This window comes from Lathyrus oleraceus, chromosome 1, assembly GCF_024323335.1.
Source record: "Lathyrus oleraceus cultivar Zhongwan6 chromosome 1, CAAS_Psat_ZW6_1.0, whole genome shotgun sequence".
NCBI classification, from domain to species: domain Eukaryota; kingdom Viridiplantae; phylum Streptophyta; class Magnoliopsida; order Fabales; family Fabaceae; genus Lathyrus; species Lathyrus oleraceus.
This window is the reverse complement of record NC_066579.1, coordinates 25,366,201-25,438,289: the sequence shown is the minus strand read 5'-3', so window position 1 is coordinate 25,438,289 and position 72,089 is coordinate 25,366,201. Positions and strand designations below refer to the sequence as shown.

General features: G+C 35.8%; 3 protein-coding genes and 1 non-coding gene across 4 annotated transcripts; 3 read left to right on the top strand and 1 right to left on the bottom strand.

The window, feature by feature from the left end:
- Positions 1-38,770: 38,770 nt before the first annotated feature.
- On the top strand, positions 38,771-38,877 carry LOC127116722 (small nucleolar RNA R71). Its single transcript, XR_007801518.1, has one exon. It is a non-coding gene; the product is annotated as a small nucleolar RNA R71 (small nucleolar RNA).
- An 8,352-nt stretch (positions 38,878-47,229) lies between these two features.
- Positions 47,230-47,886, top strand: LOC127138427 (uncharacterized). The gene is made up of 2 exons (XM_051064912.1): positions 47,230-47,365; positions 47,482-47,886. The coding sequence occupies exons 1-2, from the start codon at positions 47,269-47,271 to the stop codon at positions 47,604-47,606; spliced, it is 222 nt and encodes a 73-aa protein (XP_050920869.1). The 5' UTR covers positions 47,230-47,268; the 3' UTR covers positions 47,607-47,886.
- Positions 47,887-64,467: 16,581 nt separating this feature from the next.
- LOC127138342 (50S ribosomal protein L18, chloroplastic) lies at positions 64,468-66,451 on the top strand. Its single transcript, XM_051064805.1, has 3 exons — positions 64,468-64,852; positions 65,810-65,971; positions 66,199-66,451. Exons 1-3 carry the CDS (start codon positions 64,670-64,672, stop codon positions 66,346-66,348), a joined length of 495 nt encoding a protein of 164 aa, XP_050920762.1. The 5' UTR covers positions 64,468-64,669; the 3' UTR covers positions 66,349-66,451.
- Positions 66,452-67,099: 648 nt separating this feature from the next.
- Positions 67,100-69,365, bottom strand: LOC127138251 (protein TIFY 3B). Its single transcript, XM_051064692.1, has 5 exons — positions 68,954-69,365; positions 68,094-68,199; positions 67,827-68,016; positions 67,620-67,677; positions 67,100-67,515 (listed from the first exon to the last, which is right to left on the bottom strand). The coding sequence occupies exons 1-5, from the start codon at positions 69,076-69,078 to the stop codon at positions 67,368-67,370; spliced, it is 627 nt and encodes a 208-aa protein (XP_050920649.1). The 5' UTR covers positions 69,079-69,365; the 3' UTR covers positions 67,100-67,367.
- Positions 69,366-72,089: the final 2,724 nt, after the last annotated feature.

The window sequence follows — 72,089 nt, the reverse complement described above, 5'->3', positions numbered from 1 at the left end:
TATTTATACCGGATTGACCCGCTATGAGAATACTATATAGAAAGTTATGCAAAGTGTCATAAGTTATTCTCATGGTGATAATAGTGTATACCACTTTTCGACCTGAAACCACTATGGATCCTAGATGTAGAGTCGAGTGCTTTATTGCTGATCCAACATTGTCCGTAACTGGATAACCATAAAGACAGTTGATGGGTACTCCACAAAGCATGCTGAGGGACATGAGTGTCCTAGATGGAATTTGCCTATCCTGCGTAACAGGATAAATGTCTATGGGCCCAATATTGAACTGGACAAGGGTGACACGGTTTATACCTTGTGTTCAATATAGACATAAGGGCAAAGGGGTAATTATACACATAATTATTATTACAGGAGGTTTTGTCAGATCACATGACATTTTCGTGACTTGGGTAGCAGTGATGTGTTGCTAGATACCGCTTACTGTTTATTATGTTAAATGCGTGATTTAATATAATTGCCAACGTCGCGAAAACCTATAGGGTCACACACAAAGGACAGATTGATGAGAGATAGAATAATTAAGGAACATCGTAAGGTACGGTGTACTTAAGTAGAATACGAAATATGGTAAGGTACCAAATACTTAAGTGATTTTGGCATATTATGAGATATGGGCCAAAACGCACTTAAGTGGGCTTTTTGGCTTGAAGCCCACACAAGTGGTTCTATAAATAAAACCCCTTGGGTAGAAGCAATGTAACTCACTGAGACAGAAAACACAACTGAAGAGTTGGAATTTCGTATCTCTCTCTCACTCAAAGCCTTCATTCATAACAGCTAGCACTGCGATTGAAGGAATCCGTTCGTGTGGACTGAGTAGAGACGTTGTCATCGTTCAACGTTCGTGATCGCCCCGTGGATCTGTATCAAAGGTTTTGATCATTATCAGAGATCTACACCAAAGGTTTGAATCGCCACAAGAGGTAACGATTCTATCACTGATCATGCCCATTCGTAAGGATCACTAAATGGAGAAATTTTTAAATTCCGCTGCGCCTTGGATGGAAATTCTCCAACAATTTTCTCATTCTATCGAACGAGCGTTGAAGGTGATCAAAATGATCTCCTTGTGATGACGATTTTATCACAATGTCATCAATATATACCTGCATACAATTTTCAATGAAGTAATGAAATATGACATTCATAGCTCTTTGATAGGTTTCTCATGTGTTTTTTAAGACAAACGGTATCACAACCCATTCGTATGTCCCCAAAGCTCCAGGGAATCGAAACGATGTCTTGGGGACATCATCTTCGGCTATAAGAATTTGATTGTAGCCAGGATAGCCATCAAGCATGCTCAAATATTCAAAACCTGTAGCCGGATCGACCAGCATTTCTGCCATGGGCATCGAGTTTTCATCCTTTGACGTGGCATTATTTAAATCTCTAAAATCTATACAGATCCTAAGAGTTCCATTTTTCTTAATGTCCGACACTATATTAGCTAACCATTCGACATACCTCGCAGTCCTAATGAAACGACTTTTGAGGAGTCTTTCAATCTCTTACTTAATCTTCCAGGTGATCTCTGGAGCAAATCATCGGAGGTGTTGCTTCACTGGCCTTTTCTCGGGTTGGATAGGAAGTCGATGTTCCACCACGCTTCGATTTAAACCGGGCATTTCGTTATAATCCCAGGCAAAACAGTCTCTGTATTCTGTCAATATTTTAATCAGCTTCGCCTTCTTTTTTGACCCAAGCTTGGTACTTATGTATGTTGGTCTTTTTGTGACCCCGTCTCCTAGATCGACTTCTTCGAGGGGGTCTTGTGCTTGCATCTTCTATAACTCATTTGATAGGTTCTTCTCAAACCCCAAAGGCTCATTGTCATAGATGCAATCAAGCCTCTGACTTTCTGAAGTTGTTATTTGGTCTTGTTGACCATCTACCACTTCTTTGGCCTCACATGCCAAGTCTTGAAGCCTCTCCTTTTCTAGAGTCAACTTTCTCTTGTTTTCAGCCAGATAGGCTGAAATTCGAGCCAAACTTTCTGACTCAACAGTCATCTTCATCAGCTACAGGCCACCCCATAGGTGGAATCACCGTTTCTGGCTCCGTCTCTTCCTCATCATCCTATATAAATCCATGATCGAGATCTAGGTTCAACACGCGACCGGTGTTGACTGAAGTATAGGAACCTGCTTCGTCATCACATGGTGCGATGTTAGCCAAATGTTGGTCGAAGGATCTCTTCGAGCCCTTAGCATCATCGATGCGGTAATAACTTTGGTCGGCCTCAATGTTCTCCATGATGCCGTCTTTACACCAAATTATAAGTCTCTAATGAACTGTTGAAGGTACCGCCCATATCCCATGGATCCATTCTCGACCCAGGAGTAAATTGAAGTTAGCTTTGGAGTCTATTACCATGAATAATGTTGAGCATGTTGTTGTGCCCACAACTAGATCAACCTGGATAACACCCATTATATTGCTGGTTTTACCTTCCTAGTTTGATAGAACCATGTTGTGTTGTCGGAGATCATTGTCGCATTTCCCCATTTTCTTAAATAGAGTATAAGACATTAGATTGACGGTCACACCCCCATCAACAAATACCTTGTTTACTTCCATTCCATCCACCTTCGCCCTTATGAATAAAGGCTTTAGGTGATACATCATCCCTGGGCTGGGTCTTTCGAACGTGGCCTTATGTTCCTCAACTACACCGCTATTCATGACGTAGTAACACAGTGGTTTCCCTCCAACCGTTTCATCCGGCATAAAGTCTTCCTCCATTTCGGAGACTTCAGATACCATGTTGTATTTAGCCAGCAATTCTGATACAATGTCGTAGTTTACAACGAAATCATCACCATAGATGTCATCATTGGTTTCGTCGTACATGTCTTCGTCGAACTCCTCGTCGGACTGGGGGGAGTATTCAGGCTCTCCTTCCTCTGGCTGAGGGGAGTACTCAGGTTCTTCCTTCTTTAATTTACCCACGTCCTGTGACTTTTTTAACTTCAGACGAACACTTCATACTTTGGGAAGTTACTCCTGCTTTCTTCCCCGTCGGGTCGACACTCATGGCCATTGTTTGATTAACCACCATTTTTCCTTTTCCTACCCCCACTACCTTTGGGATTTGCCTCTTTTGTTCAGAGGTTTCAAATGTGGAGTCGTGACATTCTTCCCAGCTTTTTTGTTCCACTGGTAACGCCTCCATTGTGTTCTAGTCATTGGGTTCTTCCCTTTGTAGTTGGGAGATACCACATAGCCCCTTGTCTCGACCTTCTTTTCCAGAGATGTTGCTTCTTTTTCCAACACTCTCCACTTTGGTTTCTTGCCCCCTTTCCGGCTTACTGACTCTACCGACTTCTCCTATGGAACTTCCATATGCGGAATGAAAGTCTTTGGTCGGGGATGTTGAAACTACCTCCTATATTCTTCGTTCCGTTGTGGTGATCCACTTTTGTCTAACACGAATCTTGGGACGGAAAATTTCTCCTCTTTCAACGCCTTGTTTCCAGACTCCAATCTTTCAGCGGTCTTCGCGTCGAACATCACGCTACACTTAGGGCATAGCAGTGCTCTTGACCCACTGACCCTGCACTTCTCTTGGAAGTCTGATAAGCTTTCGCCTGGTTAGGGATAGGCCGAATCCAATCCATTTTCGGCCTTGTTGTCGAAACCATCAGTAGTTTCAACCATCAGTACTTCAAAAGACTAAACTAAGGACACCATATCGAAAGACTCTACGAGACCATCAATAGTCTCGACCATCATGCATTCAAGAGGCTCCGGATATAAATCTTCTCCCACCTTCAAAGGGTCGGAGTCCACCTGCATCTTTAGCCTTTCTCCAAATTGAAGCCTTCCTTCTTTCAAAGCCTTTTGCACCAAATCCCTGAAAAGAACACACTAATGAGTTTTGTGACCAAGAAAATTATGAAATTTATAGAATCCCATTTTCTTCTTCTGTTCTAGAGGGGGGTCCTTTAAACCTTGAGGGGCGATAATTTGACCATCTTTAACTAATAGATCAAAGATTTCGTCGCACTTAGACACGTCGAATGTGTAAGTCTTAGCTACATATTTATCTGTTTTTCAGCTTTGGTGGGGTTTTTCCCATTCGAGGGATTTAAAACTTTACACATGCATGAAGGTCCGAGCTTAAGTTCCTCCACGTTGACCTCACTTCTACCGATTAATTTTTCTTCTTTGGAAGAGCACCCTTCGACTGCGCTATATGATACTTTTTCTCTCTTATGATATTGACCAGTTTTGGTCTTCTCAACTTTCAGGCGTTCGATGCGTCGAACTCTGTTAGCTAATTATGCCATATCTCTGAGATACTGAGTATCCAATTTTTTCCTTATAGAATAATCTAAGCCCCTGAATCCTATCTCAACTAACTCATGCTCAGGGACTTGAGTAAAGCATCACGCTTTCAATAGTCTAAACCTGTTTAAGTACTGATCAACCGACTCAACAGTCTTTTGTTTGACGATGGCTAGTTCTTTCAGGCTAATCTTCGACTGCCCCATGTAAATTTTTTTATGGAACAATCTCTCTAATTGCGTCCACGTTTGGATTGATTGTGGAGGTAGCATTATGAACCATGTGAACGCGATTTTTGTAAGATAACTTGGGAAGTATTTTAACTTAAAATCCTCATTATTCATTATGTCACCAACCTCAGTTTGATACCTTGCCACGTGTTCAGAGATGGACTCCTCAGTATCCCCAGCGAACTTAATGAATTTCGGGACTTTCCACCCCCTAGGCAATTCTGTCTGTAAGACAAAGTCTAGAAAAGGTGAAGAGTATGCCAGCCTCTGTAGGTTTGGGCTTTTTCCATTTCGCACTATGATCTGTTCGACGATAGCCTCTAGGTTTTGTTCCCCAACGATTTCCTCGTGTCAAATCTGCCTAACCACATGGTCGGGATCCTGGTTTCTGTTGACCAAAACCACGGGAGGCCTTCGAGCCACCCTAGGAATATATTTGAACTCCTGGTATTCTTGTTCGACCATGTCATATGTCATTTCCTCTTGTCGGATTGGGGTTTCCGGTCGAGGATGAGGCGTGGGATTCTGACGAACTGGTTCCCTAGGAGCCCCTAAAAAGTCGCATATTCTTGTCATTTAAGTTACCAATTGCTAGTAACTTTGTGTCAAATCTTAAATCAAAGGCCTCAGTATGGTGCCCATTTGCTGAGTTAGCATATGGACCATTTCATGATTAGTTTCATCCATCTATTGTCTCATGACGGCGACAGAACTCGACGTGAAAGTCGGGACTGACTTAGATGATAATTTAAAACCTGGGGGTCGACCAAATTGGGTTGCCAAAGGTCCTAACCCCTGGTAATGTGTGAATGTCGATGATGATGCTTTGCCAAAAGTCGAATCAAGATTATGCATACTTCCCATAAACTCAGTCGACATTCCCAACGTCCTGTGCATGAGGACTGTAAAACTGGGCATATATTGCCTATAGGTTCCCATTGTTGTTGCCATCGGTGTTTGTGGCTGACGTGGTGTTAGAATTGGCCCCGCATATGTAGTCGAAACTGCCGGTACAACATTGAAGCCAACATCGGTCGTTTGCGACGCAACTATGTCTCCCGCCGAAGACGTATCTTCGTGTGGTCGAGGTGACACCATATTTCCACTACGTAGTTGCATATACTGAACACCTTGCGTTCCACCAGGTGTGCCAATTTGTTTCTCGCCAACAATCTCTAGCATTCCTATTCGAGGTTTACTTGCAGGACCGACTACAAGGTTCTAGACTTTGTATTGAGTATATGACTATTTCGTTTGTAAAGTGTTTGGGATATTTAAGGGTTGTGAACTAAAGGTTTCTCAAGTTCAAGATGTAGTTAAATAATGCAATAAAGGACAAAAGTTTGGTGTAAATGAACAAAATAAACAAAAACAATTTGGTAAGTTAAATGACTTGTAAATATAAGTGGAAGAAAAGTACATTTTTGTAGGGAGATGACTATTTTCTCGTAAACACTTTGGTACTTCAAGTATTATCCTACTGCAATGCTAAAAAATTTCACCCTTGAAATGATCATTATAACTTGCTTAAATACTAATAGAAAATAATTGTTGGGAAGTTGCAACTCTTTCCCAAAATGACACGTGTCAGCGCACCTCTCCCACGTCTGTAGGTAACTTCCCACGTTTTAGAAACCCACGATCCTGTTCCATCATGGAGTGTTGGGCTTCGACATCGATCGACTTCTTTCCCTTTCGACTCCGTACTCCGATTTTCTACCATGTCAATCTAAGGCTCCGACCGTTCCTGTGGTCGACCAAACATGCATGCCCTACAACGAAATTTGCCAGCTGACACTATCATACTAACTGTTTATTAAAAAGAATTATGAAAATATGAATACATTAAAATTTATTATACTATGTGAAACCACGTCTACGTCTGAGGGGCTAAGTCCACAACCCAAGAAAGCAAAATCACTATTAATAGTTTTGTACAATTAGTCTTACAAGCAACAATAAATCCTATGTTACTCAATGCCTCTTGCTAACACTATCCAATGAATTTTTATTTATGGCTCCCTCTAATCATGAAAACTTACTCACTTTCTTCTCAATCACACAACCCGTGATTGGAGATCACAACTCAATAATCAATGTTGAATACTACCACTCAACTCTAGAAAAACCTTATATGCCAAGTTATTGAAACATAGATGTGTACATACAAAAATAACAAGGACTCAAAATAAGCCTTAGCACTCTGAAATCTTTAATGTATTTCTTGGCTTCCAATATAGGTTTTGAGCTCCTTAAATAACTTAATAATAATAAGCTTTTTTTAATGGATTTGAGATTTGATTTCGTCCAGAATTAATGCAGAATTTGTTGTGTGTTTGATTTGTTCCTTCAATATCTCCAACAATATATTATTTGTTTCAATTTAAATTCAAATTTAAATCTTCATTTAAATATGAATCAATCTTCGTCCAGCTATCAAACAAATCACCTAATCATATTGCTAAATAAAAGCAATAAAATAAAACAGAATCTTCTAGATTCATTTAAAACGTAGCAATCTGATGCATGTTGAGCAAGGCTTAGATATCGTTCCAACATGTTGGAGCATCGTGCCCAACATGTGTCCCTTATACATCTTAAGTAATCTAGACCAATCTTGGACACTTGGACACTTCTCCATTTTGTTGTTTTTCTAAATGAATTCAATCCTACTGACTAACATATATCATCATGCAATCATTCACATATTTAGTCATGCACATACAAGCAGTTAGTAGTTGATATTAGAATATGCAAGGAATACTACTAACATAAACCTGTTTTCACATATACAAGGTTCATATGTATTTCCCATTGCTCTAACATGGAGCACATCATCAAAACTTACAAAATGGTCAGCACCAAACAAAACATGTGTTACTTCAGCTCTTAACATCTGAACTTATTCTCCAATCCATCATCTGAGTCAGAAACATGTTTATAAGCATGTCTCTTCTTCACAACCTTCATCTTGGCGACAGACTCCTTTCTAGTAGTAAATGATCCCACAGATGATTCACTAGATGCTTCTCCATCATTTTCAACAGAAGAGGATCCAATCTCTTTTTTCATCCTTTCCTCGTGAAATCTTTCAATAACTTTGATGATTGAGATTCCCTTATTAGAGGGTATCTTCTTTGAGTTAACAGACTTTTCACTCATTTTAAAAGAGACACACAAATGAGGAAGAGAATAGAGGATAAAAATAGAAATATAGAAGAAAATTGATTTTCTTACTTGTAATGAAGGTCTATATAAAAGTAGGTTTAGAAACAAGTGTATTTCATATTGTTTAATGTGCGGTACAGACCGAGAGAGAGAGAGAGAGAGAGAGAGAGAGAGAGAGAGAAAATCCCATGCTCACCTCCCTAGCATTGATTGTTATTGGTTCTCACTATTGCAGACCGTTTTTTCAAAGTTAACTGCATCTAATGACTTATTGAAAATGTTTGAGACACGTGTCATGACATCTTGTCTCACATTAAACTTCATAAACATCTGCTTCATCCAGAGTAATTTCTTACTAATGCTCCCCACAATAGAGAATTTAGCTTCATTAAAAGACAAGGCAACAATGATTTTCTCCTTGTGGGCCCAAGATATTATGTTTTTGACAAGAGAGAAGGATCCATCATTATCACCATTGAAACTTATCACGAGGTTCTCCTTGTTTGTCACACGGATTTTCTTCACTAGATGAATCATTTCTTCAAATATCAAAACTTATTTTAACAACCATATCCCCTTCAATAATCTACCATCTAGTATTTTCTAAAAAATGAACATATTGACCAAGACATTCCTTCAGCATTTGACTCTGATAAAAGCATTCTAGATTCTTCACAGTAACCAAGAATTGCTTGCTCGTCCTTCTTTTGAGTTGGTGATTTAGTTACCACTATGATACTCAAGATGTATGATACATCTTGGAAAACATCTTCCTTATCATCTATATCATACTTCATTAGCTTTTCTTGAAACTCAGGATAATATCCAACATCTTCTATATTGCTTAATTCAAGGTCAAACTACATCGGATGAACAACATGTTCCACCATGTTGTCTAACACGTCAATAAAACACATGAGAACTTTATCATTGTCTTTCATAATGACTTCCTCTAGCAACTAGACATCCTCTTTAGAGATCAAAGCTTCTTTTGGCAGCATCTTCGGGTTATCCTCATTTGACACAAATGCTTCAGCGTAATATCCTCATTAAAGTACTGATTGAAAGAGGCATTATGCACATCTATTTGATATAGTTTGAACTTAAAAAAAACACACAGTTTTGGACTTAATCTGATAGTTCCAAGAAGGGAATGGGTATCATGGATATTCTCTTCTTCATCAGAAAATATCATAGAGTTTCTTGATTTGATAGCAACAACTTGCTCCACATCAAAATTCTCTTCAATATGGGGAGACTTATCCTTTCGAGTAGTCAATCTATACTCCTTACTCTTTGTATCACATACCAAAAGAATGCTCTGATTCTTACTTATAATTCCTTCATTTAGAGTCTGATCATGGTTATCCATACCACCCTGCTTAGCTATACTTTCATCAACCCCAACATCTTCATGAGTTTGATCATCATTCTCCTTACGCATTTGAGACTTTGTTAACATATCAGACAAAATGTCTGCCACATCGTCATCATCATTAGGACTACTCAATCTTGTTTCCTGGGAGTCAACTCCATAAGACATTAGAATGTCATGATGATTTATGATAGGTACAGACTTTAGTGAAACCTCACTTATATATATATATATATATATATATATATATATATATATATATATATATATATATATATATACCTTGTGACTGAACTTCAACACACCATCTTCTGCTTCACCAAACATCATATCATGTTGTTTGTTATTCACAAATCTAGACACATGAGAAGGAATAATGTCATGTATATTCTTCTTCTTCAGCCTTTTCTTCTGACCCACTCTAGATTGTTCAAAATTGGGAGGACCTTCAGCTTGACCATTAATCTTCCCTTTAATGACCCAATCCTTATGAGATAATTCAGACTTCTGAGAAAGATGTTGAGACATATTGTCTGACATCGTGGCTATTCTTTCTTCTTCATACATAAATACTTTATCAATCATGAGGTCTTGCAAACCCCTGAAGTATTTCTCATATATGACCTTCTTCATAAGAACTTTTTTGCCTTTGTTGCTGACAAAATGTTCAGACTTGTTGAAGTTCATATTCCACCTTTGATCACACAGTTGATTCATATTGGTAGATAATCATTTTCTCAGCAGAATCTCTTCTTGACCGAAATTAACCAATTTACTTGGGCTCTTGATTCTTCTCTTTGCTCGATTTCCATGAGTTGTCTTATCTTTAGCCATGTGCTTGGTACTTTTACTAAAATACCAACCTTTACTTGTGGAACTTCTGTGTTCAGTGTGATGGAACCAATTGATGTAGCATTGTATTTCCACTTCTTCTTAGCATGGACTTCTTTGCTTCCTCTAATATTTAACTTAAGACATTCTAAACACTAAGGCCTTGTATGTCCATATTTACTACAGTGGTGAAATATCAGAGATTGTTTCTTGTTGTGGTGGGGTGACACATGTTGTGACATGTGATCCAACCTCAGAAGCCCCAATCTTCTTTTTAACAACCTTTATTGGGAGAATCTTCTTGTTTTTATCTTTCATGCTCGTCCCAACATTGATTCCCCTCATATCGCTGGACAACTCACCAAAATTTATTTTTTCATCAATTAAATTTGAACTATTTATCAAATTACTTTCAGAAAGTGCCATATTTTCTATGTTTCTCTTTTGATTAACAATGGTTAAGCACACTTCTTCCCATTTTGAGAGTAGGAGTCTGTATGTATCAAGATCTTCTTCTTCAGTACTGGATTCACCACCAGACTCAGATCAACCAAAATAAGCCATCCCAATGTTGACAATTTCTTCCTCACTTTCAGAATCAGACCACGTGGCGGAAAGTCCCTTTTCGTGTCTTCATGAATGTAAGACATTATGCTTTAATGTGTCCAAATCCTTCACACTCAAAGCACTAAGTACCCTTGTCATCATTGGGTTTGTCTTCACTCATGCCTTTGCTCTAGGGACTTATATCATACCTTTTATCTTGAACATTTATCCTCCACTTTCTGCTCATATGTTTTAAGAAATTGTTGAACCTTTTACTCAGGAGAGATATATCATCTGACAAGTTCTCTTCTATGTTCCCTTAACTTTCTTCAGTATTGGAAACAAAGGTTATCCCTTTCTTATTCTTTTTAGACCTTTCATTGACGGATATCTCAAATGTTTGCAGGGAACCAATGAGTTCATCAACCCTTATACTACTCAAGTCCTGAGCTTCTTCAATAGTAACCTTCATATCAACCTCTTAGGTAATGATCTGAGAATTTTTCTGCCAATCTTTTCTTTAGACATATTTTCTCCTAAGGCAAAAGAGGTGTTGAAAATATCATGCAATCTAATGTGGAATTAACAAATTAATTCTTCTTCATTCATCCTCAAATTCACAAACTTAGTGGTAAGTAGATACAACCTTGACATACGAACTTTGGATGTGTTTTCATGTGCAATTTTAAGAATGTCACATGCTTCTTTCGCTACTGAACATGTCTTGATCAAGCTGAATATGTTCTTATCCACACCATTGAAGATAACATTCAAATCCTTAGAATTTTCAAAAGCTTCCTCATCTTCAACATCAATACATCCAGCTTATGGTTTTAAGCTAGTAATTCCATCTTCAAAAGTGATCTTTGGATGTTTCCATCCTTTTTCACAACTTTCCATACTTTGTTGCCCTTGGATTTGAGAAAGCCCATAATTAATCTCATCCAAGACAAGTGGTTTGTTGACTAATCCTCCATCTTTCATTGTGTCCATTTGAGCAGAATTTATCTTCCTTGGAGCTCACCCAACAAGCTATGGTGTCTGCTCTGATGCCAATTAAAATTTTGTTCCTCAGGAGACAAATGTCGAATACGATGTCCTAGACAATTGGTTTGACAAGTTAAAACAGAAACACAACAATGATAAGTACTAGATGATGAAGCAAAAAAGTTATATATAACACGATAATTGTTTAACCATATCGGTAAAACCACACCTACGTATGGGAGGCTAAGTCCACAATCCAAGAAAGAAAATTCACTATTAGTAGTTTATTATAATTAGTCTTACAAACAACAACAAACATTATGTTATTCAATATGTCTTCCTAACACTACCCAATGACTTTCTATTTAGCCTCTCCCCCCTCCCCCTAAACATGAGAACCTACTCACTTTCTTCTCAATCACACAAACCGTGATTGGAGATTATAACTCAATAATCAATGTTGAATACTACCACTCAACTCTAAACAAACCTTCTATGCCAAGTTACTGAAATATAGAGGTGTACATATAACATTAACAAGGACTCAAAATAAAATCTAGCACTATAAAGTATTCAATGTATTATTTGGTTCCAATGTAGGTTTTGAGCTCTTATATAGAATAATAATTTTGGGTTTCTCTTCATGGATTTGAGATTTGAGTTCGTTTAGAATTAACGTAGAATGTGTTGGATATTTGATTTGTTCCTTGAATATCTCTAACAAGACATGATTTGTTTCAATTTAAATTCAAATTTAAATCTTCATTTAAATATGAAGCAATCTTCGTCCAAGTGTCAAACAAATTAACTAATCATATTGCTAAATAAAAGCAATAAAATAGAACTGAATCTTCTCAAAATTTTCATTCAAAACACAGAAGTCTAACACCTATTGAGCAAGGCTCAGATGTCGTACCAACATGTTGCAACATTGCGCCCAACATGTGTCTCTTAAACAAGTTAGACCAATCTTGAACACTTGGACATTTTTCCATGTTGTTTTGCTAAATGCAGCAAATCTAAAAAGAGAATCCAATAGAAACTACATTTTAATGAAACATGTTTGGTTCAAATTTAAGGACGAGAGAGGAGGGGGGAGCAAAACCCTTTGAAACACACTTTTTTGAGTCCCTCCGAATTTGAAGAAAATATATATTTTAATATTTTAAAAATTATTATATTTACTAAAATATCTTTAGTTTTATTTTAACATTTTTAAATTGTTTATTTTCTTTCTTGTTATTGTTTTTTCTTTTGTGATTTCTCTATTACTTTCATCAATTTATTATAGTTGTTATCCACTTTTATATTATTTTTTTATTTTTTATATTTAATATATATTATAATCCTTGCACTTTTTTCTTTTTTTTTAATATAATTTTATTTTTATTTTTTCTTTCAATTTTGTTATGTATTATATTATATTTTCTTGTATACTAAATTTTATATATATTATATATAGATATATATATATATATATATAGATATATATATATATATATATATATATATATATATATATATATATATAATTAATTATTTTAAATATTTAAAATTATTATAAATGAATAGTTTAATTTGTATTGGAGAATTATAATACGAATTAAGTGTAATTAATTTTTTTAATATTATATGTTAAATTATAACTTTTTTAATTATTCAATATTTAAAATTTCACTATCAAAATTCTTTTATAAAATTTTCACTTTTGAATATCCATAAAAATAAAAATAAAAAATTTTCCTAATTTTTTTTCCTTTTCCATAAAACATATTTTTAATTAAAATATTTTTCTTCTCTCAGAATCTCTTTATTATAATTTTTCCCTCTCTCTTTTGGTTGAACCAAACTGGCTAAGTATATTTTTTTTAATATGAGAATATTGAAAAACATGATGGAAAATAGATATATTAATATTAAAGGTTGGAAATTTGGTTATTTAAGTGAAAATTTCAAAAATTGAAGTCAAGCTAGTATAATAAAAGGGTATAAAGAATTTTATTTTATTTTAATATAAAGAAGAGAAAAAAAAGTAAAGACCGACCAAACATTAAATTCCCGAACATGCAATCTGTCTACATGTGAAAACCACTCATTCATCATCCCATTTCAATGTTTTATCTTTTTCAAAGATAATTGATTGATAAACAAATGAATTATTTTGATGTATATAAAACAATAATCATAGAAGCAATAATTACTAGTGTTCAGTTGTCAGTCACATTGCATGTGTAAGGGAATAAAAAGTTTATGTAAGAAATTTAAAATAGCAAGAATAATTTGTTTATTAGAAGTTTAGACCAAAGGGGATTCACTGTTTTATTGGGTTTCTCCGTAAATGTACTTAAAAATCCATATGTGTCCATATGCATCTTAGAGAGTACAAGTTTTGGTTTAAAGAATGTGTAACACATAAATTAACTAAAGCATATTCATTTGGATATTTAAGTTCTTAATTGGTTTTTGACACGCAAAACCAAGTTAGGTCATATTTTATTAGTAACATAAAATTATCATGCAATTTTCTTTATTCATTATGAAGTTGTATCAAATGATTCGACACACTTTCAACTAGGAGGTGATACAATCGATTGACATTCATCACTACTATCACTATTATATTTGTTTAATTTTATTTTCGAGCTTTTGAAATGTGAATATTAATATGAATTTTTAAATTTTTAAATTTTTTCTGAAACAAATCAAAGATTTAATGACACATTCTATTATATCAGTTTTGATTATATTTTTTTTCTCCAGATTTTTGCGAGGTATAATTGACTCATTTTTCACCTCTCTTTGAAATATGAAGTGAATATAAGGAAGCAAATTAATTATTTTATAAAAGTAAAATGAGAAATTGCAATGAGAAGCTAAACAATAGCATTAATTAAATGACATTAATCTTATATAGAAGCACTAATGGTTGCCTAAGATGTAAGTGAGTGTCATGTCAACCCATAACTAGAATCAAGGAACAGTTGCACATACCTTTGTGTTCACATTTATTTATATGAAAAGTTTATTATTTTAATCAATCGGCAAACATCTACATAATTTTATTGTAGACAATTAAGTCTTTTAAAATTGTCAATGAAAATTATTTTAGTAGATACAAAGTTTCCTTATATTCTATAGAGATTAAAACTTTTGTAATAAGTAAAGTATAAATGTTTAAACTTTTTATTACCAAAAAGTCTTTTAAATTTACAAGAAAGGTTTGATCTAAACCTATCTAGATAAAATAGTATTTTAAAAATATACATGTCTCTTAAAGAATGTGCTAACATGGTAAGAGATTAATTAGTCTATACTATAATCTGAAATTCATTTACATAAAAAATATATATCAACCCATTGACTTCATTTCCACATCCTAATATGATACGAACATTTTTACATCAAAATTTGGGTAAAGATGTCCCTGAAAATGAAATATTTTGTTACTACATTATTTCCTCCACAATAGTTTGGTCTATCTTTTGTTTGCATTAAGTGAAGTTTTCCATGTTATCCCATTCCCCACTAATGCATGTGGCCATCACATGCCCTCAAACAAGGGACTAATCCTTTTATCCAAACAATAACTTATCTTATTATTTCATTACATTTGCCTCAGAATTTGCAGATCAATCAGCATTGGGGTTCCTCCTTTCACAAAAAGCCACTTTATTATAAGTATCATTGTTGACCCCAAGGAGATAATCTAAAATGAAAAATCCAAGACCAAAAAATTGTTTTTATCTACTTATAATTTTACTCCACATATGTATCAATAATACAATACAATATTATGAACCTACATAAAAAAATCAATAAATATATTTATAAAGTATACAAATGATAACTCTACTACTCATAAGTATATGTAAAATTGCAGTCGTATTTTCTTATCAACAGTATATATCTGTTCTCCTTGTGCTTTTTTCTTTATACAGTAGTTCTGACACATCTTTTACGAAGGCTTCATCAGAGAAAATTTAATGTGATTGTTTCCGATTCGTAAGATCTCTTAATGGTGATTGTGAGTCAGGCTTGATTGTCCAAATTTCGAGCCATGATATCTTCAATCAGTCCTAAATTCTTCTTTATCATATCTCAAGTAGATATTACCTTGCGCTAGACTTGGTTTGGCGTAACTAGCCTGGCCCATTAGATACTTCAAGACAACCTTATTCTTTTAGAACAAATCATTAATCAGAGCGAGCTTCATTGGATCCGAGCTTAATTTGATCCATTCAAGAACCCGAACCAAGGAACCGAGCATGTATACAACCACTCAAGCATGACTCGTGTAAGGGAGAAATGTTTTCCTATGATTGTAGATGTTTAATTGGCTGCATTTTATGTTAAAACACTAACTGAAGTCTAATGTCTTGACTGATGTCATGACATGCTTTGTATATGTTTGATTGGCTGCATGTTGTGCTAAAACACTAACTGTACTCTGATGTCTTGACTGATGTCATGACATACTTGAGTAGTATGCTGCAGGTTGAGCTAATACAGGATTTACTGAATGTCAACCTGGATAGTATGACATTCATCCCTGACAGCAGATACTGAGGTATAGAATAGCTGGTTGGCTGTTATAACTCAGTATTTAGTTCAGTCTGTTTATCAAGGGAATAACAGACCTGACATAAGGCCTACTGTCTGAATGTCAAACTGGATGTTGTGACATTCATCAGTGACAGCATATACTGAATAATAGGCAGGTTGGTTTTTCTGCTTCAGCTCAGTATTTAATTCAGTCTGTTCTTCAGAAGGATAACAGACCTGGCATAAGGCCCATTATGAAAATGTCAAACTGGATGTCTTGACATTTATTACTGTAAGCTGATACTGAAGTATAGACTGGTTGGTCTTTTACAGTACAACATTTAGCACAATCTGTTTTCAGGAAAATAACAGACTTAGCATATGGTCTGTGTTCTGGACGTCAAACTGAATGTTGTGACATTCATTCCTGACAGCATATGCTAAATTGTAGGATGGTTAGTTTTTCTGTTTCAGGATTTTTCTCAGGCTATTCTTCAGGAATCCAACAGCTGATCTAAAATCCAGGAAACTAACAACTGAGCTACAATTAATGAACCTAACAAATAGCCTATTTGTTAGCACCCTAATATGTGGAAATTAGGTTAACTTGCTTAACCTTAATTTTAGGAGCTCCTGTGTATAAAACTGAATTAGTTAATTCTGTTATTCTGTGATTAGTTAGAATCCTATGTGGCGTTATTTGTGGAGGTCTTGAAGACTCAATCAGAATAAACAGTTTCTAAATATGGAGATATTTTAGGAACTAAATATGGAGATATTTTAGGAACTAAATATGGAGATATTTTAGGAACTAAATATGGAGATATTTTAGGAACTAAAAGATTGAAGACCTTGATTGTAGCAGAAATTTTCTGCTGGCTTTGTAACAGCAAAGGAGAAGTTTGCTGCGATTTCTGAAGGCCCAAATCCAGTTGGGTGCTTAGGTTATAAATAGCATAGTGTAACCTAGGTTTTGTGTGCCTCAAATAATGTAAAAATCAGGGGTGTGTGTGAGGTAAACCTCCCAACCTGTGGGAAGGTTACCATGTGTTTCTCAGTGCTCAAAGCATGAGATTATTTATAACTCAAAGCTTGTAGGTAAGAGTTGTTATGGTCTTGAACGAAGTTGTGAAGCAAGTTCAAGTTGTTTCGCATTACATTGTAATTGTTGTGATAGGAATGGAAACTGGTGGTTTCTATTTAGGAGTTCCTAGGTATAGATTGCATTGGGTAAGGATTAAGTGAAAAGTTGTAAACGGGGGAGTTTAACTCTGAATTAATACTGCTAATAGTGGATCTTCTTCCTGGCTTGGTATGCCCCCAGAGTAGGTGATGTTGCACCGAACTGGGTTAACAATTACTTGTGTTTTTACCTTCTGCACGTTATAACTCTGTCTGTTATAAAATAAGGTCAACCTGTAATGCTATAACAGGTGATGTTCAAATCAATGTTGAGACATCATGCTGATAACTGTGCAGGCTCAACAGAAGTAAGTGCTATGTTTGATCTCTGTTGTGTCTTTGTACCAGATGGACAGAACTGGGTGTTCTTCCATTCTATGGTGATATAGTAGCAGATGTCGTGACATCTGTGAATGTGTGTATATCAGTATTGGGTTTTAATTTGTATAACTGTCTTGCTGTATTAGTAACAATGTTGGATCAGATGTCATTACTTGGAGTAGAACATCTGAACTCTGACCACGCCAGAATTTCAAATGGTATCAGAGCAGGCATCCTGTTCTGCTTATGGATGAGATCCATGGGTGATACTTTCTGGTATCTTGCAAGGAGTTATGTTAGTACTGATGTGGAACATGTGGAAGGTTCTGTGATGTACCTGAATGGTCCCTTGAAGTAGGTGGATGGACTATTCATGACAGGAACTGTGTGTACCTGTCTCTGGAGATTGGCAATTGGCTTTTGTGTGGGACAGTTGTGCTAGTATTGAATCATATTCAAACTTGGTATGTTTTTGGAGGCTGATCTGGTGAAGTGTGTGTTCATAGGTTGAGTTGTATTATGATTTCCGCTGCATAATACCTGGCAAAACTCAAACTCTGATGTAGTTTCCCCTCATGTGGATGAAAGGCTGCTGTATTCAAGATTTCATCATAATCTACTGAAGATGTCAAAGATACTTGAGTCTCCTCAAGTCCACTCATCATGGTAAGAATCACCTGATCACTGATTCTTTTACTCTCTTGGGTAGTGCATATGAAGACCTTGAAGACTTTCAAGGAGGGTTGTTCCAAGCAGGTGGAACTAATGTTCTATGTGATGTTAGAACATGCTGTTCAACAAGTATGCACCTACTGGTTGAAGAGCAGATGTTTTTAGGCGTCAAACAAAAAGATACTTTTGTTTGGAACCTACTCCTGACCTGGAAGAGGAGACATTTGTGTGTGCTAAGTTGACAAGGGTAGGGTCAACTGTGTGTATGCTCAAGAAGGTCACTTTTAGAAGTCTGATCTCTAGAAGTGGAGCTGGTTGAGATGTGACATTGTGCAATCCCTGCTGTGTGCCTTATTCCTGTAGATTGATCAGGGTTGGATAGTTGTTCCCTGAAGTACTATGTTGTGTTGGAAGACAAGTCCCCTGGATGTTAGAAGTCAATAATGGGGTAACCTGACAGCTATTTCATTTAAGAGGATTGGGACCATGAATCTTGTTATTCAAACACCACGCTCAGAAGTGGCAGTTCTTTCAAGGAGTGAGAATATGAAGATTCAGTGGTTGGTTGAGGTAGTATGCTCTGGCAATGCATATCTACTATTAACTGGTGTTGTTTTGTTGTCACTAGTACTTATGGTCAACTGGAGTCTGATTGGTGTGATTGAAGTATGTATAGGTATAACTCATAGAGTTAGCTGCCACTGGTAGGGATGGTGTATGTCATGTTGAGACATTTGTGTACAATGCATGGATATTGGTGTGGAGTTTCCATGATTGTTAATTTGAGGGGGAGTTTTGGTTAACCTCCTCACGTTTGGTCAGCCTAGGGTCTGGTTGGCTGTTGACCTGTGTCACATGGGTTCTGGTTGTTGTGTGACACATTTGCAAGGAAGGATTCATCTCTCTCATTCCTAAGGGTGAATCTAATCTGGAAAGATTCTCAAAACTATTGAGGTGCTTGCAAGCAGAAGATGTTGACACAAGAAGAGTATTTTCAAAGTATTCTTATGGTGGAAGTATCTGAAAGGATAATTGGGAAAGGATTTAAGATCAATGTCTACTTGTGCCAAGTACAAGCATTTAATTGATTATCCTTGGAGCTCCAGATAACTGATGTTCTTAAAGATGTTGGAACATATCATCTTCAAGATCCTGTGCAGAATCACAGGAAGGATAGTACATTGGTTTATGATCTATCTCTTTGGTGGCAGCAAGAGCATATGATCTCTGAAAAGGTTTCCTGGCAAGAAACATGTTCAGCCTTGGTGTGTACAAGAAGAAGAAGACATCATAGTCTTGATGGTGGTTACTTGGATCAGTTTATTTCTGATCTAGGTAAGGAAGTGCATTGGCTAATGCACACTGTGGAGTTAAGAACAAGTGGCAACATTCTTGACATCATGGAAACAACCTTGCTTTAGGAAGTGGAATCCTTGGTATAGCTGAAGGGTTAGTCTCTAACTGGTCCTTCTGAAGACTCATGCATCAGAGTGTCTGATGTCTTTGGAGAAGAAGCAGGAATTCATCAAGGTGTAAGCTTGGATGACTTAACTGCAAACCTGTAGGATGGAGGTTCTTTACTCAAACTTGGTTCCACAATCAAGTCTATGAGAGCGTTGAACTCTTGTTATGTGTAGGGAGGAAGTTCTTTCAAGTGGCAGAAGAAGGAGCTGAATTCAACAGCTAGATGTTAAAACACAATGTTGTGACATTTGGTTCAACATCAGAATCTTAGTTGGTGAAGTGGCACATCAACTTAAGATAGAAGGGTCTACAAAGTTGTATATTGGGTACTTCAAAAAGATCGTTCTCATTGCAGTTCTTTGGAGTTGCTGGATGGAGAAGATGTTACATGTTCATGTCTTAGAGAATCTAAGTTTTGTTTAACATGTAGCTTGAAGTTCAAGTCTCACTTGGAAGGTCAGAATATCTTTGGGAGAAGTCTGATAAACTTGGAGAGGTCAAAAGTGGCATTTGAATTTTTCATATGAGGATTCATGAAGGAGGTAATCAATCAGTGGCATTTGGTCTATCTCAGAAGTGAGTTCGAAGAATCAAGATAATCAACATATGGCAGCTGATTATTCTTGAGGAAAGTCTGAGATAAATTACTTTTGAGCAGAAAAGTAGTAAGTTGAAGACAAAAGGAGGTGTTTTCTATTCATCTCTTGGAGCTTGTGGTAGGAGTTCTAAGCTATCTATGGAAGATTATCTCTTGTAATGGGATGAGATTGTATATGTCCTAATTTGTGTCTGGTTTCTTTTGGATCAAGCTGGTGACTCAGTGATATCTGAAGATTATCAGATGGTGTTCTTTGTTATGTTGTGAGGATGTCCTAACTAATGTTAGAACATTTTGTGAAGTGGTTTTCTGTTCTGGTTAGAAGAGAGATTGACACAGAGTGTGGATGTGTTCAGCCAAGAGGGTTGAACAGAGGGTGTGCTCTTGAAGACATGAAGATGCGTCTTATGTTTTCCATTCATCAAGTGGTTTGGGTTCTCTTTGAATCAGGAAGTATGTGAAGGTCAAAGTTTAGGGTGTTGGATATGTTCATGTGTGATCTCCAAGTTTCAAGAGGAGAGTTGGTTGTTTATGACAGGGGGAGTTCTGTCTTTGTGCCGCAAGTAATCATCAAGCTTGTGGTCTATGTGTTCTCAGATAACAAGGTATGGCACCTTGTTAGTTATTGGGATGATGTGGTGTGTGTCAAGGCTGAGTGAGCAGAAGAATGTCTGACCGGATGTCATGACATTGCCTAGGACAATATTGTTATTTCCTTCTGAAACTTACAGTCATAAGGAAATATGAATGTGGTGTATGTTACTTGCTGCAAGTGTGGTAACAAGATGTTAAGGGGATATCCTAACATGATACAGCCTATGTGCCTACTGGAGTTCAAGAAAGTGTTCATGCAGGAGTGGTTCAAGATGTCAGACTCAAAGTCATAGAATCTGATAGGGGTGTACCTGCTGTGAAGCTAGAGTGTGTGTCTACTTGATCAAAGCTGTGAAGCAAGATCAAGTGGGTGTAGTCTTGATCAAAGCTGTAAAGCAAGATCAAGAGTGTGTATTCTTGATTGAAACTGTGAAGTAAAATCAAGTGTGTGGTTCTGTCATTTGTGTGTAATTCTGTTTATTTTGGTCTGTAATTTAAAGTGTTGCTTTGGCAACATTTTTGACAAAAAGGGGGAGTAACACCTGTGATGCCCCAGGACAACAGATTATTTGCTATGTGCTTGAACAGATATTGAAGATCCTCTAATCCAGAGGTTGTGCTGCTGTTAGAAGTTTTTATTTAACTTCTGTATGTGTGCTGAGTGTGCTGCTGTTCTGAGTGTATGTATTAGCTATGGTATTACTCTGCTAGGATGTGTGTTTTCCGCTGCTGTGAACTATGTTGTGATGTCAAGGTGTTTTAGCCAAAAATTTGCCAAAGGGGGAATTTGTAGATGTTTAATTGGCTGCATTTTATGTTAAAACACTAATTGGAGTCTAATGTCTTGACTGATGTCATGACATGCTTTGTATATGTTTAATTGGCTGCATGTTGTGCTAAAACACTAACTGTACTCTGATGTCTTGACTGATGTCATGACATACTTGAGTAGTATGCTGCAGGTTTAGCTAATACAGGATTTACTGAATGTCAACCTGGTTAGTATGACATTCATCCCTGATAGCAGATACTGAGGTATAGAATAGCTGGTTGGCTGTTATAACTCAGTATGTAGTTCAGTCTGTTTATCAAGGGAATAACAGACTTGGCATAAGGCCTACTGTCTGAATGTCAAACTGGATGTTGTGACATTCATCAGTGACAGCATATACTGAATAATAGGCAGGTTGGTTTTTCTGCTTCAGCTCAGTATTTAATTCAGTGTGTTCTTCAGGAGGATAACAGACCTGACATAAGGCCCATTATGAAAATGTCAAACTGGATGTCTTGACATTTATTACTGTAAGATGATACTGAAGTATAGACTGGTTGGTCTTTTACAGTACAACATTTAGCACAGTCTGTTTTCAGGAAAATAACAGACTTAGCATATGGTCCATTTTCTGGACGTCAAACTGAATGTTGTGACATTCATTCCTGACAGCATATGCTAAATTGTAGGATAGTTAGTTTTTCTGTTTCAGGATTTTTCTCAGGCTATTCTTCAGGAATCCAACAGCTGATCTAAAATCCAGGAAACTAACAACTGAGCTACAATTAATGAACCTAACAAATAGCCTATTTGTTAGCACCCTAATATGTGGAAATTAGGTTAACTTGCTTAACCTTAATTTTAGGAGCGCCTGTGTATAAAACTGAATTAGTTAATTATGTTATTCTGTGATTAGTTAGAATCCTATGTGGCGTTATTTGTGGAGGTCTTGAAGACTCAATCAGAATAAACAGTTTCTAAATATGGAGATATTTTAGGAACTAAATATGGAGATATTTTAGGAACTAAATATGGAGATATTTTAGGAACTAAAAGATTGAAGACCTTGATTGTAGCAGAAATTTTCTGCTGGCTTTGTAACAGCAAAGGAGAAGTTTGCTGCGATTTCTGAAGGCCCAAATCCAGTTGGGTGCTTAGGTTATAAATAGCATAGTGTAACCTAGGTTTTGTGTGCCTCAAATAATGTAAAAATCAGGGGTGTGTGTGAGGTAAACCTCAGGCTGTAGAGCATGGATAGTAGTGTCAAAATCAATGGGAGGATTAATATAATGAGCACCAGAGACGTTTGAAGCAACATTAGGGAGATTGACATTTCGGTTTTCATAAGGATGAGGACTGTCAGATGGCGTGGGAGACTCACTTTGACCCTCCAAATTATGAAGCCAATTTTCCCATTTGTGAACATTTGTATTCTCATGGTTAGGTAGTGTAAAGTTAAGGACCACTTGGTTATCAATTAATAGTTCAAATTCTGTCGGTTCTAAATTAGCAATGATTCCACGGTTAAAGCAAAAGTTAGGGTGCATGGGACGGATACCTTCAAAGGCATGTATGTGGTTAAGTGGGTATCTTAGGCCAATGGTATCAACAATCATAGTAACCAACCCTCCAATGAGAATAATACCTTGGGTCTATCAGACAATTCTGTCTAAGTTCACTAACATAAAAGTAGCAACATTCACGGATCTACCTTGGGAGGTACAATACATGATGAACAACTCATCTCTAGAAACAAAGGTAATGTTTTCTTCCTTACCAAATAGAGTGTGGTCTAGGATTTTGTGGAAGTAGCGGATATCAGGGTTATGAATGTTTTTGGAAAACATAGTGTGGGGCTCAGGGTGGTAGCTTTCGGTTATGGTTCCCCAGAAATAGTCAAGGTCAAGGTTGGTAAAGGCATCAGTTGGAGTTATGGTAAAAGCATTTGGGCCATTAGGAAATCCTAAAAGGTTAGCCATCTCATGGTGGGTGAAATGGTATTTGGTCCAAAAAAGTCTAAAGGTAGCTAGGCCTCTGCCAAATCCAAATCCTCTGTTAGGATCATAGTAAAGGGACCTCAGAAACTCAAGGGTAAGCCTATGATATGGAACCGCATGTACACGAAGATTATGTTATTAGTTAATTGAACCGCATGTAGTGCTAAAAGAGTTAATAATAGCAGTAATAATAATAATAAAAATAAGAATAAAATTAAAAAATATAATATAGAAGTAACAATTATAATAAGTGAAAATAAAAACTTAAGATTGCGGGTTGCCTCCCACGTAACGCTTCGTTTACTTTCGGGAGCTTGACATTAATTCAGAATGAGTCTATTCTTTTGAAAGAGCAGGAAGATCTTCTGATTTGTAACTCATGCAAAAATCCTTGTTTTCTATGCTTTGGTAATGCTTAAGTCTCTGCCCGTTTACGACGAATGTCTCATTGGATTTACCTCTTATTTCTACTGCTTCACTTTGGAAAACTCTTATGACCTCAAAAGGGTCAGACCATCTAGAACGAAGTTTCCTGGAAATAATTTAAGTCGAGAATTAAAGAGAAGGACTATGTAACCCTCGTTGAATTCTCGCCTTGTTATTCGTTTATCATGCCACTGTTTAGTTCTTTCCTTGTAAATATGAGCATTTTCATAGGAATCTAATCCAAGTTCTTCTAGTTCATGGATATCTAAGATTCTATTCTCTCTTGCGACTGTGTAATTCATGTTTAGGGTCTTAACGGTCCAATAAGCTTTATGCTCGAGTTCTACAGACAGATGACATGGTTTACCATAAAGTTTAAATGGAGTGGTTCCTATCGGAGTTTTATAAGTTGTCATATAAGCTCACATAGCTTCATGAAGTTTTGCAGACCAATCTTTCCTATAAGTTGCAACGGTTTTCTCTAATATTTGCTTAATTTCTCTATTGGAAACCTCAACTTGCCCACTTGTTTGAGGTGGTATGGCGTTGCTACTCGGTTTTAGACTCCATATTTGAGTAAAAGTCTTTTAAAGATTTTTGAAATGAAGTGGGAGCCACCGTTGCTAATGATAATCCTCGGTACACCAAATCTAGGAAAAATCACATTCATGAAAAGTCTGATGACTACTCGTGCATCATTAGTAGGAGAAGCTACTTCCTCGATCCAATTAGATACATAATCAACTGCAACGAGTATGTATTTGTTACCAAAAGAAGATGGGAAAGGGCCCATGAAATCTATACCCCAAACATCAAAGACATCTACTTCTAAGATACCTTTCAGTGGCATCTCATTAGGTCTAGAGATATTGTTAGTTGAGTAGCGCCTAAGAGAGGGGGTGAATTAGGATCTTTGAAAACTATTTCCGGTTTATGAAAAACTTTGTTCTTTCTTTTTTGGTTATGTTAAGCGATGAACGGTAAAGTGCGGAAAGATAAAGAACACGAAGAGATATCCTGGTTCCCCTCACAGATCGAGAGTACTCTAGTCCCCTTTCGACATGGAAGAGATTTCACTATCCGTTATGACTTGTACACGACAGACACAATCACCAAGAACAACCTCTTGTGACTCACCAAGTTGATATGAGAACAATCCTCTCAAAACCAACTCTCTTGCTTCCAACAATCATGGACATCAAGGTGTTTACAAAACACACAATCTTATTTTTCAACAACTCTAAAAATAGGATAAGGATTACAACAATGGTTCGAATGTAAAGTTTGTAGTATAATGATCACTCAAAGTGATATATCAATTTTCTTGATCTTCTCTTCCAATAAAAATAATTCACAACACAAAGATATTAGATTGCTCAAGAATTTTCTGTTTTAAATGATATGAAAATATGCAAAAATATCTTGAATGAAGGTTTATAACAATAAGTGTGAATTCTGAAAATTAAAGAGAATGATTGGAAGAGGTGAAATTTGAATCTGAAAGATCATGAATTTATATGCACATAACACCTCAAATGAAACATGGTAATGTTCTGAAAGAATCATGAACTATTGTCAAAGATGAATTGAAAAGATTCCATGAAATGGTGCATGAAGAGGTGTATGAACAACCACTGATTTTTCAGAAACGCACAGTGGTAAATCGAATTACATAATGGGTAAATCTATTTCCCTATTGCAATGTTTAAAAAATTTTAAAATCTTTCAGTGGTAAATCGATTTTCCTAAGACGTAAATCGATTTACCTAGTTTAAAAACTTAAAATTTCGCTTCTGGAAAAGTAATGATCCAGTGGTAAATCGATTTCCCTAAGTGGTAAATCGATTTACCTAAGTGAAAAAATTAATTTTTGCTTTTAAAAAATATGTAAGCTTCAGTGGTAAATCGATTTCCCTTAAAGGTAAATCTATTTACCCAGTTTGAAAATGAGAAATATGATTCTAAGACATTTTCCATGCACTATGAAAAGTTATGGAATAACCATATAAATACTTGAGCATCTAAGAGTTTAGTGAAGGTAAGTATTCTCATTATACCTTCTTGAAATGAAAAGCTTAACTTCTTAAATCAAGATGCTTTATCATTGAATAAAATCTTTGCCTTCTTGTTGCTTGGAGTTTTGTCTTCATCAAAAACATTCATCATAGAGAGGCTTGACTTCACATTCTCCCCCTTTTTGATGATGACAAATAATCCTCTTTGATGCGTGCAATTTTCGGAAATGAAAATTTCTCCCCCTGAGATGTATAACTCCCCCTAAATTTGAGAAGCTTATGATCATGTTAACTAGATCATCTTGAAGGAGATTTGTATCATTTGTACCTTAGGAAATTCACAAGCATACAAGCATAATTTATAACACCTTTCTCCCCCTTTGACATTATCAAAAAGAAGGGAAAGATGGGTGAAAGATAATCTCATGACAAATATAAAATAGAATAGACAGCATAGCTAATAAAAACAGCCTCATGCATTCCAAAATTGAAATCATAAATTATACAAACAAACAAAGTTGTGGTACCAAGTACCTTACACCAAAATATGTCAAATATTAGACATAATTAAAACATAATGAGACCAAATGTGAAATTAGCAACCTATAACAAGAATAATACACACAAACAGAAAAACACTAAGGTTGGTTCATGTCATTGTTGGTGTTGTTGTAGTTGTTGCCTTGGTATGGAAATTGTTGTTGAATGGGCGTAAATATAAGAGCGGGAGCAGCCGGGTTATTTGGATCATATGGAGGGATATTGAGATGCGAGTAGAGATAATAGAAGTGTTGATTCATGTCGATTTGAAGAAGGTTTATGCGGTTGGTGGTGGCTTCATGATTTAGTGCAATTTGATTATTTTCCGAAATCCATTGGTCATTGATGGATGTGTTAAGGTTGGCAAATTGAGATGTCATGAAGTTAAAGAGGTATTGATTACTTAAATCACTTGGAGGAGGAACATTTGGAGGAGTTACATCTTCACCACCATTTCCTTCTTGAGGAATCTCTTCATTTTCTTCATTGTTGCCACCAATAAACATAACCGACTTAGTTTCCGGATTATACCGATAGCCCATCCGCTTGTCCACATTCTTGATAGTGATTTTGTGAATTCTTGTATCCATAAGACAATATTCAACATCACTAAAATCAACATTAAAATACTCCATAATACGAGTGATGAACCAAGCCTAAGGAAGAGACTTAAACTTGTCGGTGTGAGTCATCAAATGGTGAAGAATGAGACGTGACCAATTAAGCGAAATATCATTCTTAATAGCATACAATGCTTGCATCTCCATATTGGTAACATTACAATGATTTGAATTTCTAGGAAGTATAACATAAGCCAAGAACTAATGAAGCAATCTATCATTGATGAAAAAATTTCCAACACTCCAAAAATCTTTTGGTGGTTCTTCCCCACCATGAGATTCAACCCTTTTTACATGATATTCGCCTTCCGATATCCTACTTGAGCCAAAATAAAATTCTCTTTTATAATAATCATTCCATACTTCATCCTCCGGATCATATAACATGTGACCACCCGAGGGAATGTCCATAATTTGACCAAGTCTCTTAGGGGTCAAGGTAATCTTTTTCCCTCTAACATGTGAAACAAATTTTCCATTCTCAATGCGCATGTTGCAAAAAACATTCTCACTAAATCTGGATAATAGGGTCCAGAAGAAGTTATGAGAGCCCCTAAATCTAGAGAAATTTATTTATCTTGAAAATTAAAGCATCCTTCAGGAAAGGAAGAGAGATCACCGAATTTTGGAGTTTGAACAATCTTCTTTTGATAAAACTTTTGATACCTCTCCAATTCCTCCGGGGTGCGATCTTTGAAGAAATGTTGAAAATCCATGGATGACGACGAAGCTTTTTCTTTCCCTTTTCCAGCAGTTCCAGCTTTCCTCTTAAGTTTTGATGCCATGAGTAAAGGTTAGGAGATGACGGAGATAAGCTTTACTGAAGGTTTTGGGTGATTTGGAGAAGACGAAATTTTTTAAGGTGAGAGCACCAAGGAGACAAATTCGGGCTGCTAGGTTAAAGTGAGGTTTGTGAGAAAAATTTGCTTTTAAATGGGAGAGAGAAGGGATGTGATTGGACCAACCAAAATAAAAGAAAAGAAAAAAATCTGAACACGCAGGGGTAAATTGATTTACCCCATAGGTAAATCGATTACCATACGACCAGAAAGCACAAAAAGAGAAAAATTTCAGGGGTAAATCAATTTACATCATGGGTAAATCAATTTACCTAATTCAAAATATGCCAAACACGAAAAAACAATGTTACTGTTTTATGGGTAAATCGATTTACATCATGGGTAAATCGATTTACTCAGTGCCAAATATGCCAAATACAAAAACCAGTGCTACTGTTTTATGGGGAAATCGATTAACAGCATGGGTAAATCGATTTAACCAGTGAAAAAAAGCTAAAAACACACATATTTTTAACAAAGATTCATGCAAGAGACACCCAATGAGTCATGTAAAAGAAAGGAGTAGAAGTATAGAGCCATGAAATAAATTTCAAAAGTAAATAGATGAGTTGGAAACATATGTGCACCTTTGATTATTGATGTGTTTTTGACGAATTATATGTCACACTCATCTAGAATCCCAAGTTCCCTTCGAATTTTGTAAAACAGTTCTCGTGCCAAAGGTTTTGTGAAGATTTTGGCAAGTTGATTATGAGTATCCATAAATGTGACTTCAACATCTCCTTGAAGCACATGGTCACGAAGAAAATGGTGATGTATGTCAATATGTTTGGTTCTTGAGTGCATGACCGGATTCTTTGTAATGTTTATCGCACTTGTGTTGTCACAACGAAGAGGAATACATCCAAGATCGAGTCCGTAGTCACGAAGTTGTTGCTTAAGCCAAAGTATTTGAGCGCAACAGCTACCTAATGCTATGTATTCTGCTTTGGCAGTGCTAAGAGCAACACACGCTTGTTTCTTGCAAGCCCATGATACTAATGCATTTCCAAGGATGTGAAATGTACCACTAGTACCTTTTCGATCAGTTTTACTTCCTGCATAATCAGCATCAGAATAACCAACTAAATTACAAATACTACCTTTAGGATACCATAGACCGACATTTGTTGTTCCCTTGAGATACTTCATGATCCTTTTGACAGCGGTGATATGTGATTCTTTTGGATTTGCTTGAAAACGAGCACAAAGACACACACTGAACATAATATCAGGACAGCTTGTCCTCAAATAAAGTAAGGAACCAATCATACCTCGATACTTTGTTATATCAATCGAAACACCTGATTCATCTTGATCATCATAAGATCCGGATCCCATCGGAGTAGACATTTCCTTGCAACTCTCCATGTCGAATCTTTTTAACAACTCTTTGCAGTACTTTGATTGGTTGATGAAGATGCCATCCTTCAGTTGCTTAATTTGAAGTCCAAGAAAATAATTCATTTTACCCATCATGGACATCTCAAATTCTCCTTGCATCATTGATGAAAATTCTTCACACATCTCTTTGTTTGTTGAGCTGAATATGATGTCGTCAACGTAGACTTGAACCAATAAAGTGTTACCTTTAATTTTCTTAATAAACTGGGTTTTGTCAATTTTACCTTTTTCAAATCCCTTTTCACAAAGAAAGTTGCTGAGACGATCATACCATGCTCTAGATGCTTGCTTTAGGCCATAAAGAGCTTTCCTCAATTTGAAAACATGTGAAGGTTTTTTGAAGTCTTTAAAGCCCGGAGGTTGTTTGACATAGACTTCTTCATTGATGTAGTCATTCAAGAATGCACTCTTGACATCCATTTGAAATAATTGAAAATTTAATGAACATGCATAAGCAAGTAATAAACGGATAGCTTCTAACCTTGCAACTGGAGCAAATGTTTCTTCAAAATCAATGCCTTCCTCTTGATTTTACCCTTGGGCCACCAATCTTGCTTTGTTTCGAACAATTATACCATTCTCATCAAGCTTTTTCTTAAACACCCATTTGGTACCTATGATGTATTTATCACTTGGCATAGGGACAAGTTCCCAAACTTGATTCCTTTCGAATTGGTTTAACTCTTCTTGCATAACAATTATCCATTGGTCGTCACCTAAGGCTTCATCAACTTTGGAAGGTTCAATTTGTGAGACAAAAGCTATATTTAAGCATGAATCTTTGAGATTTAATCTTGTTGCAACGCCTTGACTAATATCACCAATGACTTTATCAATTGGATGATCCCGATGAGTTCTCTATTCCTTAGGTAGATCATTATCATTTGTTTTTTTTTCTCATCTTGATGTTTTGATTGATCACCATTATTTCCACTTGAAGTATCTACTTGAGGAACTTCTACAATATCATCATCATCATCACACAAAACAATATCCTCCTTGGAGGGGTTAGATTCATCGAAAGTAACATGCATAGATTCTTCAATTTTTAAAGTTCTTTTATTATATATTCTACAGGCTTTACTAGTAAGAGAGTATCCAAGGAATATACCTTCGTCGGACTTCTCGTCGAACTTACCTAAATTGTCTTTGTCATTGTTGAGGACAAAGCATTTGCATCCAAAAATGTGAAAGTAATATATGTTTGGTTTCCTTCCTTTGAAGAGTTTATAAGGAGTCCTTTTCAAGATAGGTCTAATGATAATTCCATTACTTACATAGCATGTCGTGCTTACCGCATCCATCCAAAAGTACTTTGGAATATTTGAGTCGCTTAGCATCATTCGTGCAAGTTCCACAAGTGACCTATTCTTTCTTTCCACCACTCCATTTTGTTGAGGAGTCCTTGGTGCCGAGAAATTATGGAAGATTCCATGTTCTTCGCAAAACTCTTTGAAGGAGGCATTTTGGAATTCTCCACCATGGTCGCTTCTTATGGAGGCAATAGTTAGCGATTTCTCATTTTGGATTTGCTTTGCATATTTCTTGAACGCCTTGAATGCGTTATTTTTATGCACTAAGAAGAAAGTCCAAGTGTATCTAGAGAAATCATCAACAATAACTAAAGCATATACATTACCTCCGAAACTTCTTGTTCTTGATGGACCAAATAAGTCCATATGCAGCAATTGTAGTGACCTTGTAGTGGACACCACATTCTTTGATGTGAAAGTTGATTTGGTTTGTTTCCCTTTTTGAGATGCATCACAAAGCCTATCTTTGACAAATTTTATCTTGGGTAAACCAATAACAAGATCATGCTTTACAAACTTATTCAAATGTTCCATATGAATATGTGCAAATCTTTTATGCCACAACCATGACTCATTATTGTTTACCATAAGACATTTTACCTTCAAAGATAAATCATCAAGGGAAATCATAAAAATATTATTAATTCTTGTACCTTTGAGTTTTACCTCATGAGATACTTGATCTTCAATCAAGCATTCATCTTTGGTGAACTTAATTTTGAAGCCCTTGTCGCAAAGTTGGATAATGCTTAGAAGATTATGCTTTAGTCCTTCGACATAAAGAACGTCTTTAATGGATGTGAAAGATGGTGCTCCAACTTTGCCTATTCCAAGAATTATCCCTTTGTTGTTATCACCATATGTGACATAGCCCTTGGCCTTCAATACTAGATTTGAAAATTTGTTTATGTCTCCCGTCATATGCTTGGAACACCCACTATCAAGATACCAAAGATTTGATATGGTTTTCAAGCATACCTACAAAACAAAATTACGTTTTGTTAGGTACCCAAATTGCTTTGGGTCCTTCATAATTAGTGCCTTTCTTTACCCATACGTAATGCCCACTTGTTACGCTAAAGTTTCTAACATAGCATGCATTAGGTGTATGGCCAATTATTACGTAATAAAAACAAGTAGGTTCAAAATTACTTATATATCTAGGAACATAAGATTTCTTTTTAGAAAATATTTTTCTTTTAGGATAGTGGTGAACATTTTTTGCCTTGTTCACTTTCTCTTTAGTTGGTTGGTCATTAGCTTTAACAAAGACAGTTTTGCTTGAGCTTGGCTTGGAAAATTTTGAATAACCAAGTCCACTTTTGTCATTGGAATATCTTTGTTGGCTAAGGACACCTTCCAACCCAATTTGTCCTTTTTCATATCTTTCAAGAACTCTTTTTAATTGGACAATTTGGAAAGAAAGTGATTCACAATTTTTACATACAAAATTTTGTTTTTCACTAATCATCTTTTGCTTTTCATCATTGACATATTTTTCAATTGTCACGATTTTTTCTTCTAAAGATAAAATTATTTTCTTTTGAGATGATATAGTTTTATACAAAAAATTTCATTCTTCAATAAGTTCATTTATAGCACCTTGTGCATCACTATCTAAAAGAGAAAAATCATTACTAACCTCATCTTCTTCATCGTCGGAATGGTGCAAGGCCATTAATGCTAGATTTGCACATTTGTCGCTTTCTGAAATCCTTCTTGAACATTCGTCGGAATGGTGAGGGGCCATTACTAACCTTGTCTCATTATCTTCCCATGCAACATATGCCTTTTTATTCTTGAAATCCTTCTTTCCTTTAAAGCCACCTTTCTTTGAGAGTTTCGGACAATCCGGCTTTATATGACATTGCTTTCCATATTCATAACATGTGACTTCTTGCGTAGATGTGGAAGCCTCCCTTTTCCTGAAATGTTTATTTCTTTTTGCATTAAAGGGTTTTTCATTTTTACTAAAAAACTTACCAATCCTTTTAACAAGGAGCATGAAATTTTCATCTTCCTCCGATACGCCATCATTTCTATCTTCCTTTGAATATACTTTTAAAGCAATTTCTTTGGATTTTTTCTCTTGATTTTCATGCTTTTCGAGTCTTCCAAGTTCAAGTTCATGTTCTTGGAGTTTTTCGAATAATGATGCGGATGTCATAGTGGAAAGACTTTTCTTCTCCGATATGGCCGTAACTTTTGGTTGCCATTCTTTAGTCAAGGATCTTAGCACTTTAAGGGTGAGATCATCATTTGTGAATGTTTTTCCGAGAGCAATTAAATGGTTCGTCAAGTGAACAAATCTTTTTTGTAATGCAACAATGGATTCTCCTGGCTGTATTCTGAACATTTCATATTCTTGACTCAATGTGTTTAATCTAGATCTTTTAACTTCAGCGGTTCCTTCATGAGTCTCCACCAAAGTGTCCCAAATTTCTTTTGCCGATTTACATTGAGATATGCGGAAGAACTCATCCATACTTAATGCACTTTGAAGAATATTTATCGCTTTCTTTTCATTAAGTTTTCTTTTCTTATCGTCTTCAACATACGAACTTTTAACCTTCGGAGTGCCAACACCATTGACCATACTCATAGGATTATGCGGACCAATTTCAACGGTTTCCCATATACCATATCCTTGTGCCTCTAAGTGTGCTTTCATGCGGATTTTCCAAAAGTCAAAATTTTATCTAGAAAATAGAGGTGGTTTGTTGCTACTACCTCCATCTTTAAAAACCGGGTTTGCGCTTGCGGAAGCCATCGTCTGGATCTGTGGAGAAGTTACCAAAACCTACTCTAATGCCAATTGTTAGTTGAGTGGCGCCTAAGAGGGGGGGGGGGGTGAATTAGGACCTTTGAAAACTATTTCCGGTTTATGAAAAACTTTGTTCTTTCTTTTCTGGTTATGTTAAGAGATGAACGGTAAAGTGTGGAAAGATAAAGAACACGAAGAGATATCCTGGTTCCCCTCACAGATCGAGAGTACTCCAGTCCCCTTTCAACATGAAAGAGATTTCACTATCTGTTATGACTTGTACACGACAAACACAATCACCAAGAACAACCTCTTGTGATTCACCAAGTTGATATGAGAACAATCCTCTAAAAACCAACTCTCTTGCTTCCAACAATCATGGACAGCAAGGTGTTTACAAAACACACAATCTTATTTTTCAACAACTCTAAAAATAAGATAAGGATTACAATAATGGTTCGAATGTAAAGTTTGTAGTATAATGATCACTCAAAGTGATATATCAATTTGCTCGATCTTCTCTTCCAATGAAAATAATTCATAACGCAAAGATATTAGATTGCTCAAGAATTTTCTATTTTAAATGATATGAAAATATGCAAAAAAATATATTGAATGAAGCTTTATAACAATAAGTGTGAATTCTGAAAATTAAAGAGAATGATTGGAAGAGGTGAAATTTGAATATGAAAGATCATGAATTTATATGCACATAACACCTCAAATGAAACATGGTAATATTCTGAAAGAATCATGAACAATTGTCAAAGATGAATTGAAAAGATTCCATGAAATGGTGCATGAAGAGGTGTATGAACAACCACTAATTTTTCAGAAATGCACAGTGGTAAATCAATTTACATAATGGTTAAATCGATTTCCCTATTGCAACGATTAAAATTTTTCAAAATCTTTCAGTGGTAAATCGATTTCCCTAAGAGGTAAATCGATTTACCTAGTTTTAAAACTTAAAATTTCGCTTCTGGAAAAGTAATGCTCCAATGGTAAATCGATTTCCCTAAGTGGTAAATCGATTTACCTAAGTGAAAAAATTAAATTTTTCTTTTAAAAAATATGTAAACTTCAGTGGTAAATCGATTTCCCTTAAAGGTAAATCGATTTACCCAGTTTGAAAATGAGAAATATGATTCTAAGACATTTTCCATGCACTATGAAAAGTTATGGAATAACCATATGAATACTTGAGCATCTAAGACTTTAGTGAAGGTAAGTATTATCATTATACCTTCTTGAAATGAAAAGCTTAACTTCTTGAATCAAGATGCTTTATCATTGAATAAAATCTTTGCCTTCTTGTTGCTTGGAGTTTTGTCTTCATCAAAAACATTCATCATAGAGAGGTTTGACTTCACAGATATTTCCAGTGCGTTGAAATCAGTCGCAATTAATAACCGCGGTGTGGACATTTTTCCAAAGATTAGGCCAAAAGAGACCAGCTTGTAAGATCTTCGCACAAGTCTTTCAGGTGCTTGCATGCCCTCCATAAGGTGCAGAGTGGCAATGCGATATGATATCATTTACTTCCGATTCAGGGACACATCGATGAAAAATACCATCGACGCCTCTCTTGAAGAGTAGGGGTGCATCCCAATAGTAATGTCTAAGATCATGGAAGAATTTCTTCTTTTGCTGGTAAGTTAAGTCTGGTGGAAGTACTCCAGCTTCTAAGTAGTTGACAAAGTCAGCATACCACGTCAACATGGTTTTGGTGCAAATTGATTCCACAACTTCATTAGTTTCTGTGTCATTATAATCAAATAACATTCGATTGTTTCATTTCACTTTCTAACTGGGCTACAAGTCGATCGTAGAGGAAATCATCATTGATAGGCACTTGTTCGAGTTTTAGGTCCTCAATCCTAGAGAGATGATCTACTACCACGTTTTTAGTGTCTTTCTTATCCTTGATCTCTAAATCAAATTCTTGTAAAATCAAAATCCCTCTTAAAAGTCTTAGTTTAGCATCCTTCTTACTTAACAGATACCTAATTGTGGCGTGGTCGGTATAGACAATTATTTTTGCTCCTACTAAGTAGGAACGGAATTTATCAAAAGCGAACGCAACGGCTTGGAGTTCCTTTTTTGTGGTAGCGTACTTCATTTGCGCGTTGTCTAAGGTTCTACTTGCATAGTAAATCACATGGAGCTTTTTATCCTTTGTTTGTCCCAAGACAGCGCCAACGGCATAATCACTAGCATCACAGATTATTTCAAATGGTTTACTCCAATCAGGTGGTTGCATAATAGGTGCGGTAATAAGAGCATTTTTATGATGTTCGAACGCTTTTAATTTGTCTTCATCAAATATGAATTCAACATCTTTCATTAGTAAGCCTGTTAATGGTTTGGTTATTTTAGAGAAATCTTTAACGAATCGTCGGTAGAAACCAACGTGTCCTAAGAAACTGCGAATTTCTCTAGCAGTTTTCGGAGGTCAAATATTTTCTATGATTTCTATTTTTGCTTTATCCACTTCAATTCTTCGGTTGGATACAACATGTCCAAGTACGATTCCTTGTCGGACCATAAAATGGCATTTTTCCCAGTTTAATACGAGATTGACTTTAACGCATCTTTCAAGTGCCATTTCTAGGTTCGAAAGACATCCTTCAAAACTTTGCCCATAAATAGAGAAGTCGTCCATAAACACTTCTATTATTTCTTCTATAAAATCAGCAAAGATCGACATCATACATCTCTAAAATGTTGCAGGAGCGTTACACAGCCCAAACGACATTCGTCGATAAGCAAACGTACCATAAGGACAAGTGAAGGTAGTATTTTCTTAGTCACCAGGATGAATATAAATTTGGAAGAATCCTGAGTATCCGTCTAAATAACAGAAATAAGAATGTTTAGCCAGTCGTTCAAGCATTTGATCGATGAAAGGTAATGGAAAATGATCTTTACGATTGGCTTTATTCATTTTTCTATAGTCTATGCACATCCTCCATCCGGTTTGAATTCGTTTTACTATGGATTCGCCCTTTTTGTTGTTGACAGTTGTAACACCTCCATTATTTGGCATGACATGTACTGGGTTGACCCAGTTACTGTCGGATATCGGGTATATAATTCCTGCTTTTAATAGCTTTTGTACCTCCTTTTTTACTACATCTCTCAAGATAGGATTTATTCTTCTCTAATGTTCTCTAGAAGTTTCACATTCCTCCTCTAACATAATGGGATGCATACATATAGAGGGACTTATTCCTTTTAGGTCCGAGATGTTATAGCCTAAAGTTGTTGGATACTTTCTTAAGACATGAAGTAATTTTTCGGTTTCTATCTATCCTAAGTCAGGGTTGACTATTATTGGTCATTCAAGATCAGTGTCTAAGAATTCATACCTTAGGTCCTTGGGTAGTGTTTTAAGTTCTACAAAAGCTTTCTTTGGGCATGGTATTGAATTGGGTGTTAGTGCTAGACATTCCCTCAGTCTGTCATCTACGTATGACTCACACCAATTATCATCTTCGAATGTAGGAGGAGCTGGAATCTTTAGTACTTCAGTATACTTAGATGGTTCCCTCTCCATTTCTTTCACACATTCGTCGATGATGTCTAGGAGACAACATGAATCTTCTATAGCTGACACCTTTAAGAATTGAGCTAAAATAAATTCGACTTTTTCTTCACCAACTTTAAAAGTTAGATTTCCTTTCTTGACATCTATGATGGCTCCAGCCGTGGCTAAAAGGGGTCTTCCTAATATAATGGGAATGTTGGAATCCTCCTTTATATCCATTATTACGAAGTCGATAGGAATATATCATTGCCCTATACGAACGAGAATGTTCTCTAGCATACCTATTGGAAATTTAACAAGACAATCAGCTAGTTGTAGAGACATCTTCGTTGGTCTTAGTCCTTCTAAATTGAGTTTCTTGCATGTGGATAAAGGCATTAAACTAACAATGGCTCCTAAGTCGCACAAAGCTTTATCTATGATAAACTTTCCGATTACACATGGTATGGAAAAACTACCTGGGTCTTTTAACTTATGAGGCATGTTATTTTGAATATTAGAATTACACTCAGCAGTAAGCATGACGATTTCATCATCCTCAAGCTTCTTCTTATTATATAAGATCTCTTTATGGAATTTAGCATATGAAGGAATTTGCGTAATGGCTTCTGTGAATGTTATAGTGATATTAAGCTGCTTCAGAAGTTCTACAGATTTCTTAAATTGTCCTTTATTTTTGGACTTAACAAGTCTTTGAGGATAAGGTATAGGTGGTTTGTATTGTGGCGGAGGCACATAAGGTGTTTCTTTATCTTTTGCCTCTCCGCTTTTGTCTTCCTTTCCATTTTCGGTTGGTTCGTTTACCTTTTAAGTTCATATACTAGAGTTTTGATACATGGCTGGATTGTGGAGTCTTGGGTCAACTGGTTCATCTAATTTTATCCCACTTCAAAATGTATTAGTCGTTAGCATGACCTTTCGGGTTTGGTTGTGGTTGACCAGAAAATGCTCCAGCTGAGGCTGCTATTATTGCTTGTTGTTGGGCTACTTAGGAAATCTGGTTTCTAACATTTTATTATGTGTAGCCATAACATCAAGCTTGCTTGACATTTGCTTCACAGTTCGCTAGTGTGAGCATTTTGATTTGTGAAATCTTTGTTTTGTTGAGCTTGAGCATTCATAAAGTTCTCCATCATGATTTCTAGATTTGACTTTCTAGGTGCTTGTGGAGAAATAAAGGCTCCTTTCTGATAACTAGTTGTAATAGCAGGTGTTGGGTTTGGAGGAAACGAAGCATTGTTATTTTTATAAGAAATGTTCGGATGATTTCTCCATCCAGGATTGTAAGTGTTGGAATATGGGTTTCCTTGAGCGTAATTTACTTGGTCGGTAGGAATACCATCCAATAACTGACAATCAGCATTAGTGTGCCAGGGGTTCCACATAATTTACAATTTGGTGTTACTGCATCTACGGTAGCTGCTAGTGTTATGGCTAAGCTTTCGATCTTTTGAGTAAGTGTATCCATTTTAGCATTGATGCGGTCTATGCCATTAACTTCGTACATTCCGCCTTTTGGAGTTGGTTTTTTGGTAGCAACGCGTTCACCTCCCCATTGGAAATGATTTTGAGCCATGTTCTCGATGAGTTCATAGGCTTCATCATATGGTTTGGCCATTAAAGCACCGCCAGCTGCAGCACTCAAATTCATTTTAGTGTTGTACAAAAGACCATTTTAGAAAGTATGGATAATCATCTACTGCTCAATTCCATGGTGTGGACAAAGTCTCATCATATCCTTGCATCTTTCCCAAGCGTCGAAAAGAGATTTGTTGTCTTTTTGCTTAAATTCGTTGATTTGAGCTCTTAGCATAGTCGTCCTGCTTGGTGGGAAATATCGGGCTAAGAAGACTTTCTTCAACTTGCCCCATGTGGTTACAGAGTTCGAAGGTAGAGATTGGATCCAAGCTCTAGATCTATCTCTTAAGGAAAAAGGGAAAAGACATAGTCTAATCGCTTTGGAACTGTCACCATTTGCTTTCGCTGTGTCTGCGTACTACACAAACGCTGACAAATGCAAGTTTGGATCGTTTGTAGAACTACCTGAAAATTAATTTTGTTGAACGACTGATAACAATGAAGGTTTCAACTCTAAATCGTTTTGGTTGATGGCAGGGGAAGCAATGTTGTTGTGTGGTTCCTCCTATAAAGGAACATCATAATACTTAAGAGGACGATTTTGTGGTCCTTCAGATATTACTGGTTTAGATTCTTATTTTTGTTTTTGAAAAGGAAGATTGTACTTAATTCAGAAGTTATGAATTTGGCATTGTAAATTAATAAAACGCTCGACTTCGTAAGTTGGTTGTTCTAGCTTTTCGCATTGTGACAGAGTGCTTGGCATACAATTGACGATTTAGAATGGTAAATAAATTAAAAGTGGCCTTAGTCTATACTAGGAAACAACGGAATCACAATATTGACTAAATTGGTCCACGACAACGGCGCCCAAAACTTGATCGCGACTAACGTGTCTGTCGAATAATAACTGCAAGTATATAGTTTATTGCGTAGTTTTAAAAGATTGTCGAACCCAGAGAGACTAATAATAAAACTAATGTTATCTATCGTTGCAATGAAAAGCTAAGGTTAAAGGTTAAAAGGATACGAACGGAAATATAAACGCTAATTGCTAGAGGTTTGAAAATGATGATAAAACGAACTCGAAATATGGATTACGTGTTCCTAAGGGACTTTGTAGAATTTAGGTGCTAATTACGATTATATTAAGTTTTGTAGAAAATATCGATTTAAAGACTCCGTCTCACACTCTCGCGCTATTGCTAAAACCACACCTCCTAACCACATGATTTTGCTCTCTCTCGCCCATTTCAATTAGAAAGCATATTTTGAAAACCAATGAGATCCTAAATGATGCCTAAAGCGCTCTCTTTGTTTTCGGATCAATGCCTAGTTTCCATTATCTGGTTCCTTCCTCACACTCTCGCGCTATCGGCTTGAACCTTAGTTTGTTCTTCACTCTCGTGTCAAAACAATGAAACATACAATTGGAAACTAAAAACAAAGCAAAATTTAATCACAATTTCGCGCCTATTGTTTCTATCGAGTCCCGTCATTAACGACAGTCCTCACACGTCGGACTCAAGGATATTTAGAAAGACATTATTTTAATTAAAAATAGCATGATCAAAGCAACTAAACTTAAAAACAGCATGGCATGTAATGCAGTAAAGGCAATAACAATTATAAACAATAAAGTAGTAAAAACCTGAAATTAAAGAAAACGGAAACTTGAATTGAAATGAAAATGTCGGCACGCTTGTTCTTGATCCAAGAGTACAATACAAATTAAATGAAAACAATTGTGACAATCCCTTGATGTGAGTTATTGTCACTTTTACAGGTAAATTTATGCATAAGACTATGAAGCAAATTCGACAGATATTCCGCATAACTTGGATGCCTTTGAAATAGCCCGATGAGTCCTATTTATAGAGCTCTCCCCCTTGTAACTTCCTCTGGTCATGCCAACAAAGTGGAGGGAAAAGAAAGTGGGAAAAACAATTGAGAAACTGCTCCCACGCAGAAAACTGCTTCTGCATGATAATGTCGAACTCCATTGACATGGTCATTAAATGATGTGGCATGGCTGAACAATGGCGAACACCATATGTACACGGCAAATTCCATATCAGCAGAATGGGAAAAATCTTGTTCTTTTGCTGCTTTTTTGTTCCTTTTCCGACTTGCTTTCGAATCCGCACTGAATCTAGCTGACAACTGCAAAACAAATAAAAATGAACTAAAAGGTGATAAAACATATTGAAATAAATACGAATAACATGCGACATAAGCCTAAAAACATGATATGATTTCTCGTTATCAATGTTTAGTGTCTATATGTGTGCCCGATATCAATCGACCCCTAAGGAATCTCATCTTAAAGCCGCAAAATGTATTTTTATGTATCTTCACGGTACTTCAAATTATGGGTTTTGATATTCCAAAGGGAGTGATTGTAGCTTAGTTGGTTACACCGACTCCGACTTTTCCGGTTGCAAGTCGGATAGGAAAAACACTAGTGGGACTTGTCACATATTTTTAAATTCCTTAGTTAGTTGGCATAACAAGAAACATGTTTCATTTGCTTTGTCAATTGCTGAGGCGAAATACGTAGCGATCGGTAGTTGTTGTGCTCAAAATTTGTGGCTTAAATAACAATTACTTGACTTTGATATAAAACTAAGTTGTATTCCGATTTTATACGATAACACTAGTGCCATTAACCTAACTAAGAACCCGGTGCTACATTCTCGTACTAAGCATATTGAGATTCGTCATCACTTTCTACGCGATCATGTTGAAAAAGGTGACGTCGTTTTTGAGCATGTTGATAGTAAAAATCAACTAGCCGATACTTTTACAAAACCACTTGCGATCGAACCCTTCTTTAACATTTGACGAGAATTAGGAATTCTCGACATCTCAACACTTGCCTAAATCTTATGTTAATGCACATTGAATATATCTTATCTATCTAACATTTATTGAGAATCATACTTCATAAGAGTGCATTCCTCATCATTTCATAAGCAAGGTACTATCGTTTCATTTTCCGTTTTTGTGTATTAGCTTTTTCTTTTCGCATGTTGTTTATGGTTCATATGATTGATGTTCATGACATATAAGATAGTTCATATATGATCACTTCCAACAATGTTTAATTGATGCATGCCAATTCATACGCTTATAGTGACGTTATTCTATCTTCATTCTTCTTGAAATATATTATTTGGTGCATCGGTTTATTATCTATTTTTATCATGATTTATTATTGAACATGTTACATTGTTAACAATATCCTTGGTTGTGTGTCATTGTTATGTTTTCATCTATGTTTTTGGTTTGTGTGATGGTACTTTGTTTATCGCCTTGCTAGAGCACATGCGTGTGCAACATTTCGGGAGCACCAAAGGCGTATGTCATGTAATCATGTCATTCTTTGTAGCATGTCAAGTTTTTTGTGTTCACTTTGTATACTTAATTTTTCATGATTGTGTTGTGTTTATATGGCATAAGTTGTGACAATTTGTTCTATTGTTGATTTATTGTCTTGTATTTATGTTTACGTATCTCTTTTTAATATGCAAATCATTATATGTGAGTGCTATCATATTGATATTCTTATCTTTGCAAAACGCCCATGTGTGTTATATTCGTTTTTGCGTGGTTTTAGTTTCTTCTCATGTTTGCTTCGCCTCGTTTTGATGTTGTCAAAGGGGTGAGAAGCAAGATGAAGATGAATGAAGTTGTAGGGTGCATACATTCATGGGGAGCTTTTCATTGCAAACGCATACGCATCGCCTCAAGTTTTACCATCATAAAAAAGGAGGAGTATGTGAGTACAATTTCCATTAGATGTGTTTTGTATGATGTCAAAACTAGGATACTGTAGCGTAAATGTATATTGGACAGTATCCTCTGAATCTCTATGTGCATCTTAGCATTAGGAAGCATAAAAGTATTTGGAAAAAAATATGGGAAAGGTCTCATGCATCAAACATGCATGAAAAATCATATTTTTTGTGAAAAATAGCAGTACAGGTCAACACATAGAACTATAGGTCGACCTATGGATAAAATTTCTGGCTATAGGTCAACACATAGAACTACAGGTCAACTTATGGAAACAATTTCTTGGCTATAGGTCGACACATGAAGTTTATAGGTCGATACGTATGCTACTGTATTAAAGCATGTGGCCTCTGTTTCATGTGCCTAGTCTTCAGGTCGACACATAGGGAACACATAACTGTCATAGGTCGACACATGGCCTTGGACAAGTCGACCTATGCATCGAACAGGTTGACACATAATCTGTATAGGTCGACCTATCCGATATTTTTCTTCAAAATTTCATATTTTTCTATCCTTTTTTCCATTTCCTTTTGCCCTAAATCACCCATGCATATAAATACGCCATACATGCATCATTATCTAGTAAGGTTTCTAGAGTGAGTAAAACCTACATGAATCCAGAATTTCAAAGCATCTCATTATCTTCAATTCAATCTATGCATACACACAATCAAACTACACATAATCATTTTTTGATTTGGTGTCATCTAGATTAGGATTGATAACGTCCAATTAGGTTTGTTGTACCGAGAATATTGGGTTACAATCTTCGAGGGATTCAAATAAGAAAACCAATTTTGGGGTTTCCTTCAAGATCTTTAGGGTTTGAAGGTTTTTGACAAGATTGTGCAATTCGGATTCGATCGAGTGAAAGCCTTGAGACTAGGTGTGTCGAGAAGGGCGGTGGATCATGTTAATAAATCTTGGGTTCAACAAGTGTGCGCTTGTGATTAATTCAGCTGGGTGAAAGCCTTGACACAAGGAGGTCGTGCAAGGAAGTAGCAACAACAGGTGAATTGAAGCGGCATTGTTGGTGACTTGATCAATCTTTTATCAAGGTTTTTGGAGGTGTTAGAGTCAAGAACAAACTTAGGGTTTGTGGGATTTGATTTCTCATCCCTTGTATTCATACATTTGAAAAGTAAGATTTATTATATTAATATCTCAACTTGAATTCGAATTGAGGGCAAACGTACCCATAGTGAGGTCAATTGGAGAACTGCCTAAACAAATCCTTGCATACACACACTCTCTCTCTCTCTCTCTCTCTCTCTATCTATCTATCTATCTATCTATCTATCTATCTATCTATCTATCTATCTCTTTTATTTTTTGACTCGTAAATTGTCGATTGCTTTGATCACCGGAATAACATATTTTGGATCATAAATTTTATTACATTTTGAATCTTATGTTTGTTGTATTGATCATTAATCATTTGGTTATGATTGGATTTCTTAGAACAACAAACACCATATAAAATACCAAACTTTGTTTTTGCACACCAAGTGTTCGACAAATTGCTTGGCTTAGTGTTTTTGTGTGTGAATATTGTTGGAGATAAACTTTGACTATTTTAGAGTATTCAAGTAATTGTGATTAATAGTTGTTGATTGACTTGTGGATTATTATAATTCTATTGATACTATTATGCATATATGGGCTTTTAAATAGTAGGTTCGGTTAGACGATTTTGGATCTGGGAAATATTTGAAACTTGCTTTAGCGCCAAAAATTTTCTAAATCAAATTTATAAATAAATTTTTAACTTGGGATCTATTCACCCCCCCCCCCCCCCCCCCTCTAGATCTAGGCCTACCGTCTAACAATATGGTGTTATGAAAGGTCTATTTTCTAGTAGTGTTAGGACTTGAGGCCACTCATAGATATAAAAGATATGTCATACTAAGAAAGCTTGACAGTCCATGATACCATCATGGCCGCCATGTATGGCTTCTTTAGCACCTGATGGATGAGATATTTAGTTTTAACTATGATAGGATGTTCCTGGAAGTAGGGCCGTAATTTCTTGGTTGTTTCGATGGTTTTTAAGATGAGTTTATATATATTATGGTAGCGTAATTTACCTCCTTAAAGACCTTGTTGATTAAGTATATTGGATTTTCTTCTTCATCTTTTTCTCGCACCAAGGTTGGACTTATTATGGTATTGGTGGACGACAAGTACAAATATAGAAGGGCTTCCTTATTTGAGAGGCTAAGCATTAGAGGGCCTGCCAAGAAGTTATTTAACTCTTGAAACACCTTTCCATACTCTTTTGTTTAATGGGACTATTTTTCCTTTCTCATGGTTGCAAAGAAATGAATAAATGAGCATAATATGAACTAGGATAACACAACAATTATGCTAGTCTATTGTTGAACCTCTTTTAATGAGGCTGGACTTCTCATGTTAATGATCATATGACACATGTTTTGATGTTCCTCAATTCTTCTTCTGGTTAACATGAACCCTAGAAACTTTATGGCCTGCACTTCGAAAGAGAACTTACTATGGTTATTATACCTTCTTACAGACTCCAAAGTCTCTCTTAGGTCATTGGTGTGCTTCCCTTTATCAGGGTCTTGACTATAATACCATCAAGATATACTTCTAAGTTCTGACTTATATGCTTAAAGAAAACAACATCCATCAACCTCTGATAATTCGCTTCGGCGTTCTTCAAACCAAATGGCATGACCTCGTAATGGTAGTTGTTATGATTGGTTATGAATGTAGTCTTTGAAGCATTGTAATGGTTCATCCTTATTTAGTTGTCTCCCTATTAGGCATCCATGAAACTCAAGCCATAGAAACCCAATGTCCCTTCAATAAACATGTTAATGCTTGGCAGCGGGTAAAGGTCTTCGGGACATGCTTGATTGAGGTTAGTGAAATCTATGCACATTCTCCATTTTCCCGACGTCTTCTTCACTATTACTATGTTAGTCAATCAGGTCGGGTATCCAATCTCTCGTGGAAACCCAATATATTTCAATTTGTTCACCTCTTTGAAGATTACTACTCTCTTGTCTTCACCTTCCTTACGCCTCTTCTGGGTGACAAGCTTAAAAACGTGCTTGATAGAGAAATGATGACATGCTATGTCAGGGTCTATTTTGGGCATATCAGATGGCGTACATATGAATAAGTTTAAATTCTTTCGAAGCAACTCGACAATGTCTTTTTCTCCCTCTTTAGTTAATGATGACTTTATCTGAATGGTTTGGTGATTCCGAGGACCTATATGTATTATTTGCAACTATTCCATGGGTGTTAACCTGCCTTCCAAGTTGTCACCCTTCGGTTCTAAATCAACACAGTTGGCCCTGTGGGCATTGCTTAATGAGGCTGCTCCCCTATTCTTTTAAGTCTTAAGATATCTCAACAACATTTTCTTGCCACTTTTTGATGGCCTCTAACTACGCCAACTCACCCATTTGCTAAGGGATATTTATTTGTCGGATGTATAACAGATATAACAACTCTCAGGACGTTGTGTACAAACTTTTCGAAAATGATATTGCATGTGAAATAAAAGTTCACCACTACTTTTATGAATTTGGCATTCCTTCTCACTCCGAATATCATCAATATTGAGACATATCCTCATATTGTACCCTTTCTCTTGAAAAACCTACTAGCGAACCTCGAAAAGATCGTAAGAACTCGGAGTCCATCTTTAAATCTTTAAAAACATCATGGTAAAAGATATGGATTAAGCTATTAATTTTCTCTTGAAATCAATGAATTGAATATACATATATTCGTATTTTAAATTCTAAATAACATCCTTAAAACATTAATTAGCATTTCCTTTAACAAAAATAAAACCTAAAAAACTGATTTATCAAATACTATAATAGGGGAGGACCTACCATGAAAAGCTTACAACCAAACTTATATAGCAAATTGAGAAAAGGAGAAAGTGATTAATATACTTTGAATTCTTAATGAATAATTAAATAATAAGAAGAAGTATAATAAAAAGAATCCAATGGAAAAAGAATTCACATGTAGAGAAGCATGTGATTGGGTACAGTCGACTATACCTTTTGTTTGATGAGATAAGGAAACTCAATAAACAAAAGGTGTGATGTTCCTTCCATCTTTAACCTCATCTCACGGATCTTGCCTCTATTCTTTTCTTTTTCCTTATTAAAAAGTATTTTTTTTTCCTCTAGGTCCCTCTTTCTATATCTTATACTCTCTTCCTTTTTTTTATTATATAAAAGTATTAATATAAATTTAAAAAAAATACTTGTTAAATTCAATGTATTATCGCAATTCAAATTTTGATATTTATAGTTGTATATCTGAATTTTGATATTTATGATGTATATGCGTTTTAATGGTTATTATAATTTCGTCTATAAATTAAAAAATATAATTAAAAACTATTATTATTATCTCATTCAAATAACATCGAATAGATATATCAATTATTTAATAAATTTAAACAATAAAATCAAAAGTATTAATAGAAATTAAGTTTAAAATAATATTATTTAAATTTAAATCCCAACCACGATATGCGTTTAAAGTATTTCTTTATATAATATGATTAATATCATTAAATTATATTTTTCTTTTATTATGGCATAAAAGAATATTAACTTCTAGATATGTGTGAAATTTTTTATTAAATATTTTTTTCTTAAAAATAAGTTTGAATGAATTTTTTTAATTATTATTATTATTATTATAATAATTGAAGAAAAAAATATTATTATAAATCTCGTACATAGACATCATCTGCCTAGTATATATAAGACCTAGAGAATAATACAGCACTATTACAAATCAAATTCAAAGACTTTATAACATGGCTTCATGGAAGAAAACTATTGCAACACCATTCAAGAAAGCTTGCACTTTCTTCAACCAACAACCACCAAGGGAACATAAGAAATCTCAAATAGGTATGAACATATATAAAAATTCATGATCCATTATATATTCTTAATCTAGTTATTGGTTAGTTTCATGTTCATGTGTATATTAATTAATTGAATATTCTTTTATATGATTCAAACAGAACAAGAGAATCGTGTAATGGATCTACATGGTGAAGTCATGGCTTGTGGTTATGAAGATGTTCATGTTATGTGGTCAATACTTGATAAATCCAAATCATCATCTTGTAATATAACTTCTTCATAGCATCCTCTTTTCATCTATAAAAGAAAAAGTATATATATTCAGAAAGGAAAAGGAAAAGAAAAAAGAAAAAATAAATAATCAAAGTGTTATTATTAGGAATCCACATGATGATTGATATGTGCGAATCATGGTGAGATTTTTTTTGTTGTGAATTGTAGATTTTTTTTTCTTTATCCATACTTTGATTCTACCTTTCTATGCTTCTTATGCAACAGAGTACAGAGTATTTGTTTTCAAGAAGATCTTATACTCATCTAAGTTTATTAAAATAAAAATTATTGATGTTGCATAAATATATGAGATTTGCGTTTATTTTCAATATTTTTAGACGATTTTTTATCTTATAAATATATAAAACTAACTCCTATACAACCAAAGTTTATAAACCAGAAACTATGTAAGCATTTTTTTAAAACTGAAACTAAGAAAATTACAACATGAAACAGTTATAGTTCAAAACTGATGTTAAATACTACGTTACAAATTCGATGGAACACTTCATTACAATTTAACACTATTATGTATTAACAGCTAATTAAAAAACAAACACTTAATGTGACCACTCTAATCAAAACTTGATGGAACTCTTTGTGATTGAAAACACTACCCATTCTAATGAATGTTGAGGAAAAACTACTATAATCTGGGGAGGCGCTTTCCATCAAAAAGAAGAGCAAAAGCATATGGCAAACAGACCAACTAAATGAGGTATAGCCAGAACAAACCACACCGATCATTATAGTGGTTTCGATAAGATTCTCTCATTAAATCAAAAATTGGATACAGATTCAAACCTGTGATATTTCATTTATTTATCTTTAAAAGACTACATCAAAAAAAAATATTGATACTTAATTCAAAAACAAACACTTAATGTAGACCATTAAACAAAATTTTAATTGTACACAAATGATGTTTTGACTTTTGTTTATGCCTTACAAATTATTTAAGTTATTAGCCGAAAACAATAAGCAGCCGAGTTATGTTTATCCCATGATCGGGTATTTGATTGAGTTCAAGTTGAATTAATGACATCTAAATACGAGTGAGAGAAATCTTTATTAAATTAAAAAAGTAATTCATGAAACACATTGAATTCGATCCGTAGTTATATTGGGATTACAACTCAATTTAGATATCATTAGTTCAACTTGAATTCAATCAGCTACCTAAATTTCACTAGAGGACATCTATACATTGATATCCTTGGTTACCTTCATAAGAATGTTAGAAACAATAAAGACACATTGAATTTGATAATTCAACTATATAACATGCGTTTTATGTTTTTTCGATCCGTGAAATAAAATGACTATTTATTATGGGCATAAACATAAGTGAAAATGCATATAAGGATAAGGAAAACATAAATGTCACGAAACAAAAAAAGAGAGACAAGTTAACACCCACTAAATGGGAAAACATGTGCCACGTGCACAAATACACTACTACAAATATATTCATATTATCTCATATGCGAAAGGGATTATACCTCAGTTATTGAGACGAGATAACGAATGACGTCATGAAATTTTGCCATTTTATCCCTCGATTATTGCAAAATCGATCGATAAATTATTCTTCGCATGAGTTTGATCCCTAACTTCTCCATTTTTATTATTTTTCAGAACTGGATAGCGCACTCCACATTCCCTCTCGGGTATTTGAGAAATCGAGGTAATAGAGTAGTATTATTACCTCAGTTTAAAATAATAACCGAGAGAAAAATATTGTTATTTTTTTATATATATTTTGGTTTGAACATGTATTACAGAACCATATTTTGCCAATTTCTAAAACAAATATATTGTTACAGGATCATATTTTGGCCATTTCTGAAACATATACTTTGTACATTTTGTCCATTTCTCAAACATAATCATTGTACAAAAAAATATTCATTGTTTATAGCATTTACAAAGCCAAAATGACATATATAAACCTTATAATTTTACAACAAATTAAAATTAAAACAAATGATCAACCAACAAAAGTAATAATAAAAATGCAAAGTCTTGTAGATCGTTCAAAAGTTCTCTTCTATGATTTGTCACCGGCCGTTAAGCACCCATAATTTGAACCACATTTGAAACCAATTAAGATCATCATCAACAACAACATTAAATTTTTAGTTAAAAGAATATAAAAAGATAAATGAGGAAATATATATTACTAAGTGATATAAAATATTTACTTACTATTTTTCTCATATCCCCTCTTGATCATCATGATGAATAACATGCACATCATCATAATCATTTTCTTCTGATGAGAGACGTACATGTGTTGCAAAATAGGGAGTATCAAAATTGAAATCTTGATTTTCATCACTATCAGGAATATATTTTCCTTGAAGAATAATCGATCATCTTGTATTAGAAGGATCAGTGACATAAAAAACTTATTTTGCTTGGGATGTCATGATGAATAGGTTGTTCATATAAGTCGTCTTTCGAAGATCAACCCGTGTGAATCCTAATTCATCAGTTTCTATATCAGTGTTATTGTCAATCCACTTTCACTTAAATAAAGACACATTAAAAGTAACATAATCAATATCCATAATCTCCTCAATGACCCCAAAGTACGCTCTAGATACTAGTACAAGAGTCTTATCTTTCGAACTAGAGAAATACATGGATTCAACTTCAATTGTAACCCCACTATTTTTCACGGTACTACAATCATCCTTTGATTTTGTATAGAATTAATATTTTGTAATGTCGTTTGCGCTCCAAGTTATTACATTAAAACTTTGACATATGTGACATACATTTAATTGTCTATGATACACTATTCTCTTTAGGAACACTTTCATTAAACCAAGTTATGAAAGTTTTGTTCTCTGTCAACAACATTTTTCACTCATACGGGGGAACTTATTCTTGATAAGTCTTTTGTGAATCGTCAAGTAAGGTTGAACTTCACTAAGGTTATTCAATATATACAAATGTGGTTGAAGAACTACATCTAGGTCAAATGTCTTAACATTTAAACCTTGAATACCTCTACCATCATACATTCTATCATGACAAGACTTGAGAATTCCAATGGGTTCGCTTTTGACAAATAGTTTGTACAAAACTCAAAGCTTCTTCAGTGATGTACCGTTCAACAATCGAAGCTTTCAGAGAATGATGATTCTCTGTATACCTTTTAAAGATCTTCATGTATCTCTCTACCAGATGCATCCGCTATAAATAAATTGGACCATAAATTATAATCTCCCTTAGTAGATGAATAATTAAGTGAACCATAATGTCAAAAAATGATTGAAGGAAAAAATCTCTAATTGACACAAGATAACTGCAGCCTCATGTTCCAACTCATATAAATTTTCAGGTTCAATGACTTTACTACATATAATATTGAATAATAAGCACAATTTGGTTATAGGTACCCTTACATTTTTTGGTAGAACGCCACAGATAGCCGCTGATAGAAGTTGTTGCACCATGACATGACAATCATGAGATTTTAAGCCAACTAATTTGAGATCATTCATTGACACAAGTTTCTTCATATATATGTCGTTCTCTGTTTGTTTTGGATCTGAAATCATCATTGCTAATATCACATATTTGTGCTTCATGCACTACCACAGAAATAGATTGTAAATAATGAGAAGAATAGGCAATGAATTATGGTTTGTACTCAAATTACCAAACGAGTTCATTCCGCCAGTGGAAACTCGAAGCCTAAGGTTTTGGCTCAAGGGAAAAATCTAGAAACAACGTATCAACTTTCTTTCATTGCAATGAATCAGTTATGCAACAAATTTGAAGGTGAGAAAAACACAAGAAAGGGGTTTAATTGTGTCGGTTTTTTTCTTCTTTTTAAAAATCTAAAGTAATATTCTAAATATAAGGTTATAGAATATTATATAGTTAGAGATAGAAAGAAGATATAAAATGCAATAAAGAAGAATAACACACAGATTTATCCCGGTTCCTCTCACAACTCGAGAGTAATCCTGTCCCTTTGTACTTATAAGATATTTTCACTATAATCACACAAGATTATAATTTTCTTAAGCACACAAGTAAGAGACTCTCTTTGCTCAAAAACACTAGTAAGAGACTTCCTAGCTCAAGCACACAAGCTCGATACTTCCTTGCTCAAACACACAAGTTTGAGACTTTCTTGCTCAAGTACACAAGAGTGAGATTCCCTTGCTCAAACACACAAGCTAAAGACTTCCTTGCTCAAACACATAAGTATGCGACTTCCTTTCTCTAGCACACAACCTAAAGACTTCCTTTCTCAAACACACAAGTATAGGACTTCCTTGCTCTAGCGCACAAGCTAAAGACTTCCTTTCTCAAACACTTAGTAAGAGACTTCTTACAACCTACCTAGCAGATAAATGATTGTCATGAAAATACACTTGATATACAATCAAAGGTGTATAAAGAATACAAAACAAAATGGACTCTTAAAGACTTAAGAATTTCTAAGATATACAAGGATATAATATCCTAAGTTTAAACTTGTGATGTGATTTGACAGAGTAACTTCTCTTTTTGTCAATCGTTGTTCATTAGCATGTTCATCATTTTTCTTCAAGTTTTTTAGATCCTTAAATAGAAGAGAAAAAATTCGTTGAAGATGCAACATAATAGAGTCCTTTTATAAGCTTCAAAAGAGACGTTGGGATGTTTCACCAAACTGTCAGGTTAGGTAAAGCCTAGTTTGAAAAACCTTTACTATAAAAGGAATTAGCACTTGTATCCCAACAGACTCTATGAAAAAGATAGAGCTTAGGTGATCATGTCACAAAGTATGTTCAAATATGAAAAATGACATATCAGTGTCACCTTGATCCTTGCGCTTTGATTGACTCGGGTTTTGATTACCAAAAGCAAACATCTCCAAAGTGTGGTCTTTAGAGGCTGACTCCTTCAGACTCTGATCTTTGGATGATGACCTCTTTAGAAGACGACTTCTCCAGAGTCTGGTCTTCAGCTTCTGATCCATCAAAATTTAATCTTCACACTTCTCTTTGAATGTTCAGAGTGAACTAGTACTTGAATTTTATATGAAAATTAAGTCTTTGGTCATGCACACTTCAAAAAACATTAGTATACCCAATTGTTCTTTAAATAATTTTTTATCATAAAAACCTAAGGGAATGGGACAAACAAATTTTGTTCCAACAAATTTTTTCCATAACATAATCTTTCATCTACATACCATATAATATTATTTGCGTCATTTACATTAGCAAACAATCTCTTGAAACTTTGAATTATTGATAGATATCACATCTGTAACACCCCGAATATTATTGGATTAATTTAAATATTATTATTATTATTATTATAGATTTTTATTTATTTTAATAATAATTAAATAAATAAAATAAATGGAATATGAAGAGTGGAAGGGTAAAAGTGGAATTGGGTAAAAGAGGAAAAAGGGGAAAACTCAGGGTGGTTTTCATTTTTCACGTATTTTTGCCTCAGAGTCAGAAAAGGGAGAAGCACTGAAGAGAAAGAGAAGGAAGAGGAAAAGACCAAAGATTGCTCAGAACTTCCTTCAATCCAAAGAGGTAAGGGGTCTGAACCTTATTAAACAATAATATGCTGAAAATGATAGGATATTGGATGAACGAAATTGGGATTTTAATCGAAGGAAATTCGTAGGAATTAGATACCATGATGTTAGGATTTGTGAAATCGAATAGGGGATGACTCGTGTTAGGTGATATGAGTGATTTTGTGGGAAATTGGGACTGTGAACGGTTGAATTGGACAGGTTCGTAGCAGAGAAAACCCATAGCAGATCTGGAAAACTGAAGTCTGGTCATACGCGTATGGCACTAGGCAATACGCGTATGGGAGGGCTTAGGAAAGGGAGTTTTGGCGCTGGTACGCGCCATACGCGTGTGATACGCGTATCCCTGGATGTGGTACGCGTATGGTGTATGTCATACGCGTATGAGTGGAAGAGATGAGGTTTTGAACGTGAAATTGGTCTCTGTTAGTACGCGTATGAGTATGTGATACGCGTAACATACGCGTATGAGATGGGCATTACGCGTATGGATTTGGGCAATACGCGTATGGGCATAGGCCATACGCGTATGGGCAGACCTGTGGTTTTTCTGAAATGTTGTTGTGCAGTTTTGGCTGTGTGGGCTGAGTGCTGTGCTTAGCTGATGTATGATGCTATTAGGATCATTTTCCGTGGTTGTGAGTAGTATAGATATTAGTAGAGTGCGCTAATACTGTGTCTGATTATGTGGCATGATGTGATATGCTCCTGTAATAAAATTGTGTTAATGATGATGATAACATGACTATATGATGCTGTTGTTGCTATGTTGATTATGATGCATGTTGATGTGCATGCATTCATGAAAGGCCGATGCCTAGTGATGAACGGACTGAGTTCCAATGACGTTGTTGACTCCGGGCTTGTTGAGAGGCTTAGTTCCTTACGGGGAACTCGGATTCTATGGTGATGAATCTGGGAGTGGTGACCCTGTAGTTGGTCACAAAAATGGGTATACCGAGTCGTGTTGAGTCATGCATGGGTGTGTGCATTGCATTTGATATGTTGTTTTGTTGATGTTCATGAGTATATTGATTATGATGAGCTGTGTTGGCATATGTGAAATATATTTATGGTTATAATTCTGTCACTATACTATTATTTAATAATGTAGTTCTCACCCCTTCTGCATGTGTTTATGTTCATCTATGATGAGCAATGTGCAGATAAAGAGGAGTAGCTATTGTTGAGGTTCGAAGAATAAGTGTAGAGTTATTCTACAGAGTCGAGTCAAATGCTCTGGTCATGTGACACCGGGGATTATGGGATTCGATAGCTGAATTATTATTATTTACGTTGTTTATGATGACTAATTTGTTGAGATAATGTTGAAACATTTTTATAAAATTTATGTTGTTGTCCGCTGCGAAGTTTTAATAAAATAAATAATATGATTTATGTTGTGATGCGATAAGTGTTATGTTTTAAGAAAATGTAAACTCTTCTACATGTTGTACTCTGATAAAATTATATAAATATGTCGTTTGGGTAGAAGGGTGTTACATTAGTGGTATCAGAGCATGGTCAGTCCAGTCGAGTCGTAGTGTGAAGTTTTCCCTGTTGGTCGATTAGTGTGAATGACACTGTCGATATTTAACGGTTGTGGTTGTGTTGTGCAGAGTATGGCTGGAGAAAATGACCTTGCGATTGCTGAGGCTCTGGCTGCTATAGCGCAGGCTATGCAGGCGCAGCAGAATCCGCCGGTCAACGAGTTTAAGAATTTGGGAAGGTTTCTGAAGAATAACCCTCCTACATTCAAAGGGCGCTATGATCCAGATGGTGCTCAGAATTGGCTGAGGGAAATTGAGAAGATTTTCCGGGTGATGACGTGTACTGAAGCACAGAAGGTGCAGTTTGGTACGCACATGTTATCTGAAGAGGCTGAACACTGGTGGGATAACACTCGCCAGAGAATTGAAACACCAGGTGCTGAGATGACTTGGGAAAGGTTCAAGACGGTCTTTCTGGAAAAGTATTTTCCTGCTGATGTGCGATGTAAGAAGGAGATGGAATTTCTAGAACTGAAGCAGGGTAACATGTCTGTTGCTGATTACGCTTCGAAGTTTGAGGAGCTGGTGCAGTATTGTCCTCATTATAATGGTGCTGGCGCTGAGGAATCCAAGTGTGTCAAGTTTGAGAACGGGTTGCGTCCCGAGATCAAACAAGGCATTGGTTACCAGGAGATTCGTAGGTTTCCTACACTGGTTAATAAGTGCAGGATATTTGATGAAGATAGCAAGGCTAGGACTGCTCATTACAAGAGTCTTAGTGAGAAGAAAATTAGGGATCGTGGCAGTCCTTATGCATCTCCGAATGGTAAAGGTAAGCAGAAAGTGGTAGATGAGAAGAAGCCAAGTGGGGGAGGATCTCCCATAGCTGGTAAATGTTTCAAGTGTGGCGAGCCAGGCCACCGTGCCGATAGCTGTACCAAGAAGGTGCTGAGATGTTTCCGATGCGGCCAGGCTGGTCATAGAGTTACTGAATGTAAGGATGCTGGTCCGACATGTTTTAATTGTGGCGAGAAAGGCCATATCAGTTCGCAGTGCTCGAAACCGAAGAAGGCGGCTACTGCAGCTCATACTACTGGTAGGGTGTTTGCTCTGAGTGGGACTGAAGCTCCTAAAGAAGATAATCTGATTAAAGGTACTTGCTTAATTAATAATGTTGAATTGCTTGCTATTGTTGACACTGGTGCTACTCATTCGTTTATTTCATATGAGTGTGCGACTAGGATTGGTGTGAGTATGTCGTCCCTAGGCGGAAGTATGGTGATAGATACTCCCGCTAATGGTTCTGTGAAGACTTCTGTTGTTTGTCGAGGTTGTCATTTGACGATCTTCGAGAGAGAGTTCGTGGTTGATTTGGTGTGCTTACCCTTGCACCAAATTGATATTATTCTGGGAATGAATTGGCTAGAATTCTATGGCGTGTTTATCGACTGCTATAGGAAGACGGTGCGGTTTTCTGAAGTTGGTGAAAATGATGAGACAAGATTTCTATCTGCTAGGCAGGTAGGGGATTTTGTGAAAGATGAAGCTCAGATATTCGCTTTATTTGCGTCTCTGCAAGCGGATAAGAAAGTGGTGAGTGTAGATTTGCCTGTTGTCTGTGAATTTCAGGATGTGTTTCCGGAGGATGTAAGTGATTTACCTCCAGAACGTGAAGTCGAATTTGCCATTGACTTAGTACCAGGTACGAGTCCAGTGTCGATGTCTCCTTATAGAATGTCGGCAACTGAATTAGTTGAACTGAAGAAGCAACTTGAGGAATTGCTGGAGAAGAAGTTTGTGCGTCCAAGTGTTTCTCCTTGGGGTGCACCAGTATTGTTAGTGAAGAAGAAAGAAGGTACGATGAGGTTGTGTGTCGATTATCGGCAGTTGAATAAGGTGACTATCAAGAATCGGTATCCATTGCCGAGGATTGATGATTTGATGGACCAGTTGGTTGGAGCTCATGTTTTCAGTAAGATTGATTTGCGGTCGGGTTATCATCAGATCCGAGTGAAGTCAGAGGATATTGCAAAGACTGCTTTCCGTACGAGGTATGGTCATTATGAATACACTGTGATGCCGTTCGGTGTGTCTAATGCTCCAGGTGTGTTTATGGAATATATGAATCGTATATTTCATCCGTACCTTGATACTTTTGTTGTGGTGTTTATAGATGATATATTGATATATTCTAAGACTGAAGAAGAGCATGCAGGACATCTGAGACTTGTCTTGCAGGTGTTAAGAGAAAAGAAGTTATATGCAAAGTTATCTAAATGTGAGTTCTGGTTGAAGGAAGTGAGTTTCCTTGGCCATGTGATTTCGAGTGGTGGAATTTCCGTTGATCCTGCTAAAGTTGATGCCGTATTACAGTGGGAGACTCCGAAGTCTGCTACTGAGATACGCAGTTTTCTGGGGTTGGCTGGTTATTATCGCAGATTTATTGAGGGCTTCTCTAAGTTGGCATTGCCGTTGACGCAGTTGACTAAGAAGGGCCAAGTGTATGTGTGGGATGCCGCTTGTGAAGCGAGTTTTGTTGAGTTGAAGAAGCGGTTGACCAGTGCTCCAGTGTTGATCTTGCCTAATCCTGGTGAGTCCTTCGTTGTTTATTGTGATGCTTCCTTGATGGGTCTTGGTGGTGTTTTGATGCAGAATGGTAAGGTTGTAGCTTATGCTTCTAGACAGTTGAGGGTTCATGAGAGGAATTATCCTACGCATGATCTAGAACTTGCAGCTGTTGTATTTGTGTTGAAAATGTGGAGGCATTATCTGTATGGTTCCAGATTCGAAGTGTTCAGTGATCACAAGAGTCTGAAGTATCTGTTTGATCAGAAAGAGTTAAATATGAGGCAGAGAAGGTGGTTAGAATTACTGAAGGATTTTGACTTTGAATTGAGTTATCACCCCGGTAAGGCTAATGTAGTTGCAGATGCGCTGAGTAGGAAGTCTCTACATATGTCTATGATGATGGTTCGGGAGCTTGAGTTAATTGAACAGTTCCGTGATATGAGTTTGGGTTGTGAAGTTTCCGCCGATAGCGTAAAGTTGGGTATGCTGAAGTTGACTAGTGGAATTCTGGAAGATATTCGGAATGGTCAGCAAGTTGATGTCGCTCTAGTTGATCATATTACTATGGTTAATCAGGGTAATGGTGGTAATTTTGAGATTGATGAGAATGGCATCCTGCGATTCAAAGGTAGAGTTTGTGTTCCTGAGGTGTCTGAATTGAAAAAGAGTATTCTTGAAGAGGGCCATAGGAGTGGGTTGAGTATCCATCCAGGTGCAACTAAAATGTATCAAGATTTGAAGAAGTTGTTTTGGTGGGCTGGTATGAAAAGAGATGTTGCTAAGTTTGTGTATGCCTGTTTGACTTGTCAGAAGTCAAAGATTGAACATCAGAAACCGGCAGGTATGATGCAACCTTTGAAGATTCCTGAATGGAAGTGGGATAGCATTTCAATGGATTTTGTGACGGGATTGCCGAGGACAGTGAAAGGTAATGATTCTATTTGGGTGATTGTGGATCGATTGACTAAGTCGGCGCATTTCTTGCCGATGAAGATTAATCACTCTTTAGAGAAGTTGGCAGAGTTGTATATTGAGGAGATAGTGAGGCTGCATGGTATTCCATCCAGTATTGTGTCTGATAGAGATCCCAGATTTACTTCTAGATTTTGGGAAAGTTTGCAGAAAGCGTTGGGAACTAAGTTGAGGTTGAGTTCAGCTTATCATCCTCAGACTGATGGTCAGACCGAAAGAACTATCCAATCCTTGGAGGATTTGTTGAGAGCTTGTGTGTTGGAGCAGAGTGGTTCTTGGGATAGTTATTTGCCGTTGGTGGAGTTTACTTATAATAATAGTTTTCATGCTAGTATCGGTATGGCTCCATATGAAGCATTGTATGGTAGGAGGTGTAGAACTCCATTGTGTTGGTATGAGTCAGGTGAGAGTGTTGTACTCGGACCTGAGATTGTGCAGCAGACGACTGAAAGGGTTAAGATGATTCAGGAGAAAATGAAGATTTCTCAGAGTCGTCAGAGAAGTTATCATGATAAGAGGAGAAAAGCACTTGAGTTCCAAGAGGGAGATCATGTGTTCTTGAGAGTTACTCCGACGACAGGTGTGGGTAGAGCTTTAAAGTCTAAGAAGCTTACTCCGAGGTTTGTAGGTCCGTATCAGATTTTGAAGAGGGTTGGGGAAGTGGCGTATCGGATAGCTTTACCGCCGTCGCTTTCTAATCTGCATGATGTGTTTCATGTATCTCAGTTGAGAAAATATATTGCGGATCCTTCGCATGTTGTTCAGTTGGATGATATCCAGGTGAGGGATAATTTGACCGTTGAGGTGTTGCCAATTCGGATAGATGACCGAGAAGAGAAGACCCTGAGAGGTAAGAAGATTGCTCTAGTGAGAGTTGTTTGGGGAGGTCCAGCTGGTGAGAGCTTGACTTGGGAGCGTGAAGATCAGATGAAGGAGTCGTATCCGGCTCTATTTGCTTGAGGTATGTTTTCGAGGACGAAAACTTCTAAAGTGGGGGAGAGTTGTAACACCCCGAATATTATTGGATTAATTTAAATATTATTATTATTATTATTATAGATTTTTATTTATTTTAATAATAATTAAATAAATAAAATAAATGGAATATGAAGAGTGGAAGGGTAAAAGTGGAATTGGGTAAAAGAGGAAAAAGGGGAAAACTCAGGGTGGTTTTCATTTTTCACGTATTTTTGCCTCAGAGTCAGAAAAGGGAGAAGCACTGAAGAGAAAGAGAAGGAAGAGGAAAAGACCAAAGATTGCTCAGAACTTCCTTCAATCCAAAGAGGTAAGGGGTCTGAACCTTATTAAACAATAATATGCTGAAAATGATAGGATATTGGATGAACGAAATTGGGATTTTAATCGAAGGAAATTCGTAGGAATTAGATACCATGATGTTAGGATTTGTGAAATCGAATAGGGGATGACTCGTGTTAGGTGATATGAGTGATTTTGTGGGAAATTGGGACTGTGAACGGTTGAATTGGACAGGTTCGTAGCAGAGAAAACCCATAGCAGATCTGGAAAACTGAAGTCTGGTCATACGCGTATGGCACTAGGCAATACGCGTATGGGAGGGCTTAGGAAAGGGAGTTTTGGCGCTGGTACGCGCCATACGCGTGTGATACGCGTATCCCTGGATGTGGTACGCGTATGGTGTATGTCATACGCGTATGAGTGGAAGAGATGAGGTTTTGAACGTGAAATTGGTCTCTGTTAGTACGCGTATGAGTATGTGATACGCGTAACATACGCGTATGAGATGGGCATTACGCGTATGGATTTGGGCAATACGCGTATGGGCATAGGCCATACGCGTATGGGCAGACCTGTGGTTTTTCTGAAATGTTGTTGTGCAATTTGGCTGTGTGGGCTGAGTGCTGTGCTTAGCTGATGTATGATGCTATTAGGATCATTTTCCGTGGTTGTGAGTAGTATAGATATTAGTAGAGTGCGCTAATACTGTGTCTGATTATGTGGCATGATGTGATATGCTCCTGTAATAAAATTGTGTTAATGATGATGATAACATGACTATATGATGCTGTTGTTGCTATGTTGATTATGATGCATGTTGATGTGCATGCATTCATGAAAGGCCGATGCCTAGTGATGAACGGACTGAGTTCCAATGACGTTGTTGACTCCGGGCTTGTTGAGAGGCTTAGTTCCTTACGGGGAACTCGGATTCTATGGTGATGAATCTGGGAGTGGTGACCCTGTAGTTGGTCACAAAAATGGGTATACCGAGTCGTGTTGAGTCATGCATGGGTGTGTGCATTGCATTTGATATGTTGTTTTGTTGATGTTCATGAGTATATTGATTATGATGAGCTGTGTTGGCATATGTGAAATATATTTATGGTTATAATTCTGTCACTATACTATTATTTAATAATGTAGTTCTCACCCCTTCTGCATGTGTTTATGTTCATCTATGATGAGCAATGTGCAGATAAAGAGGAGTAGCTATTGTTGAGGTTCGAAGAATAAGTGTAGAGTTATTCTACAGAGTCGAGTCAAATGCTCTGGTCATGTGACACCGGGGATTATGGGATTCGATAGCTGAATTATTATTATTTACGTTGTTTATGATGACTAATTTGTTGAGATAATGTTGAAACATTTTTATAAAATTTATGTTGTTGTCCGCTGCGAAGTTTTAATAAAATAAATAATATGATTTATGTTGTGATGCGATAAGTGTTATGTTTTAAGAAAATGTAAACTCTTCTACATGTTGTACTCTGATAAAATTATATAAATATGTCGTTTGGGTAGAAGGGTGTTACAACATCACCTTGGAAGGAACACCATTCCTAGTTACACCATCATCATCTTCAGCACCATTGACCTTCTTGTAGCGTGACTCCCCACACCCCGGTCACTCCTTCAGGTATTCATACGCTTTCTTCTATAATTTGCAATCATTACGACTTGCATGCATTTTGACATAGTCCAAACTTATTGGACACAATATATTTTTCGCCTCATAACTACGGTTCGGCAAAATGTTACCTTCTAAAAGCATTTCTTGTATCAATTCAAGCAATTCAGTGAAACTTTTATCCGTCTAACAACCCTTTGCCTTAAGTTTAAATAGTCTTAACACAACTGATAATCTTGTAAAAAAATTGCATCTTGGATATAATGACTCTTCCATGTAACTTTTCAAAGTATCTTCCACATGGCCTTTCTTAAAAGCATCTACTCCAATATCACAAATCATATCTTCTATTGTATCATTCATAAATTCATCATCTTCAACTCTATGTGATGTAGATTGTTTTTATCACTTCACCATGTCATGCTCATTTCGTGTAATTTTGAATAGTTTCATCACAACCATAATGATTGAATGTATCATCCCTCAGATGTTTTTGCGATATTTTGGAAAATTTTACAAGGACAACAAAAAATTCCATTATCGTTAGGAAGATTTTTTTTCTGCGAATTCAAGAAATTGAATCACTCAATTGTCACACTCTTTACTTAATCTATTGGCTCTCATCCAACGACTATCCATAATAACATACAGCTTCTGAAAGTATAATAAAAATGAACATTTCAAAATAATACAACAATAACAATAAACAACAACTACAAATACCTGAAAAACAACACTACATTATACCTTAAGTCTCAAAAACTATGACAATAACAATAATAGCAAACACCATCAACTACAAATACTTGAAAAATAACACTATATTATACCCTAAGTCTCAAAAACCATGACAATAACCACAAAAACAACAACAATAATAACAACGACATCATCATCAACAACAATAATAAAAACTAATACAAATACATCAACAACAATATGGATAGAGTTTTACATAACGAAAACGTGATGAGAAAGTCGAAGAAAAGTGTTGGTTTGAGGTTTGAGGTTCGAGCTTCCTTCCTCCTTGGAGAAGATGGTGTTTCAGTTTTGTTAGGTTGAGAGAATGATGTTTCAGTCAAAGAAAATTGTTAGGGCATAAAAAGTTAATGAACTTTAACATTCTGATGAGTGAGTAAAATATTATTTAGAGTTAATATCTCGGTTTTCAGAAAAACCGAGAGAACAAAATCGAGGTAAAAACTACGTTTAATTTATTTTAAAAAAATATTAATCAACTTTTAATGTTTGTTTTCTAAAAAACCGAGGTATAAGATGATTTATAAAATAATGGAGAAATTTTGGTTCTAAATAAAGTATAAATTTGCAAGAGCTAAGAATCGTAGCTTAAATCCTGAGCTACATAATTTGTCGGTTGTCTACAAAACCGAGGGATAAGATTAAACTTTTAAAAATAAAAAAATAAAATGACATGTTTCAGGTCATTTAACCTCGAATTTTCATTGGCTGAGGTGAAAACTTTGTTATGAAATATATTATTTATAGTAGTGATAGTTGAGTAAAGTAAGTCATAGCTAGATTTTGTATATTACGCTATGATAAACAATATTACTAAAAGGTTCTCTTCATATGGTCATTATTAATATCGACGTAGGCACTCACATTCTGGAAAAAGTCCGAGGAAAATAGACCCATCATCAGATTTAGCATAAAAATGTTGTCAAAGACCTAGTGACTTACCACCATTTCGAGAAATGTCCACCTCTATAGATCTTACCACCAATAATGGATATGTTGAAATTGTTCCACCTGAACAACAATGGTAATAACCACACCCTTTAGCAATATATATATATATATATATATATATATATATATATATATATATATATATATATATATATATATATATATAATTTGATGTATTAAATTTCTCAACTTATTGACATTATTAAACTCATGGTTGACAATGTGGTTCAGACGATGGTATGTGGGTGGGTGCCATTCTTATCAAAGTTACGTTTTACAAACTTTATCCTATCTCTAATTAGAAAAAAAGGAAAATGGGTATTATTAGGTGTTGACGGGATGGAAATTTAGTTCAAAATTTCCAATTGAGGAGGCCTTTCTTTGATTATGAGCAGGATATGGTTAATGGCCTCTTTTTGTTTATTTAGGGAACTTTTTTCTTTAGAGAGTGATCGTTGGGTTTGGTCCCATGGAGAGGGGGACATCTACTCTGTTACTTTGGCTTCTATTTTGTGTAGTTGGACTCCCTCAAAAATGATTTTCTTTTCTTGTCAACTTCTTCAAGATGATATCTAACTCTTATGTTCACTACCATCTATTTCTTCAATCTTTCTTGTTGGTCTTTCAACTTGGACCGCTTGCAGCTAAGGCACACATTACATTGCTTATTTATCTAGTTATTCTTCAATTGCTTCAATGGAATTAACAATGACTCTATCCATCGGTAATAATGGCGACACACATGTAGATACTTCATGAACCATTTCATCTACTACGTCAACTCTATAACACTGAGGATTTTTCTTATGATGTTTCATGGCTTCAAATACATCCAAAATAACTTGTTCTTTTTTTAATCTCAAAATAAGTTCTCCCATCTCCACATCAATCAGAGTTCTACTTGTTGCTAAAAAAAGTTCTTTCGAACAATAACGGGGTTTTAGAATCTTCTACCATATCGAGGATCACAAAATTAGATGGGAAAATTTAATCATCTAATCTCATAAGCACATCTTCTAGAACTCCATGTGGATAAATGATGGATCAATCATCTAAAGTAAAAGCCATTTGAGTTGACTTTGGTTCCCCATAGTTAAACTTCCTCATCATAGATAGATACATCACATTGATACTCGCCCCTAAATTACAAAGTGCATGACCAACCTTCAATGGGTGAATAGAACAAGGAATAATAAATCTACTTAGATGGATCACTTTAGGTGGAAGCTTGCATTGAATAATGACTGATATGTGATAATTTCATTAAAATTTGGTTTAATATGAATAATAGATAAACCACTAATAAATCTTTATTTCAAGTAGTCTGCCGCTCCATCTGACCTATAACAGAGTGTGGATAAGAACATATCTCTATACCACCTATAATGAGACATAGTCGGATAATGGAGATTTAGTAATTAGTTCGTCGCTCTTTGTTAGAGCTTTAAAAACTCTCCTAAAAAACTTGATAATAACATATAAGATAATTATATCATAAATCTTTTCATTAGATTATATTTTAATGGTCCCGTAAAGTCCATAACTAATATATCTTCGGTATGTTTCTCCATGTTTTTATCAAACATGGTACAAAAATAGCAAATCATACGCAGCCATATTGATTTTTAAATAATGAAATAAATTACCACCATTTATTTACTCCATTAAAGAACAAAAAGTTTTACCTATAAACAAATTACCACGGTGAATATTAGCCTTAAAAAAAGAGAAAGAATTACGTAAAGTTGAAAAATCAAGCGAATCATCAGAGTCTAAGGATAAGGTACCGATAGATAAAGAAAACGTTTGGGTGTATTGAGAGAGTGATTTTGTAAATTTGGCTTTCGAAAATCGAAAATCGAAAACGATAACCTACAACAATGTTAGCTTCTTCGCTCTCATTCCTTCATTCTTGCACATTTCCCTCTTCTTCTTCCTCTTCGTTGTTCACAATTCCATCTCCGAATCCCAATTCTCCGTCTTCATTATCCTTTGTGGTTGAAGCCAAATCAACTACCCGAAGGGAAGACAGAACTGCTCGTCATGTTCGTATCAGGAAGAAGGTAACTCCTCATTCTAACTCTAATTCTTCTTTTCTCTGTTAAATTATCATGTTTGCTAGGTATAATTTGCTGGTGGTTGGTTATTACCTTTAATAGGTTTTCTTTCATGGTTTTTGATTTGTCTTTGATTCTAATGTATTTGTCTTTTGATTTGTACTCTTTTTCTGACACTATAAATCTACATTTTCTACCAAATGTTTGTTTGAACGAGGGTTTGATAAACATGATTTTGAACTGAAGTGATTTACCCGTGAAGTGATTCATGTTTGAATGTTCTTATTACAAAAGCAACTTTTGTGGAAAACTCATTCTAAGCACAAACACTTCTAGGAATAGGCATGTCGCGGTGTTCGACACTTGATGACACTCCACGAAACATGTTGGTGTTCAACACTTGGATGACACTCGCACGACACATGTCGGAGAAGTCACATTGGTGTCAGAAAAGTCAGACAATTGTCCAAAAAAATGTTTTCCTTGTTTACTTTGACAATCTTTGAATTGGTGTCTGACACCTATATGACACTTATACACTACGTGTTGAACAATTCAAACAAGTGTATAAAAAATAATTTATTTTTCTGTTGCTTCAATGAGAACGAGGACGCAACTTAACTAATAACAGGAACAACCAAGCCTTATCTGACTGACTGAATGAACAAACAAATTTGTGAAATTGTGAGCTTTGTGAAGAAGTTTGTATTTAACTGTCCAATGATTTACGAATAGAATAAATGAAAGAAAGTAACAAGGGAAGATGGAGGAGCAAGCATTTACATTACTTCAAATTTTAGTATCGCGAGTCGACTAATGTGTGTGATAATACGGAAGTGTATAAGCATTTTTTGTATGCTCTAGTTCGTTCATTGCTGAGATGATCTCTGTTAAATTGAAATTCTGTTATGATGAATAATGCAGTGCGTTATCTATTTTGGAATCATTTTTTTGATATTTTAGGTTGATGGAACAACCGAAAGACCAAGATTGTCTGTCTTCCGATCCAACAAGCATCTCTTTGTCCAGGTAATTGATGACACCAAGATGCATACACTTGCTTCAGCTTCCACAATGCAGAAGACAATTGCGGAAGAGTTCAACTACACTTCTGGCCCTACAATTGTAAGTTTCTAAGACGCTGTTACGGTTCGCTGTTACAATAAGTTCAACCAAGCAAATCATCTTCAAAAACTACTCAATATTTGCATTAGAACAGTTTCATATTCACTTAAGACCTTCCTTTCATTATTAAACTTTAGAAATCTATAACAGAACATAGATATAAAGACATTTCTACATTTTTGTTTAGTTAATGATGATTCTTGTTCATTCAATTTGTCCTGTTGCAGGAAGTAGCAAAGAGGGTGGGTGAGATCATTGCAAAATCCTGTCTGGAGAAGGGAATCACAAAAGTAGCCTTTGACCGTGGTGGTTACCCGTACCATGGCCGTGTTAAAGCTATCGCTGATGCGGCTCGCGAACATGGCCTGGAGTTCTAAAATCAGCACCCTCTTTGTATTTCATGTTTGATTTTGTAACTCAAGAACTTAACCAATTTTTTAACGACATTTCCTCGCTTCCAAGTGACTTTTGATGGCTCAACGTCTCCTATCTATCCATTTTTTAGATGCTTCGATGTATCCATCTGTTGCAATTGCAATAATATTGATAGGGGCTTGCGTAATATAGAAGTGCCAAAATCTCAAATGAATTGTATTGGAATATCATATACAACACCCACTCCTCAACTTAACAAGACACCTTTTATAAAGGATAAAGTTACGATGGTTCTCAAACTCAAAGCAAACGATATATCGTAGCGGCAGTGACTCAAAGGAGGGTTCAGGCCGACGCATTCACACCTTGTCCCTTAGCCTCAACTGAGCTGGGGACCACTGTTTTGTACTGGACAAAATAGTCTCACATTGCCTATGAGTCGAGGCTAAGAGTAATTGATATACAACACTCACACTCTTCATTTCAACTTTTCAACGAGATGTCTCTCACATTGCCTATGAGTCGAGGCTAAGAGTAATTGATATACAACACTCACACTCTTTTTCATTTCAACTTTTCAACGAGATGTCTTTTCTAAAGGAAACTCTTCATTTCAACGAGATGTCTTTTCTAAAGAAAAAGATTGATTATTCAAGTGGTTTGGTCATTATTCATGTTCTTATTATATATCTATAGCTTAACCTATCATGTTTTTTGTTCGAAAGAAAAAACAGGAAGGGAAAAGATCAAAGATGTCATAAAAGTATATTTTCAAACATCAACACAGTGATAATTAGTTCTCTACAAACAGTCAGATACAAGAAAAACAGTTTAACATGTGTGATCTAAGCAGAAAGCATTCTTTCTAGACATGACCAGAGACATGCAATTTCCAAGTCACACTTCTTACAATTCCAGGTTCAGTAGTGATGTCTTCAAAACATGAAAAATAACAGTTACATTAGTTTATGCAGTAGTTCTACATGCATACAGACAGAACACGGCACATAAAGTATTCTGCTCAAGAGGCAGATATAGTTGGCTGAAATTCTTCATTTGGTCCCTTCAACGAAACCGAATCAGGCGAATTCTCAGAGCAGACGTTGTTCTCTATGTTGTCAGCCACCTTCATTTTTGGCGAAGACGGATAAGGTGCTTTACTACCCAACCTGTAATAAACAAACATGATGCAAATATGAAAACTAGTACTACGGAAAATTTGAAACTCTAAACTGATTAAATCAATCCATTTAACATGGCAGGTAGAAAGTACCTGTCTCGCCGCTTCTCAAGAAACCTTTGAAGTGAATGTCTGCGTGCTATTGGAAATTCTGACGAGAAATATCAAGAAAAAATACGTACATATGAGTTTCCGTTACATTAAAGGTCTATTTGGTTCAAACAGTTTCTAAGTACTCGAAGAGGTAATCATTTGAAAGATAATCAATTAATTCTAGAATAATAATGAGGAAATTCACACCTTGAAGCCTGCAGACGGAACTCTTCTTTGCAGGAAAGCAGAGTGCCTGCGATGGAGTGACATTATCAGTAGCAGCAACTGGAGAAGATGGCCTTGAGGGAATCGGTGAAGAAACGGGAGATTGTTTCACGATATTCTTCGTTTCCGTAGACTTGGCAGCAGCAGCAGCCATGAGCATTATTTCTTGCATCTGTTAGTAAATTATAGAAAGTCAAAATATGATTTTGATTGTTTCTGTAATCATCTCAAAGTGCAGCATAGGGCTACCTTTTCCGCTGGAATTCCGTTATAGCTACAAATATTCCCGTTATAGAAGATGGTAAGCTGATTTGTATCAGGAAACGTCTCGTTCATTCTCGATGCTGCCATCGACCTAAAAGAGAGAATAATAATAGTAATAACTAATAATGATAAACTTGATAGATAGATAGATAGATAAAATACAAAACATAAAATAATGCAACGTGGCCGCGATTGAGGCTACATCGACCGCATTTGACCATGTTTTTCCACAATATGCATGTAGAAGCCTCCCAGTCCCTCTGATACATATGTGAGGGAATAAGCCATTATGGGGGATCATCATCTGAAACTTTTGTCCCTCTTCAATTTGGTTACACGCAACTGTCATCAAGTTAGGCCTAAAACTTCTTTCTGAGTTAAAGTGTCCAAACAAGAAAGGCAAATTATGCCGCGGCCTTGACAAACATTGTTATATGCGAGACTACCAATGGTTTCATACAAACAAGAACACCAGACAAGCGTCGAACACCAGACACGTCTTCAATTCCTACTCACAGATCTACATAGCTACGCGGCATGTTCCACCTAGTAGGATACTAGAATCATCCTAACTAAAAAGTTCCCTCAACTCATTAGAACAAATTAAATTCAAAGAGCCAAGGGTTACACAATTATATTTGCAGTAGTATCATACAAATTGAAACAACTTAAGGTACAAAAAATCCAAAAGAAACACCATAGTTTATTATTCATCCCATGCATTTTTGGCACTCAAAATAATTGCAAACTAAAAAAACAGAAACAAAAATAAAAGGGTAAAGTGAGGCACATAAAAGATCAATAACCAAAGACATGATTTTTTAGTAAAAACATCAAAAACTCACTTGTTTGCTGAGAAATTCATCATGGACCCATCATCCATATTGGAACTAACACCATCAACAGCAACAGGAGAAGATTCTAGAACCATAAACTGCTCTGGCTCAACCTTTACAGTCACACCATCCATTTTTATTTTGAAGAACTCCACAAATAGATCACCAAAATTCAGAGAAAAGAAGACTTGAAGGGAACAGCTTTGACCACAAATTCTGCAAAGTTTTTCAATTTCAATGGTTTTAGAAAGCTGGTTTGATTCCTTTTGGAATATTGTATTGGCCAGCTATGATTATTTCCGGTTACTTTTAAGCAACATGTGTTTTTTATGGTTTCTATATTGGTCTATTTGTTTATGTTTCTTTTATGTTTCTTGGTTTCAATCCTGTCTGTTTCTAACTACAAAACTCTATTATTTTGATGAAAAAAAGAAATAAGATTTATAACTATGTTGGTATATTGACCTTTCGAAACGTGTCCTAGCTTGTTGTTGCTTCATTTTTTTTTCTTCACTTTTTTTTTTATGTTCTTTTTGTTTTATTAATTATTATGTCATTTATAATTTTGATTATCTAATTTAACTCACTTATAAAATTAGTTTTTTATTTTAAATTTATTTCATAATTTTATATTTACAATTTAATGATTTATCTATCTTTTGATAACCTCGTGGATGTGTCAAATTAATAATATAAGCAAAATATTATCGTTAGTATATTTTGGTGTTTGGGATGAAACTCTCCTATTAATCATAGTTGAAGATGGTTAGGTGTAAGAGTTAGAAGTGACAAAATGGATTTGGTCCGTCGGACATGCCCGTTTAGTGTGTGTGGCAGACCAAAGTTTTAGGCATGCACTCTCTAATATATCCCGCCCCGTTTTTTTTGTAGGCTTTCTATGGGCGCGGACACTAATATGAAAATTTGCAAGTTTTAGACTTAAAATGTGCAATGCCAGGGGGTCCGCCCTGTCCCACACTCATTTTTTTGCGAGGCATGGCAAGATTTTAGGTCTGCACCCTCAATAAAGCTTGCCCTGCTTCGCCTCGTTTTTGTAGGATTTTAAGGGGCGGAGCATAATAGGAGTGGAGGATAATATTGAGTAGGGTGATTGTGATGTTAACTTGTGCATAATAGGGGGTCGACATCAAGAATTTGATCCATGTCTCTACAGCAAATTCCATTACCTTTCTGTCGACAAAGGCTGAACCCTGGTCAGTTGTTATGGTTTCGGGAGTCCCATATCTACACATGATGTGACTTTGTATGAAGTCAATCATCGTATCTTGGTCGACATTGATTAAAGGTATCGAATCGACCCATTTTTTAAAGTAATTAATGCCCACGAGGGACATATCTATGGCTTTTAGAGGACGCTGATTTGATCTCACCTATTAGGTCTAACGCCCATCCCCAAAATGGCCATGGCTTGATGATTGAATGTAATTCGCTGGCAGACACATGTTGTATCCCTTCATGCTTTTAGCACGCTTGATATCCTCGAGCAAACTCGATGCAATATTTCAACATAGTGGACCAGTATATCCCTTGTCGACACAATAGCCATTTCATTTTATGGTCTGCTTGGTGAGTGCCACATGATCCGTTGTGAGTTTCAAAAATTGCTAAGTAGGCTTCACTTTCGCTAATGCATTTGAGCAACACCTCTTGTGGATTCTTTTTGAATAACTCGTTTCCAATGATGACGTAACTTAATGCCTTATATTTTGTTTTTCGATCTGTCATTCTTGTCGGGTTTCTAAGGAACTCAACAGTCTCTCTTCGCCAATCGTCATTTTCTATGTTGTTAATGGCAAAAGTTTCAAAATTTTCACAAATTTTTGGTAACTCCTCTGTCCCCACCCGTTTTGGCGTTGACAACTCTGGTCGAATGATGCTAGTTGACACAAGTTTGTCTTTCACTTCAGTCAAGTTCTTTAATTTTTCCTTAGCTACCTTGAACTTGAAGCTACCTGAGCCAAATCATTGGCCTCTTGGTTGCGTATTTGTGGTACGTGTTCAATATCTACAATTTCAAATCGTTTAAGCATTGAATTTTCCTTGACGAAGTATATTAACAAGTTATCTTTAATACATTTGTATTCCTTTGTTAATTGCTTGATTACCAATTCAGAGTCACCTTTAATCTCGACTCTGGTTTCCCCTGTAACACCCCAAAATTTGCCCTTCTCATTCATGCATTCATTTCATATTGCATTTCATCATGTCAATCAGAATTAGATCCGAAAAAAAAAACGAAAAAAAAAAACGAAAAAAAAAAAGAAAAAAATAATAATAATTTTTTACAAAAAAAATAAATAAATAAAAATAATAAAATATAATAAAAAATTTGGACTTGGGTCTCTCTCATTTGAGCCCACAAAACCATGAAATTCAGTCTATAAATACCAAGGCTTCACTTGAGAAAAAGGAAGAGAAGCAAAATACTCTGAGGTTTCCTTGGAACAAAACCTGAAGAGAAACCTGACAGAGAATTCAGAGCAGCCTCCAAACCCTGAAGGGCCTCACGGGTGCAACTCAATTTCAATCAAGCTCTCCAATCAGGTTTGCCTCATTCCCATAATTTTATGCTCTTAATTTGGATCATCTGAATGTATGAGGTATGATGGATGAATTTCATTATGTTTTTGCCCCACGGGTTTAATTATGCATGAATGGGTGAAACCTATGCCTTGAATGTTTAATCACATGATTTCTGAAATGTATGCCACAGGGTTTGAGGTTTCTGAAACCATACTGTTATCCATGAAAAAAATGCTTATGGTGTTTCACTAACCCTTTTGTTGAGTTTTTGTGAAGGCACATGACTTTTGCAGGGATAACTTGCGTGGTTTCCCACTTTATTTGTGGGATAACCCCTGGAGGTTTCATTCCGATTACTTGTACTGACTCACCTTCCTTTGATGGCATTAGCTTGGGAGATCCCTGGGTTTCTTACTCCTTTAATTGTTGTTACTTCGGATCTTTATCCGTGTGGTACTTTTACCTCTTTTCCGCATTTTATCGCTTTCTTAACTGGAAGACCTCGATAGGAGGCATTTGTTTTCTTTTGTTTATTTACTTCTGAGCCCCCTTGTTGGCACATTTACTTTATACATGTTTGTTTTGTATGTGTTCGTATCCC

What these genes read in the sequence shown, in the direction of transcription:
- LOC127138427 (XM_051064912.1), top strand. Translation starts at nt 47,269, where the DNA reads ATGGCTTCATGGAAGAAAACTATTGCAACACCATTCAAGAAAGCTTGC. An exon ending in ACATAAGAAATCTCAAATAG is followed by an intron (nt 47,366 to 47,481) that starts GTATGAACATAT and finishes TGATTCAAACAG; the next exon opens with AACAAGAGAATCGTGTAATG.
- LOC127138342 (XM_051064805.1), top strand. Translation starts at nt 64,670, where the DNA reads ATGTTAGCTTCTTCGCTCTCATTCCTTCATTCTTGCACATTTCCCTCT. An exon ending in ATGTTCGTATCAGGAAGAAG is followed by an intron (nt 64,853 to 65,809) that starts GTAACTCCTCAT and finishes TTGATATTTTAG; the next exon opens with GTTGATGGAACAACCGAAAG. An exon ending in ACACTTCTGGCCCTACAATT is followed by an intron (nt 65,972 to 66,198) that starts GTAAGTTTCTAA and finishes GTCCTGTTGCAG; the next exon opens with GAAGTAGCAAAGAGGGTGGG.
- LOC127138251 (XM_051064692.1), bottom strand. Translation starts at nt 69,078, where the DNA reads ATGGATGGTGTGACTGTAAAGGTTGAGCCAGAGCAGTTTATGGTTCTA. An exon ending in TTCCGTCTGCAGGCTTCAAG is followed by an intron (nt 67,678 to 67,826) that starts GTGTGAATTTCC and finishes ATTTCTCGTCAG; the next exon opens with AATTTCCAATAGCACGCAGA. An exon ending in CTTGAGAAGCGGCGAGACAG is followed by an intron (nt 67,516 to 67,619) that starts GTACTTTCTACC and finishes TGTTTATTACAG; the next exon opens with GTTGGGTAGTAAAGCACCTT.